A 72089-nucleotide genomic window follows, 5' to 3' on the forward strand; every position below is an offset into this window, starting at 1 on the left:
GAACTCACATTTTTTATAGTAATGTTGAAAATAAAAACAAAAACTTTAATCATTTCAAAATCAGTCTTGAACGTGCTCATATTTTCTTTCCAACGCACCAAAGTACAAAGAAGATTGCTTATATGTCAAATCTTCTACATAATAGTAGGCTCCTGATTTTGAAATGACCATTGGGTTGCTATTTATGTTTCTTGTCTCTTTAATGATCACAATCTTCTTCACTCTCATAGTCAATTGTTATTGTTTTGTGTTGTGCAGTTTTCAGATATAAGTTCAAAAGCATCAGAACTGGGAATTTGTCCATTCACAGGGCAATGGTTGGAAATCGAATGCAATATGAGATGGTTGCCAAAAACATATGCAATATTTGTAATCTCTCTTTGCTCTCTTTATGTCATAACATGCTTGCCATATGCACAAGATAGTATTTCTTTTGCCTCTTCTCTGATATTGTGATTGTGGGCGGGTGTCGGGATGGTTGGATGTGGACAGGTTGAAGATCCATTTGAGCAACCAGAAAACACAGCCAGGGCTATCAACGCAAGGCAGTTGACGAGGATTTCTGAAGCATTTCGGATGACTCATTTACGGCTCACCTCAGTTTATCAGAATCAAAGTTCTATTCTAAATGATTTAGCCCGACCTCAGATATTGCAATTAATCATGAACTCATCTGGATCTGCTAGTGCTCCAGCATTCAATGTAGGAAACTACCCCCCAATTCGTCCACAGGTTCACCAAGCCAGAGTCATGCAACCCCGTCCATGGATTCAACATCAGTTCCAGAACGATATTCCCAGGTTCAATATGGGAAACTTCCCCCCTATCAATTCACAGGCCCCTCACGCTGGAACTCTGCAGTCTCAGCCACCGGTTCAACACAAAATGCCGAAAACAAAACATATAGTAAGCAGTCCTAATGTTTTGAATGTGGGGGAGCCCTCAAACCCCTCAAAGATTTATAGTGGTCAAGGCCAGCAAAAGTGGAGACCAAGATCTCAGAGACAGGTATTGTGAAAACACTGAACTTCACTGTTTTGACATTTGCTTTTGTGCACATAATTTGGATAAGAAAGCTGAAATGTCCCCCCACTTGACCATTGGCTGTTACAATATCCTCTTCACTGCTTTTTTTGGTGCTCACACCATTGGATATAGAAGAGGAGATCCCTGAAGCCATTATTTTGGGTCAGCAGATTATGTTTTTCTGCTGCTACTGTAATTCTTACATGAGAGACCATTGTTTGTGCTAGTCTATACCATTTTTCTGTTAAGCTCTATCTTCTTCTTCCTCTTCAATGACGCTAAAAACCAAGTTTGAGTGAAAGGGATATTGAACTAATGAATTTATAGCAGTGGCATTTAAACTCGTGAGAGTTAAACGACCACAGTGAACGGTCTATCTTTGGTACAATCCTATTACTCATTTTTCTTTCACTGCCCTTTATATAATGAAAGGGACCTTTTCTCAAAAAAATTTAAAGATGCTTTTAAGTGGTCTACCTTGCAAAGGTCAGCAATGTAAATTGGCCTACAAATTGACATTAATTTCGGCAAGTACATAATTAAACCAGGGTTAAAATAGGTTAAAATATCGCTTTGGTGATTATAATTCAGGTATGATTTCATTTTAATTTTTGTCTGATTAAGTCCATGTTAGTATACCTCAAATTCAATAATTATTGTTGGTTTGAACTTGCAGTCTTTTTATGAACTTTGTCAGACACCATGCAAATATATTTTCAAAATTTATAGGTATTTTAAACTAAAACAATAATAGATAGGAAAACATAGAAAAGTACAACAAAACAAAAAAGAGAACACAAACATTTGAAAATGGATTGAACATGTCTGACGATTGATGAATATGATCAATTTCAATTGTTTACAATATCTAGTTCTCCAATTCAGTCAAGTTGCTGTAATGCTATGCCTCTTCTTTTTAACTACAAAAACAACCCACCAACGCACCAAACTTACCAATAAACATTGGGCAACTGAAGGCCAATGGTTATGTAGCCTAAGCATACATTAATTTGATGTTTTCATGGCCTCTGGAGGTAGGACATTAGCCTGTGTTTACTTCACCTGTACTCATTTTCAAGGATCACCTAAAGGAAACTGTACTCAAATCACCACTTCCTCCAATCTTCATGTGCGCAAGAGGCGTTTTTCGCCGATCAGTATCCTGTAGCTTGCATGGGGTCCTTCGGAGGTATCACGCAGGCTAACACGCCAACCCATCGCCTTTCCAATGGCTTGAAGCTCATCCATGACAGCAACAGTATCACGGATGTATACTCGGCCCCCAGGCCTTAAGATCCGATCCATTTCGAGCATGATTGTTGACATACTGCATCTGATACCAGTTATCAAAGAGAGAATGAAGTAAGCAACAGCATTCCCAATGATGAAATGTAACAAAATTCTTGAGTGTCATATTAAAGTGATAACGGATAGGAACGTCAACCATAGGATCCATATATGCCCATAAAGTGTACCTTCTCATCTCGACTGAAAAAAGACCAGCTGCATGCAATAGATCATATGTTCTTGGGTATGTATCGAAAGGTTCACACCTGATAGATACATCACAAATAACCTGTCATATAGCTTGAATTTATTTTCCTATCTGAATTTTGGAACAACAAACAGGAAGATTTATGTGATTCACATTCACTCATCTAAATTGACTTAGCCATCAAAATATAACGTTATCAATGTAATTTGAGAGCATCCTATACTAAATATAAAGATAAATTGTTTGAGGATCAAATAGTTAAGCAGTTTTACCAATCATGAAGAACTCCAAGAAGTCCACGGTCGTATATGACGGGTAAGGTGTTTGGTCCACTCATGGGGACGACGTTCATCACCCACGAATCCAATTTTTGGTCGATTAATGCTGCAGCAAACCTGCCAAATGACAAAAAATGAAGAGTCAATAATGGGAAGATGAAAGGACCCTGCTAAATGTGATATAGGATAAACTAACCCTCCAAATCCAGCTCTCATATCCATTACATTCCTTAGTCTTATCTTCTTCCAATGTAATGCACGCACATAGCTTCCTATAATTTCATTCCAATATTTAGATTCTGCCGTGAAGAGCTCATTTCTAGAAATATAGGCATCATATTGAATGCTCTGAAGCCTATCTGGAGGAGTATGCAAACGTGCAGGCCATTTTGCCACGTTTCTGCCAAAACCATTTTCTGGCAGCCGAGTAATGCAAGGCTTCAGCTCGACATACCTTAACATGACAAAATGTGGAAAATCCAACAATCAGAACTATGATTGTAAGAAAAAGGTCAAGATCAATAGATGTGACGAAAAGCCGTCATTGAGCTGTTCCTTTACCCACTAGTTCAGAACTAACTTCACATAAATATTAATCAAGCCAATATGTTCACTGAGAACAGATCATTTGAGACTTTTTTCATATGTTTATTTTAAACAAAACGCCACATTAATCCAGATGCAAGAGTGTTCGAATGGAAAAAAGCTAAATGGATAACGTCTTCCCTTCAGACAAATTAGCTCTAGTGTATGAACACAGTTCAATACGATTTCAAGGAAACTGGGTAGCACTTTCTATTTATTGCAAGTGAAATTATATTCTGTCAATAAAAAAAACTTTTGGATCTGAAACATAACTGACTAATCAAAATCTAGTGGGGATAAAAATATATTCATTCATTCAACTACCATTTCTTTAAAGGATTGATATATGCATACCAAACTTTATCTGGATCATCGTCTACATCACAAAGTGGAGGCTTAACTTCCGAATCACGGCTAAGATAGCAGCTATTATTCATTGGCTTTTGCCATATTGCTATATATCCATCCTTTTTCACAAACTTCCAGCAGAGTCGAGTGGTAAGGTTAATCATCTCTGGTAAGAGAAAAACGAGGGCTGTATTTAATATTGAAAGTTTGGAAGAAAATTATATGAGCTATAGTATTTATAGACCAAACTAACGCAGACATTTAGTTGATAATGGCAACAGAGATCAAATCACTTTACAGCCTTTCTATATTTCTTATTGTCATGCTGATTTTCTTGAGTTTAATAGCAACACGAAGCAAACTAGCCAATTACTAGGATAAAGATCAACAGAAAGAGAGGAATTGGCTGAAATCGTGGATATAGAAAAGACTTCACAAAGTTGTTGCGGAACTTAACGTCTCTGACTGACCATAGGCATGAAGCAAGAAACAACCAATAGATATAATAGTCATGACAGACCTTCCCACTGCTGTTCCAAGGCTTCTTCATGCTTGTAAACAGGTTGTGCTGCCCAAGCAAAGTATCCTCCAGCCCTTAGCATTCTGTCAACCTCCAGCAATAGAACTCCATCTTAAAGTCAGAAGGTTTAAAGAAAATTCGACAATCAGAGACATTACAAATAAGAAATCTTAACTTGACATTGAATACAATTTAGTACATTGGATCAATAAATCTTCAATGGAAAAACTAATGCGAGTATACAGATATGAATAAGAAAGAGAGAGTAATGAGACGATCATACCATCACGAGTCCAATTAATTCTACATCTTGAACAATGTATCAAGTCAAAGGCTTGACTTGGATACAGTAAACGACGAGTAGAAAATGCTGCAACCATTGCAGGAACACCACGTTCAAGAGCAAATTGAATCTGATTCTCATGAACATCTTTAGGAGCAATGGACATTGTTACCACATTCCGTGACAGCAGGTAGGCACCAAAACTTGCAACACCGCACCCAATATCCAAAACTACTCGTGTATGACTACCAAAAGCAACATCAGGAACAATCTACACAACAAACAAAAAGTTCATCATTACAAAAGAAAACTAATCCAAAAGCTGCATTCATCTTAAATGTGCAGTAATTGTTTATTGATTTACCTTAGAGATATGATCCAAGTATTCATTTGCACCATGAATGAATTGTGTACCACCACCAGGAAATTTAAATTTATCTTTGTCCCGGGAAATCCAGTTTTGACCCCCTTTGTCATCAACCAAACGGGTATGAGGAACATTGTTGAACCATACCTACAACATAATATGCTCCAACTATTAATTCTGATGAGTTGTTTAGTTGTGAAAGCCACAGTGTAAGGAGTTAATAAGCCATGAAATTGATGTTTTTTAGTCATGAGACACATATTAAATTTAAGAACTCTTTGGACCAAACAAGTAGTGAAAACAATTCCACTCCTCCCGATCCCTACTCCTTGGACCAAATATGTCCTGAAACTTTTGTGGGACATATGCTATAAAAGAAAATTAGCTTGTAAAAGCTTTCTATCCTACTAGAAAAATACAAAAGTGCCAATCAGTCAACCTTTTTGAGCATATCAGCTAAAATAATATAGCAATTAATATGAAACAAATAATGTAATACTAATACAGCCTGCAGAAATATTAGAATATCCTTTTTAATAAAATAACAGCAGATCAACTGACCAAATCAACAAGACCAGTAGCAATCAATGACACAAAACATTTTAAAATGAGAAAATAACTTCAAGTTATAATAACAAATTAGATGAAATCTATGTACTGCACAAAAGAATACCTCATCACGGCTCCTTGGCCAGGGAATTGGCATTTTATATCCTTTCGGTGCCGGAACTAAGCAGTTCAATCCCCTACCAGAATCAGGGCAATGCCGCTCGAACTTCTCCCCTTTTTCCGTTGACTTCAGCTGCTTAATGGCATCCGCATTATCCAAGCAAGGTATGTACTCCCTCATGCTCTGTGAGCAAAGAGCAAACTTCTTGATCCTAATCTTGGCAGAGCCACTCTCATCCGTCCCACTCTCAATCTCATTCCCCCAATTCTCCGTTAACTCAGGATCCAAATCCCCCACCTCAAACTCGTCGACCATCGTTCCATTCTCGTTCACGATCCCGAATCTCTGCACTGAATCAGAAGGAGGAGGAGGCGGTGGAGGAGGAAATGAAGGAAGAATTGGAGAAGGGGGCGGGGCAGAGGCGGAAGAAAGGGGCTTTTCCGGAGCTTCACGGGTTAGATTCTGTTCGATCAGAGAAGGAACATCAAAGAGGTTGTCGTGATTAGGCGAGATTGACACTGAAGGAGGAGCATATCGAGTTTCAGTGAAGAAGATGAGCCGTGGGTACCCATCAGACCAATGCTTACCCAGGTAAAAGAAGGTGAGGGAGATTAGAACGAAGGCAGAGATCTTGAAGATCGATGGGATCTTCAGTGAATCGCAAATGGAGAAAGGTTTCATCCTTGTTTACGAACCCAAACGGGGGAATGAAAAAGGGAATAGAAAAGCGAAAAGTGAAGGGGGGGGGGGGGGGGGGTTCTTCTTTTTCACCGAAACAATCGAACTTGCTAACAGAGTCTCGTTCCTCCGGCGAACAGTTGTAAATTTCCGACCGGGGAGATTTGAAAGAAAGAAAGGGTTTTGAGAATTACCCGCCAGAATGGTGGAGGTTGCGAAGAAATTGAAAATGATAAGAAGGAAAGAGGTCCAGGGAAGAGAGGGTGAGGTCACCACTGAAACGGCAGCTTTGTCCGATATCAAATCACTTGGATGCCAACCGTGTTCAGTGCCAACTTCAACGTCCGCTTTCTTTTTCTTTTTTTTCTTTTTTTTTTCCCTTTCTTCTCTCTCTTTTTTCATAGTTATTATGAATATATGGAGCTAATTTTCTTTTAATTAAAGACATTAAATCATTTGTAGTGACCTTTTTTCTTTTTTATTTTAAACCCTCCATTTTTACAAAAATAAAATCAAATTAATGTTTGGGATAATCTAAAATTTATGAATTAAACTCTCTCCTATTATTTTTCTTTTTCTTTACTTTTCAGTTCTTTTTACTTTTTAATTTTTTTTCATAGTTTCATACTCATATTTCAGTTTTCTTTTTTAAAAAAAAAAATCGTTTTTATCTCAAAATTTCATAATTTTGGACTTTTATAGTTAGAAAGTTTGTATGATATGGAAAATGAGGGAAAGTTAGGGGAAAAAAATACAAATTCGTCAAACCTGTTTTTTATTTCTCTTGAACTTCATCTTTTCCCTTTTTCCTTTTGGTTTTCTTTTTCTTTTTCTATTTACAATAAAAATTCTTAATGGATTATTTGGTGCAAGTGAGAGTTAGATTTTGTTGTTTAATATCTACGATCAATTCTCTACTTTGACGATGACAAAAATCTCTAATGACATAACAACATTCTTAATTATATTTATATTAACTTATCCGAAATAGTAAATTGTTCATTATAGTAACATAAACTCAGCTCAACCGATATCAATGTGAACAGAATATCATGGTCTCCATTTATAAAAATTGATGAAAATTGTTGTAAATAGTTATTGAAACTTTGCATGTAGTTCAATTAGACTATAATTAAAAATTGATGAAAATTGTTATAATATATGGTAGAATAGTTGCGTAAACGTTGATGCGAGAGTAGAAATTTAAAAGAATGAAAACTAACTACAAAATATAAAATATTGGAAAGTAATTACAAAATGGAAAGAAATACCGATAATTGTAAATTGTTAATTACAAAAAAGGAGTGGATACAAAAATAAATTTGAAGTAGTGAAAAAGCAGAGCATTAAAGCAACAAAACATATATAAATGATGACAGAAAACATAAGACAACATAATGGAAAAGAAATTAAAGGAAGAAAAATAAAACTCTACAAGTAAAAGCTTTAGAGAAAAGGAGAGAACAAGAGGGAATGAAGGTTGAGGAGAAATGATGTGAAAATTTAATGAAAAATATTTGAATGAAAACTGGTGATTTCTTAAGAAGGTAGATTTTATAGGGTAAAAAAGAAAAGAAAAAACTTCACTTGAATTCCCTTTGAGCCAACGCTGCTCCTTGTAGAAATATATTTCTAACATATCCCTGAAATTGGAAGTCTCAAAATTTGAAGAAATTGAGAAAAAAAAAATCCAAACTCCCACCCTACCAATTTTTTTGATTCCGTTGAAATCTTGGAATTGTACCACCATTATCTATCATGCTAAATTTCTGTAGGAAGTATGTTTTAAGAAAACTGTCAAGCGTTAAAGTTTACCGCTAATCTAGCACCCCGATAGTAAGTAATGTATGGTTCAAGGCTTCATCATGTATGTTAATCAAGATCGATAATTTATTTTTTATGTGTTTGCATTTCCATTTTTAACAGTGATTTGAACCTAAATATCCTTATGTTACCTCCAAGACCAAGCACATATTCAAGAGCCAAAAACTACAATTAGCATCGAGTTCTCACGTATAAGAGGAAGTGAACTCAATTAAAGAGATTCCACCAACAACACTCGATCGTAAAGATTTATAGTTGAAGTCAATAAATACTATAAGTTGGAGCCAATAGAGTTTTGTAATTTATTTTATTTTGCAAAGACGTACTTTTTGAAACCCTATCTCTTCTTACGGCGGAAGAAAAAGAAACTAAAAAGAGGAAAGGAAGAAAGAGAAGATGAAAGCAAAACGAGGAGACCATAGAGAGTATTTTTATTATTTTCTTTCAAACTTCGTGAAGAAGCCCATTCGAGATCTCCCTCGATATTAGACCTATATATGTTTGTTTGAATTTTAGTTAGCAGTATAATAGGTGTTTTTTTAGTGCGTCCACATATATTTGTTTTAGATTTAGTTAGCAGTATAATAGATCTTTTTACATGTCTTTTAGTGCAGTAGGATGTGTTCAAAATAGAAAAACAAAATACATGTGTTTTAAACCTTTGAAGTTTTAGAGTTTTTTTATCAGTAAAAATTCTCAGTAAAGTCATGATCTTTTAGCAATTCTTGACTTAGAGTTCCATGCCATGAACATTCAGGTAAGTTCGATTACAAGCATTGATCTAGGATTGCAACCAATAACATTTAGATAAGTTCGATTACCTTGTAGAGTATTCGAACCTAAAATGAAGAGTTAGTTCTTCTTATCTCTTGGTCTTCTATCATAGGGTAATCTAAATCTAACTCATTTCTTCACGTCGTCAAACCCCAAAATTTTTATATCAAATATTTAGTGAAAACTTTTTATTGATAGTGATAAAATAAAAATGATTTGATAGTGGTCTTCTACCATCATCTACATAGAATGGTCCGAGTCCAAAACTAAATCCCTTGTGTGTGGAGACTGAGATTAGAGCTAAGACCTGCATTTCTAAAATATGAATATCGAGCCAAGTTACACCAGCCAATTAGTCTGGCACATCGTCGAGGCTAAAAGTTTTCACTTCAAAGTAAAATGCCAAATGGTCATATTATATGGCAACGCATGAATCAAGATAAACTATTCCAAATATTAAACAGGAGAAAGAAAAAGGAAGGGCACTGCAATGGTTATAGTAAGAATTATTATATGATATAACATCAAAATTCTTCAAATCATCTGTCGAAGTTATCATCACTTTTGAACTGAAGTACACAATTTATAAGAGCCTAAAACAGTTTGAAGTCTAGAAGAAAGTGAACATCTGATAATGATGGTCTTCCTTATGGTTCTAACTTTATAATGTATGGTATACAAATAATCTACCTCAATCAGGAACTGGTATCTCCTGTCCCCATCAGCATTTATATATGTAAAATTTCTTCCTAATATGATAGCCTCTAACCATTAAAGAATGAGTACATACATGAATGATGAATGTACATGCATATGGATGAAAAGCTATTGTCTATGCATTTACAAAATGAATCTACCATTATCAAAGAAGGGGCAGCTAAACTAACAAAACTTTGTTGAAGCTAGGACAGAGGATAGGAATTTAGGTGGGCGATTCAGCCAAAAGAAGGGTGTGCCACCATCCGCATGCAACATTTTTAGGAGTGCAATTCTCCATTGGGACTTCGACTGGAATATTGCGGTCGATTACATCGCCCAAACCTAGCTGCAGTGTTTAAATGGAAGCTTCTGAGATCTTCAAGATCGGAAGGCAATGATAAACTACAGAATTGTTGTAGCAATATGTAACAAGCACCAAACTAAAAACATACCTGGCCGTACTTGTTCCATCCCCAGCAAAACACTTTTCCATCCTCTAGAAATTGGAGAAACAACAAAGTCAGAATGAATATTGCACAAAAATGTGTAATCAACCAACCAAAGTTCATCATATACAGTGCATAAAGTTTAGAAAAGTCCAATTATAACGTATTTCTTTAGAAGTCGTTCTTGCCAACCATGCAAGGACAAAAGGTTTATATTAGTCATTTTTTTTTTATCTTCTAATAGATATCTTCTATGCAGACACTATTTCTTCTAAAACTCAGAAGTTTAGAAGAAGAAACTAACACAAATCGACTAGATCTGGACAACCCATATAAAAATTCCATTTCTCTCCAACAAACAATTTTTTAGAGTTCAGACACTCGAACATTTTCATCTCAGTGAATTGATGGCAGGATCTCACGAATCAGAAAAATAGACTCCGTGTGCAAGAAGATGATGAAGTACCTGATACTATAGCACTATGACGAGCCCCACATGATACAACCTTTGCATTTACATTTTCCACACTCGGTGCGTCTAGAAGTCTTGGAAGTGTCTGGATTTGTGAAAGGAAAATAATGCATAATATCAATTAAATTTTCCAACTTCAGATCTGGTACGATCATAATAATATAACCAATAAAGATCTGACATGCTAAAGTAAGCATCAATATAGTGAAGCATATACCTCGGCTTGATCAGCACCCGTTCCTAACTGCCCAAATTGATTTCCACCAAATGAATATATATCTCCATCGGAGGATATACAGACTGTGTGCCACAGTCCAGCAGCAACACTCTCGATCCGAATGCCGAGTAATGAGGACACACATGTTGGACTTAACTCATCATCTGTACACCCTCGCCCACACTGTAAGACATAAATTAAACCAAGAATATAGCAGCAGCACAAGCAAAAGAGAGAGTATGGGAAAAGGAACAGAAAGAATTATCTCTTTTTGATTGAACTTGATCTTGACGATCTACATCTACATATCTTTTTCTCCACCATATCTACTTTACCTACAGATTGATTCTGAAGATTGGTCAATTGTCAATATAGTGAACTGCTGATGTTGGGTTGTACACAGGATTAAACTAGTTAACTTGCTAATGAAGTAGGGGCATGGCTATTGATTACAAGGTAAAAAAGAAAAGGATCACAAGTAAATAAGGAAAAAAGGTAAATGTGCACTCTTGAATGATAATGGAGAGAAAATCCACCAAAATTTGTTGGTCTAACATTATATCTACAATGGTGAAATATAGGAGTCATATGTATTGATAACTGATGGTTGATTCAACAAACATAGGACCTATTTGGATGTACTGAACGAAAAAAAGTTTTTTTGAAAAGCCATTTTCTAAAACTCTATTGCTAAAAACTATTTAAAATACTCATCAAAATTGTTTCAAAAGCTATTATGGTTGGTTGATAGACAATTCAATTCTTTTTCTAAGATGACTTATTTACTAAATTGAACACTTGAAAAGTTAATTCAAACAGAATTGACTTTCTAAGTATTTAAATAAGTGTGTATAAATGTAAAAAAAATGTTGATAAACACTAAGAAAGTCGATCCATATGGGCCCTTAATTTATAAGGAAGGGTTTTTTAACTTGTAGCATTGAGTTAAATGGATTATCTTCCAACCCATTTGTGCAAAATCAAGAGTCCCAGAGTCATAGGAACAAAAAAGCATCTCGAATAAAAACTGAAGATCCTGCAATATAGATTCGGCTTTACACAACCATATTGAATGAACTAGAACTCCTTAACAAGCTTCCTATAAAGATTTTAGCAGCCAACAGATTTTAGTGGTCCAGAATACAAGAAAGTTGATCGTTTGTTGAAAGGAAAAGCTATCATGTTAATAAGATATTTGATAGGAGATACCTAAGTAGAAACAGATAGCATGTTTGTCATTCAACAGGATTAATCAGAAGAGGGGAAAGAAGTTGGCATAAAGAAACATTGGATGGAAGAAGATATATTCCAAGAATATATTCAGTGAGGTCCACCATCACTTGAAAAAAATTGGGTGGTGAACAACAAGCACAAGAAAGATGCCCAGGTGTTGTCTAATTGCTGATTTTTGGTGGGAGAAAATTTTTGGGACTCCTAAACATGCCATGAGTCATGGGACCAAACCAAGGAAAGCAACTTAACAGATACAAATGATGAGTCATAACCACTTAGATATGTACAGAATTAGTTCAAAGAATTAAATGATCTAGCATTAGAATGATTAATTGTGTCCTACGAATTACACTATGCATTAACCGATAAATGAAATAAAAGGTACGCCAAAAAGGATGCCAAGGAAGAAATGGAATGTGATGAGAATGTGTTGGAAGAGCATACAGAGAATGAACATAAATCATGAAACAAAAGAAAAAGAAATTCCCACAATGGAAAGTGTTAGAATGAATGCAAATGGTGAGAGAAAAATGTTATAGCGAAATAAAACATGTGTTAAGAAAATGACATGATAAATTCACCTGTCCGTATAGCCCCCAACCAAAAGTCAGCAGTGCCCCCGCATCTGTGGCATACAAGACAAGAAATATCAAATATCCGTAGATTAACACTTCAACCGGACAGTATGAAAAAACACAGAGGTCTAGACTAATCAAGCACCAATGTTTCATATGAATACAGAAATTAATGCATAAAACATAACCTCTAAGGACACTTAGTAACAAAGAAAAAACATAAGTTCAATGTTCTGAAGGCGAAATTTAATTTTCATTAATCTACCTATTAAAAACTATACCATCTGAGATTGCTGCACGTATGAATATATAATGCACAAGTACTGATCAAAGTATTTAAGTTTTGCCACCAGTCTTCACCTTATAAATATTATCATTATTTTCCAAAAATTTTATTGTGATCTACAGAAATCAACAGAAAACAAACATCACAAACCTGTCACTACTGCACTATGACGCCCTCCACAAGCAATTCCCTTCACATAGCTTCCAGGAATTCTACTACCTTGACCCTCAAAGCTTGCACTTCCTCGAGCAAGAGCTGCAGATCTATCTTTGCCAAAAGAAGAGGACTCGATGCAAGGTATAGGATGTGGAGAGGAAACCATACGAATGCGGGAGCCCAAACCTAGCTGTCCTTCTCCACCATAGCCCCAACCCCAGACCTGTCCCATATCTGAAACTTTTAAGACATTAGGGTGCATTATATGTTGTGTATTTAATGTTATTCTAGCAAATTCCAAATTTCTTCCAGAAGTAATTTTGATTTTTGAATGGGTCCAAAAGAAAAAGAAGAAGGGCTTTTAGATTAATATTTCATGGGGTTGAATAGAATCAACTAGGACAAGCTTGGCACTATTGGTTACAAAATTTACTTGAGATATTTTTGATAAACCAGTTCGAATGATTCAATCTAAAAGTATATACAAATATAGATTGACTAATTATACCAACTGACATGCTATAAATCTCAAAATTTATTACAGAAACAAGTGGACAACATTAATATATAAAATATTAGAATTACCTGACAAAGCCAATGTATGACGCCCTCCTGCAGAAACCGAGGTGATTCTAACGCCAGGATTAAGAGTAACAAGACAGGGAACTGCAGAGAGAGTCTCATCACTTGATGATGAACTCTCAGCTGCAAGCTTTGCTGATGAAACCCTTCTCCTCTTAGTACTTTCTGCTCCACCAGCTCTAGCTTCAATACTGGAGACGACACCAGTAGATCGTGAAGCTTGTAAACGAGGGCTGACTGCCACAAAAACATGAAAGGCCAGTGAGAAAAACCTTGAAAAATCTCTTATCATAAGTAAGTTTGAACAGTACCTTGATCTATCACGGAAGAAGACTGCCTCTCTAATACATCCCTTTCATAGGCAGCCCCAGCAGACAGATCACCAAAGATCTTTCCAGAAGGAACACATTCTTTCCATCCCCATGTGTAGACTTCTCCACTGTCTGGAACATATAGAGTAGAAACGTCAACAGACCAGTTCAATTGCCAATACAATAGGCATAAAAAGGATGTAATGTAAACAAACTTTGAACCGCGACTTGGAGTACAAAGAAACATATTTCTCTATTTCCCTTCATCTGGTGAGGTGATTGACTAAAGAACTTAACGACAAAAAGAGAAGTTAATGTGTAGGAGCCCTGGAGCTAATCATTAATTTTTCAAGAAAACCCATCAAAGTGATTAAAAAAATCAATAACATCCATAAAAGTCCTCTTTTCTCCAAAAAAAATCTCTTATATAACCTATAATTCCTACATATGTACAAAACTGCTTAAATTTTCTATAAAGTGAATTTATTCTCAGATTTTACGTTTAAGCTCCCAGTCCATCTTGTGCTTCAAAAAACAAACAAAAAGACTTCACCATTCTCTTGTTCGTGCACCATCCATAAATAACTTAACAGGATTTCAATCTTCTTGCTCTTTTCAAAGAGAAGAAATGGTTTACCTGTAATAGCAACAGTGTGGGCCCAACCTGCAGCTGCTTTTACTATAGAAGCTTCTGTTGGAAGAGGAAAGGGCTCTGGAGTTTCCTTGAGAAGAAAATTGAAATATACTAACAGGTCAGTTCATTAACAACCAACAGTAAAAACAATTTAATTCAACGAACATAGAGTTATGGCTCATACCCCATGCTTCCCAGAGGTGACATAGCTTTGACCAAGATCATCCGTTGCGCCCCATGTAATGAGTTTTCCAGTTGCTGGTTAAATGAGGATACAGAACACTAAATATCAAATAAAAGAAAGAACTACATTGTGAAGAAAACAGATAAAAAAAAACTATATAATCCAATATCAGCAGTCATAAGCAATCAATGAAGACAGTTAACATGAGAACTGGCAGTTAAATGAATTGTTCGAGTGTACAGTAAATCCCCAAAATATAACCAATTAAACAGATAAAACACTGAAAAGACATTCAGAAGTAAAGTTTTCAAACAATTTTGTTTTAAAAAGCAATGCATAAGAAACGATAATCCTTCGTCAAACAAAAAGAAGAATGTAGCCCTCTTCAATCTGGAGGGGAGGGAAAGAATAAAACATGTAGTAAAGAACAAAATCTTAAGCCAGACGGATAAGAAAGAGTCCTGAATGAACTCAATTCACCCATTGCAGAAACAACTCCAAATCTGAACAAACCAAAAACTAAAGAGCAAAACAAAGAAAAATCTGAAGTGAAGTGAGTTAAATATCAACATTTCAGCAAAAGCAATTTCAAATTTCCACAACCCAGAAACCAAAAAAAAACCACCTAGAACTCAAACTCCAATTCCTCACTCCATTGAACAAACTCAGTCAGCAAAAAATAAAAATAAAAAATAATAATAGAGAGAGAGAGAGAGAGAGAGAAACACACCCCGTAAAATATAAAGACTTACATTCACCAAATCAACAAAATCCAGTAATGCAAGAAAAATTGACAAACCCCAAAACTTCCAACAGAAAACATAAAAACCCATAAAAAGAATCACAAAGCAAATTTCAAAGAAAAACAAATCACCAGAAATGGCTACAGCGAACCCGCAGCCACCACCACAAACATCCCTCCAACCATGACCGTCAGTAGCATCTTTTCCCGGAAGTCGAACGACCACCGGCGACAGCAAGGGCGACCTCTGAGGTAAAGCTCCGGGAAGATACCCCCACATAAAAACAATCTTCTTGTCCTTAACATCCTCTTCCATCCCCACGATCTCATCTTCTCCTCGGCTCCCCTCGCCATTCATATCGATTTAACTGGCCCTACAAGAAAAAGACCCAGCAAAGAACAGACGCTAATTGCTTAGAGCTTCGTGCGGTTTCAATGGAAACAGAGAACTGATTTGAACTGTGGTGGACTTAGGGAAGTGATACAGAAAGAAGAAGAAGAAGAAGAAGAAGAAGAAGAAGAAGAAGAAGAAGAAGAAGAAGAAGTGCCCTAAGGTTGAAGACATTTCAAAAGAAGGAAAAAAGAAAGAAAAGGGAACGTATCATTTTCAGGGGAATGGGGAGGGCCACGTCGGATGCTTACGTGGTATTCTTGACAAGTGGCAAGATTGGAGCCATCAGATCCGTTGGCGAATTGTAGCCAGGAGTTAGCGGGAAGTTTCTGGAAGGTCGAGTGTTTTGAAGGTCGTTTCTTCTCTTATTCGACAATGTTTGGGGTGTATCGTGGCAGGTTAATAACCTTCCACGTGTCGAAGTATTGTTCGAAGCTCCAATGATTATAATTTTGGCATGCTTTCCTTTCATCTCAGCTAACCAACCCCTTTTGAGTACCTGTACATGTCATCGTGGTCCCTTGTCTCGCATCACCCTCCTGAGACCGCCACCTGGGTCCCATCTATTTCTAACCTTTTTTTTCTTTTTCTTTTTCTTTTTAAAGAATTTTCCAATTGCTTTCCGGTTTTTTCCTTTTTATAAATAATAATAACATTTTCAATTTATTTAATTCTACATCAAATTATTATTATTATTATTATTATTATTATTATTATTATTATTGTTTGTCAAATTTAACTTATTGACCACATTTAATACTTAAACTAAAGCTGGATAATTGAAATTATAGTGAAGTATAAAATTGATAAGTTTTCAAAGAAAAATGATATTATGGAATTTTTTAAAAATTATTTTGCATTTTAATAAAGTTATTTGAACCAACCCAACTTAAACTCATAGTAAATATTGGTATGAGTATTTTTTTAGCAAGCGAAATTCAATTTTTTTAGACAATGACACGATATATAATTAGACAATATTTGTTGTAGTAAAATTTGATAAAAAAAAAAACACCCTGACTTATTTTAGAGGTAAAAGACTTAGTTTTTTTTTTTTCTTTTTAATAAAAATGTCTTTTTCTAATTATTATGTTGTTTTTTGTTTACTTTTTGCATTTTATTCCCTTAAAAATTATGGGTGGTTTGACAACAAGAAATGGATGTGTCTGGATTTTGTAATTCACCTCAAAAGGAGTCAATGGTCATCAATTATGTTTTGGTTTTTCTCTTGTAAACTGTCCCTCTCTCCTTATTATGTTTTAAAGTTAATTCCTAAACTTAGCTTAATGAATAAGCATCAATACTAAAACCTTTCGATCATGTCTCTGGTTATGATTATTTCAAATAAACCACTATAATTAACGTGCAGTGTTTTAAAATATATTGATATAAGAGAATCGTTCATTAGATTACTAATCATTATAAAGTCAACATAGATTCACACTCATCGACATATATTTCTTTTAAATTGAAGGTTCAAGTTTTTATATATCTAAATTGTTGTAATTAATAATAAAAATAATAATCATTTACCATTAATTATTTGACTGTGGTCTAAATTATGTGATACAATAAAGTAGGTTAATGGAAAGGAAATAAAGTTTGATCGATAACCACAAAACTTATAGAGTGAGTGGTTAAAAATTCATTTGAAATTAATACTTTCGATATTATTTTGTCTGTATGGTATTTTGTTGGCAAGCATTTGAAAGTCATGCCTCATTAGTCCATACATTTATCCTACTTTTTAGAAAGTTTTAGAGTACTATTGATAAAAAGAAAATTAGTATACCTAGTAGGTGTGAGAAATTTAAACCCCTAACATCAAGAAATACATCGAACTTGATTGAGTATAAAATATTAAATGATGAAAAAAATTAATATATATAAAATATTAAGTGATAATTAGTCAAATAATTTAATTAAATAACGAGTGTTTAACTTTAAAAGAGGAAAATTTTATAATAACTTTGACATTTCAATTTGGTTGGTGATTAGCTCACCGGTCATTTTATCTTATTTTTCTCTACGAAAATTAAGTGCATAAAAATGTCTTTTCTTTCGATGGATGTTATTTCTCTAATACAATGTAACTATTAAAAGAAGAAATTAGTGTAATTATAGTTTTAAGTTTGACTTTAATTAAATCGAGGAAACATAAGTTCGTAGATGATAATTAAGATTAGTTTGAGAAATAACTATTTTAATTTTATAAAATCTAAATTTAAAAGATATGTTTGAATGGATATTATTATCTCAATTGTTACATTATGTCGTTTAGTTTTTACTTTCTTCTTCTAGCTCACCGACCATCTTACTTCTTTTTTTCCTTTTATTTGTTAAATCTCTTATGGAGATTTGGTAATGACTTGGTAAGTATGGTTTAGGATCTTGTGGATGAATCATCTACTTAACACGATAAATGCTATTTTGAGTCTCCAATGTATTTCTTTATTCATCGTCATTTATAGCTTTTTATTTTGAAAACTTTTATGATTGATCGATGACGTATTTTAATAATACATATTATTGACATTCTTACGTTTATTTTGGTCGACATCATTTTTATAGTACTAAGAAAGGAAGTTCGGTTGCTCATTTTGTAAGCTTTTCTTCTAAACTCTTTTACGTAGTGCAATATTCATTTTTTCTAGATTCCAGATCAGTTGATTAAGAGTAATGCATTGTGTGGATCTACCCATATATTAATAAATTAACTCTTTTTTAAAATTGAGCCTTAAATTTTCAATTTGATAACTAATGGATAATATACTAGCTTAATTAATAAAAGTACAATATATTAGACACCAAGTTAAATTTATTTATGAAAGAATATATATATATAAAGAGAGACATATTATTAGAATCTATTTACGGTTATATTATCTAGTATAGGTTTCTCAAAGATTTAAAAATGGACAAACTAATAGCATTTTTTCCTTTAATTTTATTTTATTATTTAGAACCATAAGTGGTGTTAATAAATATACATTTCAATCTTTCTAAACGTATTTTCTATTCTTTACGTGATTTAATTTCATTTAAATCTCTTAATTAAATTTCACACTAGTACAAAAAGGGCCTACAATGACAGTTAAATTGGTTTTCGTGACAGATTATAAGTGGTTTTCGTGACAGTTAATAACTATCACAGTTTACATTTTATGATAGAGTATAACTGTCATTATTTATTTTCGATGACAGTTAATAACTATCATTGTTTATACTTTATGACAACTTATAACTGTCATAGTTTACATCTTATGACGGAGGATAACTATCATTGTTAATATTCTATGACTGATATTAAATGTCATTATTTATCATTTATGACACTTTTTAACGGTCATTATTTTACTTACCATGACTTTAGTTAACTGTCAATAAAACTTTTTCGATGACAGTTTTGTTTTTCAATTTAAATGTCATAGTTGTGTTTTTAGTCACTGTTCTCAATAGCCCTCTTTCTTGTTGAATCATGTATTTCATGTCGCCCTGTCATTACACATACCATTACAGACGGCCAATACAATCACATATGGAAAAACGGTGAACACTTTAATAGAAAGAAACACACTTTGTAATATTGCTTTAATTGTTGGTACAAATGTGTTTTGGTATGAACAAACTATTTAAATAACTACATTTAAACAAAAAAAATTCCTACCAAACCTACAAAAAAAGCCTATACATGAATAAATTGGCGTAAATATGTCTTCATTGCTCCAATGGATTGTGACAAAACCTAATAAGAAAAGAAAAGGAAAAAAAATGATTCAACAAGACAACGCATTCACCCACATAAGCACATCACATTCACTTCATGATTAACAACACACTTCAACAACACTTCATTATCAACAACACACTTCAACAACATAGAGCACATACACACTTCAAGAATAATAACTTCTAAGCTTAGCTAAATTCAGCCCACAAACTTAGGTAAATTACATACACACTTGAACAACACTTCATGATCAACAACACACTTCAACAACACTTCATGATCAACAACACTTTATGATCAGCAACACACTTGAACAACACTTTTTTATCAACAACACACTTCAACAACATAGAGCACATACTTAACCAAATTACATACACACTTCAACAACACATAAGCGCAAACACCAAATTCAGCCCACAAACTTACCTAAATTACATACACACTTCAAGAACACATAATCGCAAACACCAAATTCAGCCCATATACTTAACAAAACTCAAAGCTAAAAAACCTACAAGCATATCAATAGCTAAAAGTAAAAAAATTGATCGAACGATGCACTAGCACAAAGTACAAAAGGAGAGAAAACCAACCTTTTGAATGAAAATGGATTATGAAGTGCTGGGATTTGAAGTAGAAGGCTGAGAACAACTTTTAGCGCATGGCAAGTAAAACAGAGTGTCTCATCTTAGCAAAAAGTGTATTCAAGTTACAGATACTAAATCAATGGAGATAATTCGATGAACTTCAAAAACTGCATTTTAGTAATTTTTAAGATAACCTTACCTCATTGATATTGAACATGGCACCTGTATTTTCCTCCAGCACTGTATTTTCCATTGTAGCTCGAACACAAAAATATGTGACAAAGTATATGACAAAATATGTGACAAAATACAAAGTATATGACAAAATATGTGACAAAATACAAAGTATATGACAAAATATGTGACAAAGTGTGTGACAAAATATCTTATCCTAAGCACAATGTACGTGCTTCCCTACAAACTCAGCTCACTCAGACCTTATACACAATCAATGTCATCCTGTGTATAAGCACGGGGTGAATCTTTCATCTGTAGACAATAAAGTGGTTCTAAATGAGTTTCATTCACAAAAAAGTATATATACACGCTAGTTTTATAACTGTTATGCTTACTATCTGTATGATAGAAGTACTCCTTGACAATATGATGTCACGCATGAACCGCATCACGGAATAACCACATTCTACTACTCCTAATTGCTTAGGATACTGGAGATACACATACAAATGACTTGACCTATGTTAGAAATATGAATTAATTTACAACCCATAGTAACATAGATATTTACATACCTTTACGACCCTCCAATTTGGTTTTTTTCTTGTTCATTATGTTGAACGATCTACAAAACAATATCAGAGTTTGAACTAACTTAAGAAAAAAGGAAGTAAAGGTAAAAGTAAGTATGACATACCTTTCAACTACTTCGGTTACATCTGGGTCAATACGGTTTTTCAAAGGGTCTATCCAAAAGGCAGCACCCTTCGTAAGGTTTATTACAACCAATGTCCAATGATTCCTAAATATATGTGTGAAACAATAATACTACATCTTAAACTATAGTAAGCACAAATCGTATCAATAACTTTAGGTTATGGACATACTCGGAATTGTAAGGAATCAGTAAGAGTTGATCGTAATCTGTTCCAAGTAATCTTGCAGTCAACAATTGGGCTCGTTCTTCTTTAGAATTCCCACAACTAATCGACCCAGAATCAACGACCTTGTATAGATTCAAAGTTCTTGATGATTCCATACTTGTTTATAGATACCTACGAGTGCATTATGGTAACGGCGTCAATACTGAATTTCTTAGGGCAAAACTAACAATTTAATTGAAATGAAAACGGCTGTATACAAGGTAAACGAAGAAGCTCAATGATTACGATATGTATTATCTAGAAATGCAAGCGAAGGAGCTCAACGATTACAACATGAAATATCCAAAAAGGTAAACGAAGGAACTCAACGATCGTAAGTGTAAATGAAGGAGCTCAACGATTACAATATGAAATAGCCAAAAAGGTAAACGAAGTAACTCAACGATCAGCAATGTAAATGAAGGAGCTGGAAGATTGTATATTAATAACTGGCCAACAACTATAGTTCGACGATAAATCTCCAAATGGGTTAATTTCATCAGTCGACAAACCTAAACGAAGATTTCTTGGTTCTGACCTAAATGTTGGCTATATGTGATCTATCAACCTCCATGATGGAGTGTCAGTTGGATGTCTCATAATACCATCGACTTTTCTATCCATCGCATGCCAACGCAAGTTCTTAGCATTCTCTAAGTTCTTAAACATTCTTATAAATCTTGGAACTATTGTAAAATATCACAGCTGCTTGGCAGCCACTCTACTGTTTTCCCTTGTTGAGTTTTTATTGATCTTCCACCTTGACAAACCACACTTAGGATACTTTGTTGAGTTTGCATACTCTTTTCTATACAAACAACAATCATTAGAACATGCATCAATTTTTTGGTAACTCAGTCCTAAGGCACCTAGTGTTTTCTTTGCTTCGTATAAAGAAGTTGGTAATTCGTTGTTGTCAGGTAGGAGATCACTTATTATGAACAACAATTCAGAGAAGCTAGTGTTACTCCAACCATATCTAACCTTTAAGTTGTACAGTCTCACAAGGGTTGACAACTTCGTGAATTTCTTACATCCTGGATATAAGGGTTTCTTTGCATCATCAAACATAGTATCAAATGTATTGGATCTATTACAAGATTCATCGTAAGCGGATTGAAACATGTTTACTATATTAAACTAATCGTCGTGTTCATATTTTTCATCGACTGTATTTTCCATTTTACTGCTAACGGTCTATGAGTTCAAATCTTCACCATGCCAGAACCATATCTTTCAACTTTTATCAATTCCATTGGCATACAAATGATACTGAACTATTGAGACATCTTTAAGTAAACGATTCCCACATTTCAGACATGGACATCTTATCGAATTAGAACCTTTGGCATGAGACAAACCAAATTGAATAAAATTTTCAACTCCTACATCATATTCTCTAGACATCCTATTTTTCATCATCCATGATTTGTCCATTCTGTAGATGTTACAAACACCAAATCTTCTATAATTGCCTTCTAAACAAACCTGGGTTACAAAAGAGATGGATGACAACTCAAGGAAGAGTATTAGTAACTACATCCTATTATACACATATTTCCTATAGAACCCACTACAAGATAGAAGAGCACGTAGAATAATGATTGCATTAATAATGAGGTTGGATTATAAGGAATTTAGTGACTTTAAACAAGCTAAATTTAATAGGCAACATATCAAATTAATGTAAATTCTATATATTCTAAACTAAATTTAATTTCAATAAGGACACAATGATTGTACTTAGAATTATTTTCATTTAAGCCAATTGATAAAATGATAATCCTATTCTTAACCAAAACACCCCATATATGAACTATTCTCACTAGTAGAAAAAGAGTCTACAACTTACATAAAAAAGATATAATAAGTGATAGTGATAATGAGACCCGTGCTTGGTTGTTTAGAGCAAGGTAAGTTAGTAAAGTCATTCGAACAAAAGATGTGAAATCATATGGATGGTTATCCCAACGTAAGCAATCCTATTGTCTTTTTGCATCTCAATGGTCAAATATTACATACAAACTACACACTTTGAAGGACATTGACAATTTGCATCTCAATGGTCAAATATGGTCAAATTTTCAGCCCAAACAACAATTAAACAGACATTGACAATTTACAATTTGAAGCAAATATACCTAAATATGCTAATGTAAAATGACTTCATTAGTGAGATAGAGTGGGAGGGGTTGAGAACTCACCGGTTGTTGACAGAAGATTGGGCGGACGTTGAAGCGTAGGCAGAGGCGGAACAGTTGGCCGACGTTGAACCGTCGGCGGAAGACACACGGTCAACGGAAGTTCGTCCGACCATGGGCAGAAGACAAATCGAATATGGGCGACGACAAATCGGGGCAGAAGAATATAGGGCCAAAGGATAAACTAGGAGCAAGAAAATCGGACGGGGAGGAATAAATTGAACTGAGGAAAGCCGGACGTCGAAGAAGGCGATTAATTTGGGAAGGAGATGATATGCTGAGGAAGACGCGGCAGCAAATGGAAGGAATTGAAAAATTAGGGATTTTTAATTTTTAATCAATTAATTTAATAGATTTGGGGATTTTTATTTTAATAAATTATTTTAATAAAACCTAGAACCTTTTATGACAGTAAATAACTGTCATGGAAAATAATTTCCGAAAACGTCTTTTCCCACAAAAAACGCGCATTTTGACATATTATGACAGTTGTTTCTTATCTCCTCTCCATTTTTCTTGTAATGAAATGTCATAGAAGGTAACTTTTCTTGTAGTGTCATAACAAACTTTATTTTAGTACATAACAATCTATAATCTTTCGTTTCAAATATAATGTGAGCTTGCGTTGCTATATAAGATGTTCGTTAAATTTAATAAACAAACTAAAGTAGAGTATGGAGTGAATTGTTTCTTTAATATCCCATATAAATAGGATTAGAAAGGTAAAACTATACTTGAGTTTGATCTTTTTCTTTTTTTCTTTTTCTTTTATCTTCTTCTTCTTCTTTGACGCGAGGAAAACAAGTCATAGCAACCTGACATTCCCTTAGGATAAAATTTATGATACGTGAAGAACAAAAAGAAACCTACCACCTAAGAAAATGACAAAAGATCCACGAGAAGTCAAGATATTGATCACACTATTCCTATTCTTATAGATAAAACGTAAAGAAATATTGGTAAAAACGTTTATTCGATTCTCAATTATTCAAAAGCATTTCATATGAATCATAATCTATCATTTTCCCAGATTGGATTTTAAACATCTTAAGCACATTGATATCACATCTACTAGTCCAATTCAACATGAATTATTCCATATCAATATCATGCGTCAGTTTTAATTGATATGGAATTGCATTTCACATCATAAATATTAGAAGCCATGGAAATTAATAATTTAAATAGTGACAATGAAAGTACACAATCTATAATATATTAACATAACATAACAATGTCTACGTGGGAGTTTTTCTAAAAAATAGAAAAAAATTAACAAATTATTTAAACTTTATAAAACAAAGCTACTAAAAGATAAATTTATTATACTTAATTTTTGTATGAAGTGTAAATGTTTTATCAAATATTCTATTTTTCTTAACAGTTTTTCTTTATTTATTATTAAAAAGTAATTATATTATAAACTTTTAACATTTTTTTAACAATAAATACTTCACCTTCTTCTTAAAATTAAATATAGTGTCTAAAAAGAAGATGTGATGCCTAAAAAAGAAAAATACAAGACTACAAATAAAGAAATTTAAATATAGTATATATTTAATTTAAAGAAAGGAAGTTATGTTGATTCTCGAATATTTAGCTACTTTATATATAGCTCAAGATTGGAGTTTTCAAACGAGATTAATGTGAAGAGCTAAAACTCGTATTGATAATCAAATAAATTACTTGAGATTTTATCGCAAAATCTATAAATTATTCTCCAAATGGAAAGATAATATAAATGGTGCACATAAATAGTTCAATTTTAAAACTTAGGGACCAGTAAAAATTTCAAATCATATGAACTAAACAATAAAATTTCCTTTTATTTCAGGAGAAGAATTGAAGTTATTAAAAAAAACAACGTGGTAGAAAACCAATAGAAAAGAATTTCAACAAACAAGGTAGGTTGAAATGTGAGCCTCTAAAAAATTAGTTGGTCTTTTTTTTTAAAAAAAAAACCCAAAAATAAAAGAAAACAAAGAAATAAAGTTAGTGGTGAATTACTTGATAGGGCTTGTAAAGCCACGAGTTTCGGGCCATAAACCCTCCTCAATTTTGGGCCTCAAATTATGGGCCAGCCCGGCCCTATTTTAAATGACGTGGCACTCCGACGTTTATTGCAATATATCAATCAAATGATTAGACGCCGCGTGTCCTACGCCGAAGATCCGATAATACGGAGAGTAATCAAAGGCTTTGTTGTTTGAGCGGTTGAGATTGGGGGGCACGTCAAACATAAGGTGTTCCGTATGTACAGGATCTAAAGTTTAAGTAACGGTCCAAAGTTATAAGATGTAATCATATGGTGGGGACTTTTCAGTTTTTTTTTTTTTTTTTGATTTAAAATGAATGATATTGTGGTTAAGAAGGGAAGGTTTAGTAAATGATTGAATGGGTCAAAGTGAACGACATGTGGTCGGAGGTTTAAATTTCACTTTCGACATGTCGGCCTACCACACCTCCTAAACGCAAAGCTAAGCCACCGCTTCTACCCCAATTTGGCAATTAGGATCCTCCGTGCATTCCGTACATTTTGGAGGAGGTTGAATTATTGAAGAGTTTGCACACAAAGGCATTAATTGGTTTTGCAATTATACAATTTGTGTGGTGAAAATTATATTGATGGCCCCAAAACTTTCAACTGTCTCAAGTTGGTTGAAGTTTGAATAAAAAAATTTCAAATAAGGTATATTGACATGTATGACGAAGAGATAAAATCTCATAATGTAGTAATTCTTAATGTTATACTATTTCATGGTGAGACGAGTTATAATTCTCTTTAAGTTGGGAATCATGATAGTTATTGAAGATTTATGGATTCTTCGTAAATATTTTGCAAAGCTCAAATTTATTGAGTTTTCTTTTGTAAAATGTTAAGTGCAATTGTCTCACATTTAAAAAGTTCAAGGAAGTCATGAGCTCCAAACACTATAAAAGAAACCTACGCCTTTGGTTCCAAGTTGTTTCATCTAGAAACACTTTAAACTTAATCATTCACCAACTCGTACTTAAATTATCTTTTAAGTTCTTTATTTGGAGAGAGTGGAAAAAAGGTGATTGAGTAGTCAAAAGTTGTAAAAGAAATGTGCATTTATTTTTATACCATGAAAAGTTTTGCCTTGGCAACAACTAAGTACGTTGTTATCGTCCCTGGGCAAAAGAAAAAATGTATTGCTCGGTTATACCCTTTAATTCTAAAATCTTTGTACCTTTGATGCCTCAGAGGTCGAACTTGAAAACTAATTTACTATTGAAAGAGAAAAACTCTTACATGAAAGGGAAAGGAAATGATGTTGTAAAAGTTATTTTTATTTTGATTACTTGTAACTAGCACAAACAGACTTCCGTAGCAAGGAAAATTAAAGTTAATTATCTTTTTAGTTCTTAACTCTTAGATTTAATTTTTATCTGGTTTTTAGAGTTTAAAATATTATACGTATACTCCTAAAACTAATACTAATGTGTTTGAGTTTTGTTTCAATTTAGTTCTTATGTATTAAGATTTATACTACCTTTAATCTCAACTTTTTTACTAAACAAGTTTTCATCTTTAATGTGAATGATGTAAAAGAATTATAATTGTTCAAGTTTTACAACTTTTTATTTAAAATCAAATTTGAAACTTTAACTCCATAGTTGTATAATTATCCATCAACCGAAAGCGAATATTTACTAAAAAAAATAAAGGTTTGAATGTGTAAATTTGAAAAAGAAAATCCAAACTAAAACAAGAATTAAATCTTAACGGTTTAAATTGTAACATTTTAAAGTTTAGAGACTAAATTAAAACCAAACTAATAATATAAGGACTAAACTAAACGAGTAACAATTTTACGATCAAAATATAGAAACTAAACGTAAAATTTAAAAAACAAACCAGCATTTTCCCTTATATTTTTCAACCTTTAAATCAAAAAGTAACCTAAATTTGATAAAAATGTATTGATTTTTATCTAAAACTTTCAACTAACATAAAAATTGTAGGTTAAATTTTGTTATATGTATGACAAAATTTTTATAACAAAATTTATGTTTTGATAGACTTTCGTATGAAAAAATTCCAATGAAAAAATTTTCACCAAGACTTTTTTTTAAGAGACCTATATTTAATTGATATCATATGTCTTGTAATAAAGTTAGCAAAGCTTTAAGGACAAAACGTTATTTTAATGAAAATATAATTATGTTAAAAAGGTGAAATCGAAGAAACTATGTCCTCAACAAAAATAAATAAATAAATAAATAAATAAATAAAACTTTGGGAAACTTATATAAACGTAACAAAACCGTAAACTATTTACACGTCGTGTAACAAAGCCCATAAGGTTAGCCATTTTTTAAATATTTCAGGTTTGTCCTTTCATCTTTCTTTTCTGTCTCGCGATTCGTCTTTTTCCTGTTATTTCGTCTTCCCCATCCTCCCCGCGATTTCGTCTTTCTTCTTTTCTCTTTTTCTTTTCTGTGATTTCTTTTCATCTTTCTTATCTTTCAATTTTTTATTTATGCCGTTTAGGGCCCGTTTGGTAACATTTCTGTTTCCTGTTTCCTGTTTCTTGTTCCCTGTTTCTTCTTTCTTTAAAAAAAGAAACAGAAACAGAAAATGTGTTTGGTAACTGTTTCTTGTTTCCTATTTTTATTATTTCTTGTTTAATAGTTTGTTTGATTGCTCATCTTCAAGATTTATTTTTATTTTATTCACATATAATTCAATTAAACATTAAATTTAAATTTATGTCCTGCACTAAACATAAAAATAAAAATTATCAAAGGTACTTTATATCATTTAATACAAAGAAGTCCCAGTGCACAAATAAAAGAAATAACATAAACATAAAATTGTATCTATCCTTCAAATGTTGCCCAAATTTGATTCGCAATATCATCTCTCACTCGGGCCATTTCTCGTAGATGCTGTCGACTCACATCTAATTCAATTATATCACCCTGCAAATTGGCCGACAAATTATGTGTATCTTCAACGATCATTAATTCATTGCTAAGTCATTGAAAAGATCATCTTGACGATCATTCAATCTAATATAATTGTGAACTGTGCAACATGCTATCGGTATATATTTTTGTGTCTTGATCGGGTAAGGAGGCATTTGCTTAAGAATAGGAAATCGAGCCTTCAGCACACCAAAACAACGTTCGATGACATTTTGCAGTGAAGAATGTCGATAATTAAACACTTCTTCTCTACCTTGAGGGCGATGTCTCATTTCTCTAAAATCTCATAAAGATATCTTTGACCTCGAAATGGTGCTAAAAATCCTGGCATATTTGAATATCCTGAGTCGACAAAATAGTATTGATCTGCATATAATAAAGCAAATAAAAAAGTATCATAAAGTCAAAGATGGAATTAAAGTTCTGAAAACGCATAATTATTTACCTCTCTTAGGCATAGGAAATTTATTCTTGGGATTCTTGATACATTCTTGAAGTATACGAGAATCATTGGCTGATCCTTCCCAACCAGACATGACATACGTGAATAACATATCAAATGAACAAACACACATTGTATTCCATGTTGTGTTAGTTTTTCTTCCACGAAACGGTATTTCTTCATTTTGGGGAATGCTTGCAGCAACATAAGTGCCATCAATAGCACCAATACAATCCTAAAGGATAATAAAAAACATAAATATATTTCAAAACATTATATTTTTTAAAATAAATCAAAACATTAAGGCATTACTTTAAAGAAAGGGTAATATTTTGAATTTGATACGATCTCCGTTGGTACAGTGTCCATATTGGGTGGGCGAATAATTTCTCCACCAAGCTTGCAAACTTTCCTCAAAACAAGGTTAAAAGCTAGAGAAATAGTATGACCCGAATGTTGAAATCTTTCTGTTGCTATACGATTGCTTTCATTATGTGATATGATTAATAAGAATATAACAACTTTTTCTTGAACGGTAAGATACCTAGATGATTTCAGATTTGTCTTTGATTTTAAATCTTCACAAAACCTTATAAATGTAATTCTTTTCATTCTAAAAAAATCAAAACATCTACTATCGTTTCCATTTAACAACTCAATCACATAATCATGTCCTCTCAGTGCAGAGGTTCTACATGGTTGTTTTGAATATTGTATCATGTGCAAGCTCATGTAGAATAAAGTAAAAAGGATGCAAATACCATCATCATTGTCGTCAGAATTAAAACCGTCATCAGAATGATTATCTTGAATGAAGTCCATATCAATTCACTAGTATATCCTTAAATCAAACACAAAAAACGTACAAATCCATCTCAATACATAAAATGTAGTCATGTTAAAAAATAACACAAACCATAAAGTCAATTGAAGTCTATAACAATTCAAAGTCAAACATACAAAATCCATGTTCAAGTTTAATATTAAAAAGTAAATGACATAATCCTTAAAACATCCTTAAGTGACATCTAAAGACTATTTATGAAATCTCTCTTCCTTGAATCGGGCATGCGCAAAAATAGCTTTCTCCAAGCAAGATCTCCGTGCATGAGTTTCAGTATTTTGGAATAAGCCTCTCCATCAACATCCTCCATTGTATTTAAAATGTCTAAGCATTCCATCAACTCTTCATGGAGATCATCTTTTTTGCTTGATGTTTGACTCTTATCAACTTGACTAGATGTACAACCAAAAGATCTTTTCTCAAGGATGTCATTCTTTCTCTTTGCATTCTCCGCATATACATCTAAGAATGATGAGAAGAAACTGCCAAATTCGTCTTTCTTTCTTCGAACTCGTTTTTTGCTTTTTCCTTTATCATTCTCTTCAACACCAACATTTTTGTTGCTTGCAACATCATTTCCATTTTCATCTTCAGAATCTGAAATAAGTCTTGTTGATGGGCAAGCATTTACACCTGTTGTAGTAGTATCTTCAAAAATCTTTACGAGCTTTTCATAATGTGGACAACCACTTTGTCTAAACTTTTTAGCTCTCTTATTCACCTATAGAAAATGAAAACTTTTTAGCTCTCTTATTCGCCTAAAGATGATTAGAAATTGAAAAAAATATGCAACTATTATACCTTAAAAAGCTCATTCCATTACTCCTCTTCAAGATTGATGGTACCTAATAATGGATCCCAACCATTTTCTGTCATATCACTCAATATCTTTTTGAAGTCTTTGTAAATTTGTCTTAATTTGTTAAACTTATTTTTCAATTGATCATGAGAATAATTATATCCTGTACTAGCATTTAGTTGGCTTCTCATATAATTCCAACTAGTCTTTGTAAATGTTGTAGTTGGTCGATTGTCTTTTGCAAGCTCTTCATCCATTAAGTCTACAAACAAAGTTTCACTCTTATTTGACCATGGTCCCTCACTTTTTAATTCATCAATCTCAACAACGTCATCGACACAAAGTTGTTCAGTTGATTTTTGTGACATCCTTTCTAATGACAAATCCAAAAATTAGTGGCAAAATTAAAATAAAGAAACAGAATGTTCATAGTTTACACATCCTTTCTACATAATGAAAAATCTAGTATTAGCCTTTGTGGCTATGGATTATAATAGAGAGTTGAGTTTGGCAAAAGTACATCTTCATTAAGGCCAATTTCTTCTTCTTAACCTCCATTGAACTTTCTATTTTCAATCTTCTTCTACTTTCTTTTACCACTTGTCTCTTGTTTTTAGGTTTTCTGCTTTCTTTTACCACATAAATATTGTTTTTAGATTTTCTGATGCGAAGAATATTGCAACAAGAATAAGGTTTAAAATCATTTTAACTATAGAAAGGAGATATACTTACCTCACTAAACTTTAACCATTGAATCATCTAAGTAACAATTCAATGAAGGAAAAGACCACGAAGGCATACTTTAATCACATCATAAATTTTAAATTAAACTTTCATCACTCCAAGTTATACTTTAAACAGTTACATCTCTGAACTTAGCCATTATCTACTATGAAAGGGGAAGATTTGAATAATTCAAATCCTTTAATAATATAAATTAAAACGCCTCCGTTCACTAAACCCAAAGAAACTAAATTAAACTCCTTTAATTACATTAATCAAACAACTTAATCACATTTAATTAGCAAATTCAAAATTTTACCTTTCCAGTAAGAATAATGAACAAATTTACATAAACAAACTAAGCTTAACAAATAATGAACAAAGCCATTGGATTGACGATAACAATTCAGCACCACACTATAGAAAGAAATGGTAGGTAAAAGAAAATGCTTCCCAACACCAAACACAGTACAAATTAATGAAGTTTTAGCAGACAATTCACTAGGAAAAACAATACACTATAGACAAATTTCATCTGTTCAAGCTAAATTTGCATCTGTAATGTTTGAATGAAAAACTCCAAATCAATATACATTCAATTTTCAATAGAAAAAGAGAAATAACAAATAAGCATAAATTTTTTCACCTACGCTCACCTGATTAAATTATACCTCAAATTCAAGGGGTGAGTAACCTCTAGATTTTCTTTAAATCAATCCATCAGCAACAAAAAGAAAAGAAAAAAAAGAAAAGAAAAAAACACATCAACAAAAACAATACGCAGGTGATGAAAGCCCTAATTTTAAGGGAGATGGAGATCGATAGGAGACAGAGCCATATTTTGACTTGTTGGAGAATCAATAAATAGAGAAAAAAATACATACCTTTAGTCAGAAAATCGGAGAAGGGTGAAGGAGAACAGAGAGTCCAAAAGAAACGCCTAGTCAGAGAACGAAGATGTAGTCGGAGAAGAGAAAAGGAACTGAGAGCTAGCTGGAGAGAACACCTAAACGGAGAAGAGAACGGAGTAAAAAAGAACACCTAGCCGAGAAGGGAGAACGCCTAGCTGGAGAGAAGGACGAAACTGAGAATGGAGAAGACGAGTGGAAGAGGAAAAGAGAAACAAAGAGAAATAAAGTTGGGAAGGAAACAAAAGAAACTTGTTTTTTTTTTGTTCCCACGAATTCTCAGATATAGAGACGTTCCTGATTATTTTGAGAACAAGAAACAGGAAACTTTATTAAACAAATTTGTTTCTTAAAAATTAGAAACAGAAACGGAAAACGAGAAACAGGAACATTACCAAACGGGCGCTATTTCCATCATTTTTCTTCTTTTCCTCTTCCTTTTTTTTTCGCTTCGATTTCTTTCCATCGTCTTTTTTTTTTTACGCGTTTACATTTGGGTAACCAAATCGAAGCAACTGTGTATAAGACTGTGTACAACAAAATAGCAAAATTTAAAAGATTGTGTATAAAGAATCTTGAAAAAAATCATTTAGATTGGAGTAGCCACATGTAAACGATCGTTTAAAAAAGTAAACGTTCCTGTAAAAAAAATAAAAGATCGTGTATAAAAAAATAAAAGAAAAAATCTTGAAAAAAAATCATTTAGATTGGAGTAGCCAAATGTAAACAATTGTTTAAAAAAGTAAATGATCCTGTAAAAAAAATAAAAGATCGTGTATAAAAAATCTTGAAAAAATCTTTAAAAAAATCATTTGGATTATTGGAATAGTCAAATGTAAACGATCGTCTAAAAAAAGTAAATGATCGTGTAAATAAATCTAAACGATCGTGTAAAGAAATTTAAACGATCGTGTACCAAAAGAATTAAAAAAATCGTGTACCAAATTTAAAAAAAAAAATCATTTAGATTTGGGTCCCCAAATCTAAACGATCGTGTAATAAAATTAAAAAATGAAATTGAAAAGATAAATTAAACAATGAAATTGAAAAGATAAATTGTAGTCATATCTAAACGATCGTGTATAAATTGCAACCATATTTAAACGACCGAGTATAAATTATAGCCTTATCTAAACGATCGCGTATATATTGAACTATATCTAAACGATCGCGTATATATTGAACCATATTTAAACGATCGCGTATAAATTGTAGCCATATTTAAACGGTCGCGTATAAATTGTAGCCATATCTAACGATCGCAAATATATTACGTGCGCGTTATTGACGGCGTGGTTGACAGAGCATTTTTGGTATTTTACACGGTGGGCCTCTGAGCTTTTTTCGTTTTTGGAATTGTTTTATAGAGTGTAAATATTTTGCAGCTTTTTTATATTTTTGAGAAGATCCCTAAAACTTTATTAATATTTGGACAAAATTTAAACAAAAAATTATAAATTTCCTAAAATTTTTATGCCAAAATAAAATGAAATATGAAAAGAACTTTCTTAATACAAAATTATTAGCATGTTTAAAAAGGAATTAACTCACAGTTACTTAACAAAAATTACTTAGAAAATTATATGTTTAATATTTCTAAATTTATTTATTTATATTTATTTTTATTAAGCTTTCATGCATGTTTAATATATTTTTAATTTGTGTTTATTTTGTTCTTCTTAATTTTTTCAATAGTTAATTAAATTTTGAATTTTGAATTGTAAATTTTATTAATGTACTATTTGATTTTCAAATGTTAGGTCTAATTTTAAATTTTATTTTCTATCTAGCTATATTTATTTTATATTTTATATTTAATTTAATTTTATTATTTTTAGTATCATTGGAATTATTTATATGTATGTTTATATGTTATTTTAAATTTAATTTTATTATTTTTAGTATGATCGAAATTATTTTAAATTTTATATTATATAATTTTTTTACTAAGATAATCATTTAGGTCATTGTTTATACAAATATAATTCATGGAATTGAACTTTGTATATTGATTTATAGTGTTGTGGATACAATTTCTAATATTTGCTCATTTGGTTCTTTCTCTCACAAACTAAGACTTAGAACTTTTTTTATCTTTGGAAAGTTGTGGTTGCAAGTTTATTTGAACTTCAGTCTTCTGGAATTCAAGGAAAGTTTGATCTTCCAAGTCTTCAATCTTTCAGACGATCTTCAATATTTATAGAGAGTTTCCATGGGCTCTAGGTGAGTTTGGGCTTGGGCCCATTTGACTGTTAGGCTTGGGTTTAGGTCTATTTGACTGCTGAGCTTGGGCTTGGACCCGTTTGCTTGTTGGCCTTGGACTTGGATTCATGCGCCTGATGGGCTCGGGCTCGGGTCCACTTGTTGGCGAGTTTGGACCTATTATTTCTTTGGCTCAATTTTTCATCAAGGGCTTGAACTGGGTTGTATATGAGAAAATTTGACTACCCAAATCCAATCAAATTATAATTATCACAATTTTGCTGTGATGATACGATGACCAAAATTTCTTGTTCAACAAATGCCCCTTTTTGAGATTCATGCACGTGTATGACAGGGTGAATCTCGAAAACGATGAGCTGAAACCAAAAATACAAGTGACCTTGTTCTTGACTTTGGCTCTAGTTAATATTTCAAATTAATCATACTATGCATTTAACATAAGTTTGATTAAAACGTTATATGAAGAAGTTTGAAATATAAACCAATGTCAATTTTGCAGAGAATTTTGAACTTAATTCAATTTAATTTAAATCATTTGGAATATTGTTTCAAGAAATAAATTTGAATGAAATTGATTTTTTTAAATTTACTTTGAGAATTGAGACTTAAAATTGATAAAATTGGAGTATTGTTAACTTATCAAAATATGAATTTAAGTTATATTTTTTTGTATAATCTCCTAATTTAAATTTTTAGCAAAACTTGCTATTCAAATTGTACCAAACTTAAAATTTGAAAAGTTTGCCATTTTTTTACAAAGAAATAAAAAGTGTTGGAGAAATTTTAGACACCTTATGGATACATAAGCAAAAATTCACCAGGCCAGACCAGAAAACTACTTTCTTTTTTAATATATAAATAATCAATTAAAATACCTTATTAAAGGCTTACAAAAAAACTGACACTTATTGAAAATAAAAAAACACATTGTTACACCACTTACCCACAAACTTAACATGTTAACAAAACATTAATTTAAATAATCACGTAATTTGAATCAGTCTTCAATACTCCCTCTTGATTCAAATTTGCTAATACCCATCATAGCTAAGTAACAGAACTTCTCCTTTGATAAAGCTTCTGTGAGAATATCAGCCACTGCTCATGTGTGCTGCAATATGACAGAGAAATTTCTTCCTTTGCAACCAAGTCACGAATAAAATGAAAGCGAATATCAATGTGCTTTGTCCGGCTATGAAATGTCGGATTTTTCGTCATTAAGATCGTTGCTTTGTTGTCGCAAAATATCACAGTTGCTCCTCTTGCTCATGTTGGAGTTTTGTTAGCATTCTTCGCAACCAAATTAACTGACATGCTGTTGAAGTTGCTGCAGCATATTCTGCTTACGAAGATGATAAAGAGTTGCTTGTTTCTTCGAGCTCCAAGTAATAACTCCTGACCTTAAAGTGAAAACATTCGCTGAAACACTTCGCCTATCATCCAAGGAGCTCGCCAAATCACTGTCTGTGAACCTGCATAATTTGAAATCAGAAACTTTAGAGTACCAAATGCCATATTTTATAGTTCCAGCAATGTATCGCATAACTGGCTTTGCTGCTCCAAAATGATCCCTTGAAGGACATTGCATAAACCTGGAAATCACACCAATAGAATACGAAATATTGGGACGGGTATGACTTAGATAAATCAAGCCTCCAACAAGGCTTCTAAACCGTTGCGCATCGGCCATCTCTGCACCATCATTTTGTTGCAGCTTCTCATTCACATTCATTTGTGTAGTTGTTGGCTTGCAATTGATCATACCAAATTTTTTGAGAAGATCCTTGGCATACTTCTTTTGTGAGATAAATATCCCACCATCAGTTTACCAAACTTCTAAACCAAGAAAGAAATGTAGCAAACCTAAATCTGTCATCTCAAATTTATTCTTCATATATGATTTGAACTCAGCAACAAGAGATTTAAATGAACTAGTGTAAATGATATCATCAACATAAAGAGAAACAATGATGAAATCATTTTTACCTCCCTTTTTCACATACAAGGTAGGCTCATTTCCACTCCTTTTGGATCCATTTTGCTGAAAATATCCATCGATTTTGCTATACCACGTTCGAGAAGCTTGTTTCAACCCATACAATGCCTTTGTTAACTTATACACCTTTTCTTCGCTGTCCTTTTTAACAAAACCTTCCGGTCGTTCAACATAGACTTCTTCTTGCAGTTCTCCATTAAGAAAGGCTGACTTGACATCAAATTGATAGATCGACCATTGTTGTTGTGCTGCCAATGCTAGAACAATCTTCACGGTTTCGAAACGAGCTACAGGAGAGAAAATTTCCTTGAAATCAATACCATGTTGCTGTGCATATCCTTTTGCCACAAGACGAGCTTTGTGCTTCTCTAAACTCCCATATGTAGCAAATTTCGTCTTATACACCCACTTCAAGCCAATTGCATTTTTTTCTTCCGATAAGTCAACCATTTTCCATGTTCCATTCTTCTCAATAATGTCATTTTTCCTTTATTGCTTGCTGTCATTCTTCTTTGCTTACTACTTCATCATAACACTAGATTAGAAACCATAAGAGCAAATTGAGAAGAATTATAGATATCTTTCATGGACCGAAACCTCTGAAATGGTAGTTCATCCGATTCATTACTTGATGGAGAGTGGTAACTTTGTGGTGTTGATGGAGCAGTCGACGGAGGTGTTGAGGTAGGTGTTTCCATTGAGGATTCAACCACAGTTTGTTCTCCATCATTGTCAATTCACCATACACCAGGGAAACATAATCTTCATTATTTTGCCAATCCCAACTAGCACTCTCATCAAACACTACATCTCTTCTTGTGAGAATTTTGTCATTAAGAGGGTTATATAATCTATATGCTTTGGATTGAGTACAATAACCAATAAAAATGCATTTTTCAGATTTTTTATCAAGTTTTTGACGAACTTGAGAGGGTACCAAAGCATAAGAAATACAACAAAAAAACTCTTAAATGACTTGCATTGAGTTTTTTGTCATACCAAGCTTCAAATGGAGTTTTATTCATGACAGCCTTTGTTGGTGAGATGTTCAGTAGGTAGATGGAAGTTGAGACTGCTTCAGCCTAAAAATCATTCGAAAGGCCTTTCATTTGCAACATGCTTCTTGCCATCTCCACCACAATTTGATTCTTCCTTTCGGCTACCCCATTTTGCTCCGGAGTGTAAGGTGTTGTCAACTCCCTATGGATGCCATGTTCCTCGCAAAAATGGTTGAAGTTGTTGGACAAACATTCTCCACCTCTATCATTGCGGAGAGATTTGATGAACATGCCACCTTGCTTTTCTACCTTTGCCTTGAAATGCTTGAACTTCTCAAATGTTTATGATTTGCTTTCTAGAAAATATATTCAACTAATACGGCTATAATCATCTATAAAAATCAAGAAATAAAAGCTCACACCAAGAGACTTTGTTTGCATTGGCCGCACAGATCAACATGAATTAGCTCGAGACACTTCGAGGCTCTCCAAGCTTTCCCAATAGAAAAAGATTTTCGAGTTTGTTTTCCATACACACATCCTTCACAGATATTAATAGCACTAATTTTCGATAACCCAATAACCATATCTCTTTGATTTAGTAAAGAAAGTCCTTTAATATTAAGATGTCCATACCTTAAATGCCATAACTCCGAGTTGTTTTTTGTTGTATTAGTTACAGTAGCAATAAGAGCAAAATTTTCCACATTTGAAACTTCCAACGGAAACATTTTGCTTCGGGTCATCTTTACTTTTGCCAAAACGTTCTGTTTGCTTATTTTTTATCAAGCACACACCATCATCAAACAAGATAGAATGCCAACAAATTATATCCAATATCGGGCACATACTAAACATTTGTGAGAATTCTATTTCCATGATGAGTTTCAATTCCCACCATTCCTTTGCCTTCTACTTGTAGCTCCTTGCCGTTTTCGAGCTCCACCTTCAACTTTTCTCCTTCGTTAAGCTCCTTGAATACAGACTTCAAACCTGTCATGTGATTCGAACAACCGCTATCAATGAACCACACCTCCGCTGTCTTTAATCATGGGTATGTTTGTCATAAAAAACTTATTTTCACCCTTTCCATTATTCTCCGATGCTTCATTCTCTGCTGCGAGATTGGCTCTTTGATTTTTGTACCAACAGTTTGCCTTTACTTGACCAAACTTCTTGCAATGGTAGTGAATATTAGCTTTGTTGCTTGATTGCACTTCGAACTGCCTTTGTTCTTCATTTTGGTTACATACTTTTTTGGTACCACGACCTCGACCACGATATACTCCTCTTCTTCGGCCACAATCACTGTCATTATACTTTGGAACTACATCCTTTACCTGAAACGCTTTTTCTTCGTTTCTTTCCATCGATCTATTGATTCTCGACTCATGTGCTTGAAGAGATCCCATTATTTCAATAAATGTGAAAGTGGACAGATCCTTTGATTCTTCTATTGCAGCCACAACATGATCAAACTTTAGAGTCAAACTTCTCAATACTTTCTCCACTATAGTCTGATCCATAATCATCTCGGCGTATGTTCGCATCTGACTAATTATTGTCGTTACCCATGACAAAAAAAAATCAACAATTGATTCTCCATTTTTCTTCATCAAGGTCTCAAAGTCTCGTCTATTGCAATTTAACCACAAGTACTCTTGAATCTCCTTGAAATGCCTTTTGCAAAATCAGCCACGCTTGTTTTGACGTTGTTGTTGCATCAATCCACGAAAAAACATTATCATGGACTGCTTGTTGAATAATCACTAAAATTCGAGTCTTTCTTCCTGTTTTCCCGCAACTTGTCTTCGTCGTCAGGATCCGCATAGCCTTTTTCTACTAAGTCCCATAAGTCTTGAGATCTGAGAAGAGTCTTCATACGAATAATCCAAAACTCATAGCATTACCATTGCTGCCCATCTTTTCTCACTGTCTTTTACACTCAACTCAATCTCCCGAACTTGGCTCTGATATCAAAATTGTTGGAGAAATTTTAGACATTTTATGGATACAGAAGCAAAAATTGAGCAGGCTAGGCCAGAGAACTACTTTCTTTTTTCATATATGAATAATCAATTAAAATGCCTTATTAAAGGCTTACAAAAAAACTGGACACTTACTAAACATAAAAAACACATTGTCACACCACTTACCCACAAACTTAACAGAAAAATAAATTAAAAAATATTAATTTAAATAATCAAGTAATTTGAATCAGTATTCAATAAAAAGGTAGGCAGGAGATAGTTATTTGTAAGAGGAAGATGTAGAAAAAAAAGTGAGTTAGAGTAGAAATTTTCTAAAAAAAAAAAAACCAAAATGATTTGAGGATTTTTTTTTTCAATTTCTATTGATTCAATCATGGATTTAATTAGAAAAATGGGTTGAGATTTGGCTAATCAAACTCAATCTCAACTCTCAACTCCTGAGAAGTTTGGTTGAGATTTGCCACGTGAAGAATGGGTGAAAACAAAGTCAGAACACTTTCTTTTCTACCATCTTTTATGATTCTTCTCTTCCATTTTTTTTCTTTTTTTTTCTTCATATTTGAGAGAACATGGGTTGTTGGCGAAGCAAAGATGATGAAATTAATTAATTTTCTTTCTTTCGTTTTTTTCATTTACTTTTTCATTTATATTCTAGAAAAAAACTCTTTTATTATTTTATTCTTTTTAGTTTTATTTTTATATATATTTTAAAAATTGTTCTAATGTATATATATTTTTCTTCCTTTCTTTGTTTTGGTTTTTTTAATTCTAAAAGATTTTCTTTTCTTTCCTTTCTTTCCTTTTTTTCCTTTCTTTTTCACATTTTTTTCAATTTGTTTTCCATTTATTTCTTTCTTTCGTTTCTTTTATTTTTTTCCCGTTTCCCATTTTCCATTTTCTTTTCCTTTTATGTACTTTTTTCTCTTTTTTTTTTAGTTACTTTTCTTTTTCTAACTTGTTTTTTTCCTAGTTTTTTTTCACTCATTCTTTTCTACTAACTTATACCATTTTTTTAATAGGAGTGACCCTACCCAGGGTGTTTGAAAACATGAGCAAGCACTTGAACAAACCTGAAAATGGAGCATCGCTTGAAAAAACTTGAAGATGGAGCGCCGCTTGAAAAAACTTGAAGATGGAGCACCGCTTGAACAAACTTGAAGATGGAGCCCGCTTGAACAAACTTGAAGATGGAGCGTCGCTTGAACAAACTTGAAGATGGAGCATCGATTGAACAAACTTGAAGATGGACCACCGCTTGAACAAACTTGAAGATGGAACACCGCTTGAACAAACTTGAAGATGGAGCATCGCTTGAACAAACTTGAAGATGGAGCATCGATTGAACAAACTTGAAGATGGAGGAGGATGATCCTATTGACGAAGATGATGATTCTATCGACTGTGATCGCATTGAAGATGAAGATGATGATTCTATTTGACTGCGACTACATTGAAGATGAAGATGATGAACTTATTGGCTGCGATCGCTTTGAAGATGAAGATCATCCATAAAGATGATGATCGTCTTGGCTGTGCCACCTTGAAGATGGAGATGATGATTGTCTCGGCTGATTGCATTAAAGATGAAGATGATGATTCTATCGATTGTGATCGTAGATGGAGATGATGATAATCTCGGCTATGCCACCTTGAAGATGGAGATGATAATCATCTCGGGCGCGCTACATTGAAGATAGAGATGATGATCATCTCAGCTACATCACATTGAAGATGGAGATGATGATTGTCTCGACTTTGCCGCATTGAAGATGGAGATGATGATCTTCTCGGCTGCGCCGCCTTGAAGATGGAGATGATGATTGTCTCGCCTGTGCTACCTTGAAGATAGATATGATGATCCCCTCGGCTGCGCCACCTTAAAGATGAAGATGATGATCGCCTTGGCTACGTTGCCTTGAAGATGGGGATGATGATCGTCTCGACTGCGCTGCCTTGAAGATGGAGATGATGATTATCTCAGCTGACCGCATTGAAGATGAAGACGATGATTCTATCGACTGCGATAACATTGAAGATGAAGATGGAGATGATGATCATCTTGGCTATGCCGCAGTGAAGATAGAGATGATGATCGTCTCGACTGCGACCGCATGTGAGAAGATAAAGATGAAGATCATCTCTGCTGCAACGCATGTGAGAAGATGAAGATCCTCTCTGCTGCAACACATGTGAGAGGATAAAGAGAAGATGTAGATCCTCTCGACTGCAACACATGTGAGAAGATGAAGATGAATATCCTCTCGGTTGCAACACATGGAAGAAGATGAAGATGAAGATCCTTTCGGCTGCAACATATGGGAGAATATGAAGATAAAGATCCTCTCGACTGCAACACATGGGAGAAGATGAAGATCCTCCAACACATAAGAAGATGAAGATGATGATCCTCTCGACTGTGATTGCGTTAAAGAAGATGAAGATGATGATCCTCTCGACTGTGATTGCGTTAAAGAAGATGAAGATGATCCTTCCGCTACAACACATGGGAGAAGATGAAGATGAAGATCCTTTCGATTGTAACACATGGGAGAAGATGAAGGTGAAGATCCTCTCGATTGCAACACATGGGAGAAGATGAAGATCCTCGCCTGCAACATATCGAAGAAGAGTAGAATTCGTTGGTCAACATTTTGGAGAGGAGGCAAAGCCGCACCTTAAAAGGGTAGACAATTAAACATCCCTGCTATCACCGAAGAAGCCATTAAGGCCATAACTACAATTCATAAGAGTATAGAGGTTACACGAGAATAATTTAAGAACTTCAAGTGGAAGCTTTGACTTTGTCCACTTTGCCCCCCCCCTCCTTTTATTGCAATTCTTGAAAATGTTCTTATTCTGGTGTCTGCTCTTGAATTTTATTTTGTGCTATTTACATATTTTTTACTATGAGGTTACATCATCACAATGAAGCATAATACTTTTTTTTTTTGCATGCGACTGAACTTAAAGTAAATTTTAAGCTGCTTACGTATCTTTTTTTTAACAAAGGGATCAAGTCATAACACAGTTCAACTCTTTTTTTTTCATTCATCTTTTAATCTCTTGTGGGCTAGAAGCACCATGCAGTTTAGGCTCTTGCGATAAGAATTGTTGCATATTTAGTAGCTCTTATTTTTCTCAGGAATTTGTTCATCTCCCTTGTTTGTAAGATTGGTGAATATAATAAGTGTTGGCTTCACGATCAAGGAACCTTCTGTATTTATGTCAACAGACAAATTCCTCTTCATACGTGATGGGACACGACTGTGAATCTTATCGCCATTATTTTCTTCATGAAATGGTTTTGCCTTCAAAGTTTTTATCTCTCTTTGATGTTGATCGTTTGTCATATTTAGAAGATCAAAAGCAGATGTTGAAGGTCGATTTTTCTACGATGTGGAGATACTTAGCCTTTTGAAAGCTGAAGTTTAAGTGGAAGTAGAAGTTGGACATTGATTTTCTTCTTCTTTCGTGGCCATACTCAATCTTTCAACAAGATTGAAGATTGAGTAGTTGAAGGCTTGATACGATCAAAGACTGAAGTCCTTTGCTTAATTTCGTTTGAATTATTGACTTCTTCAGAAGATGCATAATTGTTGTCGACTTCTACTATACTAACCACATGACATGCAGTAACTTCTAATACTTCCTCTGGATGATCATCAAGAATTCTGTCAAAGTTATCGACCGTTGAGGTTAGAGAAATTTCTCGTCTTTTCCTTTGATAGAATTAGGTTTACCATACCTTCTCATTCATTTTTTCCTTCTTTCTATGGGAGATGCTTCCTTTTGCATGCTTTTGATGGAATAACGACTCCTTTTGAATGAAATTTGGTTGTCTCCTTTTTCTATGAGTCACGACTATCTAGCCTTTGCCATCATCCATAACATGCTCTTCTTTGTTTTAGGGGTCTATCGTCACGATCCTTTGTTAGAATTGGACGAATATAGGTTGGAAAGTCCCAAACTGAGTTAAGTTTTTCCTTTGATCATAAAATTGTGTTGATGGTGGAACACTTGAAGTCATCTCGACCGCAACATGATTTGTCTGAGTTACTTCATCAATATCCAGCTCAATCTTCTTTTCACGAGCCAACTTTAGAATCAGTTCTTTCAACACAAAATACTTTTCAACAGGGTGACTACTGACCTGATGATACTTGCAGTAGTTAGGATCATATGTTTTTCCTGGTTGTTCTAGCTGTTTGCATTCTGGTAGCTGAATAAGTTGATTTTCTAGCAGCTGCTCTAACATGTCTGTAACATCAGAGTCATGTAATGGATAAGTTTTTTCCTGCCTATCTTTAAGATTTGGGCGTCGCTTTTCATCGCTATCATGCTTTCTTTCAAATTTTGTTTCTTTTCTTTTGGAGAAAGACTTCAATGGAGTTGCATGAACAACCATAGACTCGTTTATGATACTATTTGTGATCTTTTTAGTGTTGTTGATTTCATTCTTGTCACTTCACATTTTTTTGAACCAAGAAATCTTTTACTCCCCTGTTGGCAATACTCAGTTTCATATCATGGGTACTATAGTCACCTAATTTTGTCCGACCTTATTTAAAAAATCAATTTAATTGCTAGATTAATTTTTGTCTTAATTTGGCTTCTTTTTAATTTTGTGATTAACTACCTTTTTCTTAAAAAAGAGTGTTTTTAAATTACTTTTAAAAATTTCATTAGAGTAACTAAATCAATTCGTTAGTCTAACTAAGGTAGGTGGAGAAATACCAAATATCGTAACTTTTTTAAATTGATTTTGGTTATTAAAGGCTTCATGCCATTTTGATATGAATGCTAAAGTTGATATTATTTTTAAATGCAAAAAAATCCCACCATTTTGAAATTTTAGCCATTTGAAGAAATGATTTTGGATATAAATAATCTCTTCTTCTTCATACACACAACAGAACATAAAGAAAATGCCACACAAAAAACCTAGAGATTTTTACAACCTTCACATCCTCTCTTCTTCATCTAAATCTCTAACTTCCATATCATCTACTTCTTTTAACCTACATATCTTCTGAAAAAAAAAAAAAAAACCAAAAAATCTACAACATCCATTTTATTTTCTTTTCTAGCAACCCCCTAAATTTTCATCTTTCTCCCTACAATGCCAAGAATCCAACACACAAAAAACTCTAACTTAGTTGGAGGTATATGGTAGGGCTTTGATCCCAATGATCCACACCTCAAACAACAAGTGAGTTTAGTGTATTGAGATTTCAATATTTCTCTCTTTTTTTTTTCTTCCTCTTCTTATTATTTTTTTATTTTTTCTTCAAAGTTCTTTATTTTTTTTTCTTATTCTTACCATTCTCATTATTTTATTTATCTTTCTTCAAGCTTCCATTAAAAAATGCAAAAAAAGAAAAAAAGAAAAAAAGAAAGACTAAATGATTAAATATTTGCTTATTATTATTGTTCTTATTTCTCTACTTTTCTTTCTTTTATAATTATTTATTTATTAGTTTGTGAGCTTCTCTTTTATATATTTTTTTATTTATTATATATTTCTTCCTACCTTGTTGTTTATCTCTTTTTAATTATTATAATGTCTTTCCTTTGTTAATTTATTCTTAAGCTTTATTCTCTATATATATTGCATCTTTGTTTTTTTTATATGTAATTAGCATTTTTATTTATTTAATTATTTTTTCTTTTTATAGCATTGATTTTTCTTCTTTAATATTTTCTCATTTTGATTGTTGATACTTTAATATGTTCTCGTCTTTTATATGTTATTTAATATTTTATTTTTACCTCAATTTCATATGTTATTGCTAATAATTATCTAAATTTGTTAACATTTTTAAATTACGTTTTTCTTTAAAAAAAAAACAACTGTAGACGGAATCTAGAAAATTTAGGAGTCCGATTTTCTAGAATTCTTGAGGTGAGGAGTCGATTCTTTGGGAGTCCGAGATCGATCTCCATTATATTTTTATCTCAATATGTTATTTTATTTTTACTTGATTTATTATGATGCTTCTTTACTCTTGTTTCTACTTATCTAATTGTTTTATTAAGCCTAATTTTGTTTCCTATTTAAAATTTTCAAACTCTTTCTAATCAAAATTTTCTATGTTTTAAAATCTTTCACAAAACACTTTTTTTAAATCATTTAGAAAATTTTTCTTTTAAAATTATTAATTTTTATGTTTTTTCAAACATTCAAAATTTAATCTATGATTTCATAAGGTTTCTTAATCAATCTTTTCTAATAACTTATACCGTTTTTCTTAAATAAAATCCTACGACGGAATTTAGGTGTAACGCCCTGAATTTTCGAGGTAAATTTTTTATCATTTTATGTAATCTTTCGGAAATTTAAAATTTTGTAAAATGATAAAATAATAATATAATATTAATTATATTATTATTATTAGTTATTATTATCATTATAATTTAATATTAATACTTCTATTATTATTTAGTATTAATATTAATATTATTATTTAATATTATTATAATTATTTAATATTAATATTTTATTATAAATTATTATTATTTTTATTTAATATATATATATAATAATATTTTTTTAAAAAAAACCTTAAAGGCGCGCGCGACACCCCCTTCATCCCCTTCGTCTTCTTCCTTGCGCCGCCGCAGCCGTTTTTCAGTGCCTTCTCCCTCTCCGTTCTTCACCCGACGAATACCGTCGGCCGCCTTCGTCTCTTCTCCTCCGTCGCGTCTCCGTCTCCATCTCCGTCTCTGTGGTGGTCGTCCGTCTCCGTCTACATCGTCGAAACTTTCCAGCTTCCACGTCCGACCGCCGCGGCCCTGTCCATTTCTGATCTCCTCTCGGGCTCACGACGCTAGCCACCGGCATGCGCCCTCCTTCGGTCGTCCGTCTCGTTGAAGCAAGGCCGGTCGTCGAACGCCTCCAAGCTACGATTCATCACGGTCGTCGAACGTCGGAGATCCGTCGCTCGTGGTTGCCGCGTTTCGCGCTGCAAACCCGACCCGACCCGAGCTAGCCGAGCCACCATCCATACCCGAGCCGAAAACCCAGTCGAGCCGCGAGTCACGAGCTAAGCTGAGCCGAGCCGAGCCACGAGCCGCGAGCCGAGCCGAGCAGCGATCCGAGCCGAGCCGCGAGCCGCGAGCCGAGCCGTGAGCCGCGAGCCGAGCCGAGGACCGAGCCGAGCCGAGCAGCGATCCAAGCCGAGCCGAGCCGCGAGCTGAGCCGAGCCGAGCCGATCACCTCCAAGCCAAACCGAGTTCCCTGTTCACCGAGCCACCTAAGCCTTCCTTCCTCCACTTCGGGTCACGGTGAGTCTTCGGTAAGGATGATTTTATGTAATTTACCCAATGTTGCTATAACCGTTTCGAGTTTGAATATTGGAGTAAGACTTGGTCCTACCTTTCGTTCCTTGAAGGTAATAGAGGTTGACGCTCAAGTTCACGGTCCCACGGCAAGTTAATTTGGAGATAGCTTTCCTTTCCTCGGGTAAGTCAACGGATGTTGCTTAGGACCATTTAAAATGACTTATACTAGTATCCTCGTTTAAAACCCTTGTGTTTTCGTTTAGGTTGATCCATTGAGCGTGGACTCGATCGGGGGGCATAACCAAGTATCAGGTAAGGGTTTTCCTACTACTGGACCTCGAATCAAGGCTGGAAACGTAGTAATCCACAGGGGATTACACGTTAATAACTGTACTGAATAAATGCATGTGTGTTTGACTTTAAGTATCGTTGCTATGTTCTTGTCTGATGTAAAGGTAACGCGACCGTTAGTTGTACATTGTGCGCCATCGGGTGTAAGGAATTGTGTGCGGATAGGCATCGATGCCGGATGTTCGGTATATTGTAGTTATGTCAATGGGCTACGTTGCGGATTGAAACGGTATGTCGATGGGCCTTAAAATTTTACGGTTAGGTACGTGGTAGTATTTTGTCTGGACTTTGGTCATGGAGTCTGGTCATGGAAGGACGGTGAGTCCGGTGTTGATTGGCTAGTTGACTGTATCTAGGGATATCACAACGGTGTGTGAAGCGGAGACGCATATAACTACCGAGGACGTAGTTGTCTAAATCTATATTATCTGACTGGTGAGGCCTATGGCGAGATTGTAATATGAGTGTTGTTGGGGTATGACTGTTGTAGACGGCTTAGTATGGACTGAGGGGTAACGGTTAGCTTTATCTATGGGGTAGTGTACCTTACGGATATGTGCATCCTTCGGGAGCACTAGACTGATATGTGCATCCTTCGGAAGCACTAGACTGATATGTGCATCCCTCGGGATCACTAGACTGATAGGTGTATCCTTCGGGATCACGAGACTGATATGTGCGTTCTACGGAACCACTAGACTGTTATGTAGGGTACCCCTGAATAGGAAGTTAACTGTTGTTCCCTATCGGGCCCAGTAGTGGGTCCCTTACTGGGTATATTTATACTCACCCCTTTTCTTTTCTTTAATTTTTCAGGTAAGGGTACAGCGAGGGGTAGACCAACGAGAGGCAAGAAGGATGCATGAAGGCCATATGGACGCGTCTGGTTTTCTTTATGCTTCCGCTGATGTATTTTGTTAGAATATTTGGTTTTGTGATTTTGAATTGATGACCTGAGTGTTTTATTTGAAACTTTTGTGACTGTGATTTAAAATAGGGCCCGAAACTGTTTTTGTAATATTTCTAACGTTTTAATGAATCGTAACCGGTCCGTTATGATTTTGTGTTTTGTGGTCGAGTCTTAGCACTGAGTAGTAACCTCAGCTTAGTCCGGAAAGTTGGGTCGTTACATTAGGAAATTTGAGAGTCCGATTTTCTAGAATTCTTGAGGTGAGGGATCACGTCTTTGGGACTCCAAAATTTGATCCTAAGAAAAAATGTTTTTAATTAATGGTTTTAAAAAAATCTATTTATTAGAAAACTATTCTTATGACGGATTTTGAGAAATTGTACTTATTTCTCGCTTTCTTGAGGTGAAAAGATTTTCTTCAATATAGTCTAATTGATGGAATACTCTTCATTTATTTTATAAGATCATTGCTTCAAATATTGGAGTAATGAGGGGTAAAATAAGACATTAGTTTTAAAAGAAATCAAAGAATATTTTTAATTCAAGATTTGAAATTTGGCCACTGTTTTTGCGGGTGTTAAAGGGTGATAACATCTTCCTCTTACATATTTAACTCCCAAACTCAATTCTAATTTTCACATACCATTTTTTTTATTTTATTTAAAAATTTGTTTACTCTATTTTAGTGTCCAATCACGTCGTAAAAAGATGATTGGTGGTGACTCCTATTTTATTTTAAAACAAACCATTTTGAGGATGTCGACCGCTCCGCGTCGTCTTGGGCACGTGGCGACAGGCATGATTCGCTAACTCTTCAAACGTGCGGGGTTTTATTTCTTACAGAATATAGAGAAGTTTTTAATGCATGCCTTGGGTGCACATCCCACTGCAGACAGTTCGGTGACTCGATCCTTACAGTCAAGACTCATATCACTCCCATCGATTAATGTAGTTGATGACTGGCTCTCCCTTTCGTTGTCTTATGTTTGTAAGCTCCATCATGCTGATGATACGTTGAGTGCTGTAGAAGCGATTGAGAAAGTTCCTCTCAAGTTGCTCCCAACTACTAATGGATTTAAGCTCCAGGTCGGACGAACTGTTTTACCAAAAAATCCCCTTATGTACTAGCAGTTTCACATGTTTCAATGAAATGAGCAACGTGTTGTTTTTGGTTGCCCTTTCCATCAAACTGTTGAAACTTGGGTGGTTGGTAGCCATTCAACATTCTGAGATTGTGGATCCTCTTCGTATGTGGCTTGGAATACAAAGAGAAAGTTTGAACAGGTCCACCATATTGAGTTTTGATGGAGTTTGCTATCATTTCATGCAACTGCTGAACATACAATGATGCAATTGAGGTTGAATTTCTTGCATAATTGCCTTCCCTTTGTTAGCATTCTTGACAGTATGTTTGTGACTTGATTTAGCAGCATCATGACTCTCGATGTGATTCTTGAGAGATGCAATCTCATAGTCCCTTTCTTCAATGGCCTTTATGAGCATGTTGATCTTCTTTTCAAGCTCTGTCATTCTATCTTCACTTGTATCCATGTTAGACGCCATAACTGACATTATATTTTGGTGAGGCATCTCTTCACTTGAGTGTTCAGAAGACAAATTATGTTCGTCAATCACAAGATTTTCTATGATTACAATTTCGCCTTTTGGTGGCTTTGAAAATTGTTTCCGAATATTCTTTGCGACCCCAAAGGGTGGCATATTCTCATATGACTGAGTCTCCCTTGAGCGGCTGCGAGTATTTGGTTGCTTGCTGATGTCGCTTAGAACTTTGGAAGTGTTGCCTTGAGATGTCATGATTTCTTTAGATGTTCTTCAAAAAGAGAAAGAGATGAAAGGTAGAGACGGTCCCATTGGGCACGTCAAACTGTTCACATGAGATTTTAGGAGAAATATAATTTGTGGAATTGAACTTTGTATATTGATTTATAATGTTGTTGATACAATTTCTAATATTTGCTCTTTTGATTCTTTCTCTCAAATACAAACTAAGATTTAGAACTTTTTGATCTTCAGAAAGTTGTGGTTGCAAGTCTATTTAAGCTTCAATCTTCTGAAATTCAATAAAAGTTTGATCTTCTAAGCCTTCAATTTTTCAGAAGATGATGATTTCGAGGTTGATAAGAACTTGCACGTCTTGAGAGCTTTTAGAAGTTTGAAATTTCAATTTTTCCTTCAACCAAAGTTCTTCAAAATGAATGGGAAGATCTCCATTTATAGAGAATTTCCATGGACTTTAGGTGGGTTTGGGCTTGGGCCCATTTGATTGTTGGGCTTGGGCTTAAGCCCATTTGACTGTTGAGCTTTGGGTTGGACTCATTTGCTTGTTGGGCTTGAGTCCATTATTTCTTTGACCCAATTTTTTATTAACGGCTCGAACTGGGTTGGATATGAGAAAATTTGACTACTAAAATCCAATCAAATTATAATCATCATAATTTTGTTGTAATAACGTGACACGATTTAATTGACCAAAATTTCTTGTTCAACAATCATCTTTAATATTTTGTAACCACAACATTTAAAAAATATAATATAATTGAGCTAAATTTTAATCAACAATGTCATTTAAAAGAAATATCAAATGAGAAATAATATTTTGAAATAAAATTTTAACAGCATATGATTAATAAAACTTATTGTATTATAGTTATTAATTTTGCAACGAGATTTATGTATTATTGATACTGTTAATATTTTATAATATTTTATAAATTTTTTTATATTTTAATGAATTCTATATATTTTCTATTTTTTACACAATTAAATTATATTTAAACTAAAAAATAAGTGAAATTGTTTCTAGAAATACCACAGGAAATGAGAAACAAGCAATAATTATGAAACATAATCCTGTTTCTTATTCTAGAAAAAAAAAGAAACGAGAAACAGAGGACATGGAACAAAAAATATGGAATCGAAAACGTCATTCAAATATTACATGGCCTCTTAGGGCCCGTTTGGTAACGTTCCTATTCTCTGTTTCTTGTTTCTTGTTTCTTGTTCCCTGTTTCCTGTTTCTTCTTTTTTTTTTAGAACAAGAAACAGTAATGCGTTTGATAACTGTTTCTATTTCTTGTTTCTTGAAAAAAAAAAGAAACAGAAACAAAAAATGTGTTTGATAACTGTTTCTTGTTTATTGATTTTCTTCTAGATTTATTTTTTATTTTTCACATCTACTTCAATTAAACATTAAACAAAAATATAGGTCTATCCATCAAACATAACAAATAAAATTATCAAAAGTTTATTCATTTAATACGAAGAAGTATCAATGCACGAATAAAAAATGAAAGGAAAAAATAAAAATAATTGAGAAAAAGGAAAACGAAACAAATAGAAATAAATTGAGAAAAAGGAAACCAATAGAAGAAATTGAGAAACGGAACAGAAGAAACTATTTTTTTTCCCAATAATTTCTTATAAAATGAGAAACGTTTCTATTTTTTTTTTTTTTTTTGAGAACGAGAAACAAGGAACGTTATCAAACACTTCTATTTCTTAAAAAATGGAAACATAAACAAGAAACAGGAACAAGAATGTTACCAAACGGATCCTTAATTTTCTATTGCAGAAGTAAACATAATACAAACTAATTAATACAAGGTTGGAGATTATATTATGTTAATATGTTTGGACTAAAATAGTCCATTATTATAATGACAATTGTACAAAAATGTTGATTAAAAAAGGAGCAACAAGTGATTATTATTATTTTAAAATTTTACATTAAATATTCTTCCTTTGAAAAAAAGTTAAAAGATATTTAATAGGTTAATTTTCATAAATATAAAAAAACATAAAAATATCTACGATCCATTTAACAAAAAGCAAAAGTCTATTAAGTCAGTACAATATTTTCATAATTTATAGATTTGCTCTTGAATATTACAAGACATTTTGTTAATTCTTCTTCGCGATTTATTCAACTTCTCTTCTCATATTTATTCATCTTCTCTTTCGGATTTTATTTCTTCTATTTTTAAATGTTTATTCTTCTGTTTAAATCTCATATTCCATCTTCACCGTTTTTGATAAGAGTCTTTGAAGCCATTTCATTTTTCTCATATTCGAGAATAACGAGATCATTTAAATATCATTTTGACATAGTCTAAACGATCGTTTACCATTGTCAAGACGATCGTTTAGATTTGAAGGCCCTTTTCACATCGTTTAAAAAGAACTATACGATCATGCTGTTATGATCTAAACGATCGCTTACCATAGTCAACACGATCGTTTAGATTTAAAACTTTTCTTCCCATCATTTGAAAAGAACTACACAATATCATGTGAATATTATCTAATTAACAATTACTTACCATAATCAACAAAATCGTTGAGTATGATCAATATGATCGTTTAAAATTGAAGTCATTTTTCCATCATTAAAAAGAACTACATGATTGTGTATCATGATCGTATATCATTCACTTATACTATAGTATACAATCGTTTAGAAGAAGACAATTCACACGTGCTTGTGGTTAAGTAATCGCATATTGATTGAGAATTTTTTTTTGTATTTTTTATTGTGAGCTTGTAGATTTTTTCTATTTTTAGAATTGTTATATAGAATGTAAATATATTAAACAATTTAATATATTTTTGAAAAATTCCTGAATATAGATTATTTTAAACAAATTTCAATAAATATTTTATTATAATAAAAGTCGAGGAGATAATTTTTTTTTTTTTTTGTTGAAAAGAAGACATAAAGTAAAATATTTGAATTACGTGCACTCAATTTTTATTTGGCAAAGATATAATATTTCATGGTTTTACGACACCTATTATAATAATAGAACATCATTGTTCACGATGTTATTGTCGGTGAATAAATTAAGTTTTGTACAAATTAAGCTCAAACATTTGAAATGATGACATAATCATATTATTCTAATCAAAATGTTACTTCTCCCTAAAAAAATCGATGCCTCAAATAAAGTTATAATAATTAATTTTAAAATTTAAAACTTAAATAGTCGTAATGCATGTATTGAATTATATGAAATTCATAAAATTAACTATTTTTTTTCAGAATAAAAACTTTATTTGGTTGAAATTAATAACTTTTGTGATGATTTGTCTATTACTTTTGTAGTTTAAATTAATGGAGCGAAAATGAAAGTGAAAATAAAAAAAAATTGTAAAATAGAAACCAAATTATATAAAGGGGAAAAAAAACAAAAGATAATGTCTGAGCCCGGGTTCGAACCGGGGACCTCTAGTGTGTGAGACTAGCGTGATAACCAACTACACCACCCAGACAATTTGTTCTGAAATATTTTTTCAAGTAATTTAATGGTATATTTCATAATTAAAGTTAAATAATTAAATAATTAAATTCTCCAAATATTGTAAAAAAATAAAAAAAAAAAATTGATAAAATATTTATAATTCATGAAAAAATAAATGAAATTTTGTTTTTAGTAGTTTTAATCTATGAAGACTAAATAGTTTGTTTTATTTTTTTCTAAATTTTGGTATTTAAATTAATAATAAAAAACATTTTAACAATGTTATGGTAAATTAATAAAGTAGTTAATTTAATTATAAATTAATTTGTTTTAAAAATAAATATATTAACAAAGCACTAGCTTAGTGAACTGTAATAAAAAAAATTATTTGGAAAAGGGAAACGAAGACTCATTGTGTCCCTAGTTATTTGACCTCGTCTCTAATCAAACTGAGGATTCTTCGATTGGAGCGTGGTTTCCTATGAAATTTTTTTTCCAATCCTACGTAGAAGTACAAATTTGGTGTTTTAACTTTACTTGTGCAATGGTTTTAGTCAACATACACTTACATCTATAACAATTTAGATCCTATTATATCAAAAGGATTTCCAAAATAAGTGTCAACTTTATTGTGTCATGAAACAATCTTTAAAATTAAGGAAAAAATTTGTTTCATAATCAATTTATCAATCTCATGGCTTATTGAGGCTTAGTTTAATGCAATAGACACTTAATTAGAGACATAATTGTCACTTTTTATTTCATGAAGCTATTGAATCTTTACTCTTCGAATGACTACAATACAATTGTCTGGAGTGATAGTCAATATCTCATTTGCTCAACTTTCCACTAATGTTTTCATGAGATGTTCAACACAAACTTGGACCACTGCCACTTGACTTAGTGTGGAAGTCTAGTGGTATCACTAGATATTACCACATGAATTCTTCGTGGTATTACCAAGCACTATTAAGATTGATCATAGTACTACTATGACTTTTTGTGGTATCGCTAGGCTCTACCAAGAAGTAGTACCACTAATACCTCCTTGATGCAATTATAGATACATACATACGTACACATCTATATACATATATACGTATACATCACACACACACTACTAGAACCTCTGTAGTGTCACTATATGCTACTAAGACCTCCATAGTACCACTAGGCACTACAATAACCTCCACGGTATTGTTAGACACACTATTAGAACATCCATGGTACCATTAGGCACTACTAAGATCTTCATTGTACTACTACATGTGTCTTTCATGATATCGTCCTATGAGCTCCCCGATTGATTCTTTAAGATCTCAATTGGCCATTTGAGCTACTTCTTCTAAACTTTCTCATGAGTCTTATTAACTTTCTCATAAGTCTTGGTCAATCCATACTTAGATTGGTCTCTTAAAGCCATTCATAACGACTATTAGTTAAATGTAGGTCCCACCATCTTTGGTATGTCATCCCAAACTTTGAACCTTCTACGTCTGTCTCTGTAGACTCTTGATGAACCATCTAGATAAATCTACCTACATATATTTATTAAATTCTTTTTAAAAAAATGTTGAATATATCGGTAAACTATATGAAAATTAAAGTTTAAAAATATATTTGACATTTTCAAATTTAGAAATCTATTAGACACAACATTAAAAGTCCAAAGGATCTATTAGACATTTTTTTAAGTTATAGAGTGACCTTATGTTAAACATAAACATAATTTTTTTTTTATCGAACTCCTAATTTAAATTGTATTAATTTATTTCCTACACTTTCATACATTTACTTAACCTTTTCTATGGTTAGTTCTTACATCTATCCCATTTGGGTTCTTAAATTTTTAAATTGAAATTCGCTGATTTTATTTTTGAATACTTTGTTTTAAAATCCAAATCTTACCTACCATTCTCCCTCTTTCTTTTTTTTTTTTTTTTTTCTCTCCTTTAAAAAAATTTATAAAAAGTGAGTTATAGTAACCTTTGCAACACAAAACACTTTACATAACATATATTATATTTCAAAAATATATTCGAATCTTAATAAATAACTGAAAAACGAGCATTTATTGAATGCAAAACTTTAGTATTAAAATAAATAATTTAATAGTTGACTAAAAATAAATAAAAAGAAAAAAGTTGGATAAATAAAAAATAAAGAGCATTAGCCAATCTTTCCTTTGGTTAGTGAATCTTTATCACATGGTATTTATATCCTCTTCTTTCTCTTCATTCTTTTTAAATTTTGTTCATAATAAACGACCCATAGAAAGGTAGTTCAGATGAAAACTCTATTGAGATTAAAATTAGGGAGTGGGAAGAAGAGCACGAGCTTATATTACATATTTGCTTTTTATTCATTTGAATTTCTTCAATGTAGTAAATATATTTGTCATGAGTGCTATTTCTTCCACAAAATAATCTATATTAATTTAAGGTTTCTAAAAAATAAATACTAATTTATATTTGTTTATCTTTCTTAAAAAATAAACAACTATAATATAATTAACCAATATGAGTGATACATGTGGTTAATTTAAATTATTTATTTTGATCTCATATTTCAAAAGAGCATTCAAACCTTTTTTAAATGTCTATGTAAAATTATTGAAAGATATCTGAATATCTTCTATGCTTAAATATTATACATCACTCTAAAATAAAATTTTAAATGATATTCATAGATAAAAGTCTTAAATTTCAAAAAAAGAAAAAAACAAACAAACAAACAAATAGCCTAAAAGACTTTCGTGAAGAAGCAAAGAGGAAGACTTGTTCAAGAAGCTTGAGAAAAATAGGATGGATTAGACTTTTATTTTGACAGAGGGTGGTTTATAATTTTTCACTCCTACTTCTTCTTTTTTTAGAACTTTGACGGGAAAGATAACGAAAAATCTTAAAAATAAAATTAGTACACATATTTAAGTTTAAAGTTTAATGGAATGAAATTAAAGAAATGTTTGAAAGTAAATGTTATCTACATACCATAATAACCATCTCTTGCTATTGTAAATACTTTTTAGATATTTCAAATTAGCTACAATAAACATTATTTTAAAACTTCTAATTTGTTAAGTATTTACCATTTGTTACGGTTTTTATTATTTGTTAAATTATTTACTATTTTTTTATCAAACTAGAATAATCTACGCATCAAACACATATTATTGTAACTTGCACTAAAATAATCATACACTCAAAACACAACTATTATAATCAAATTGTGATAACCTAAGACTATAACAACTTACTCTGTCTCCAAAAACCTCCTAAAAGTTTTATAATGAAAATACAACTTGACAAAGTTATGATAAAAATTAGAATTGTTTTTAAATATAACAAAATATAGTAAAATATTATCGTCTATCTATGATGGATCGCAATAAATCAAGATAAACTACTATTATGTTTAGATGCATTATGATAGATAAAGATAGTAGTTTATCTTAGTATATCACGATCTATCATAAATAAAGTGTGATATTTTACTATATTTATAACTATTTGAAAAAGTTTTATCGTTTAAAATAAATTTTCTAAAAATTAATACATATTTTTTAAAAAATATATTTATTAACTAAATTTATAAATAAATTAATGAGATCTAATAGAAGGTTTGTGAACAAACAAAAGTTTGAATAGTAATGGAGTAAAAAAAAAGTGGCATTTTGTTTTAGGGAAATGGTCAAATTAAACTAAAATATTTATAAAATGGAGTAAAATTTTGAATGTGTAGCTGAAATATGGGATACATCCTTTCTTCCCCATATAAAAATAAAAATAAAAATAAAAATAAAAATAAAAGATAATTTAATTGAAAAGAAGAAATTGGAGAGGAAAACGTAGAGAAGGAAAGAAAAATATTATGCAATTTATTAGTCAAACCTTCTTTTCTTGGGGAGGCTGTTGTAAGGTAACCTCCGCGCCCGGTTTATGCTATGATCCTTCCATATCACTATGATCAATAAATTAATACTTTAATTTAATTTAATCTAATCTAATCTAATCTAATAGTCAGAAATATATATAGAAAAATAAACAACCACATCATTGATGTAAACTTAAAATAAACATTTAATTTATATGTAACTTATATTGACACATTTAAAGAACTCAATTTTTCTTTTTCTTTTTCTTTTTCTTTTTCTTCTTTTTTTCCTATCCCATTCATACAACTAATTTTCTTCCCTTTAAATTATTTATTTCAGCCATATCATAGAATATTATAAGACAAATTATAAATAATATTATATCATGCTTTTTAAAATAATGTGGATCAAATGCCCTAAAAAAATTAATAAATGATATGATTCAATTAGGTACCCAATGATAAAGCATATAATACACATTACAATTTTAACCTTATATATATATGTAATGCAAATCCAATACAAAAACCAGCGGGGAAAATGGAAGAGAAAGGAAGCTGCCGGCAGAGGGTGGCGGCGGCGGCGGACGTTAGCTTTGCCCGTATTTGACAATTTCAAATTCCTTCTGTACTATTTTATTCAATTTCTCGCAATAATCTTCCATCACTTAAGAAAATTCAACTCCCATCAATCATCTTCAACGTCCTCCCCTTCTCAAAACCCATACTCTGCAAAAATCCTTCCACTCTTCAACAATGGGTTCTTCTCTCGTAACTCACGCTCTCCTTCTCTCTTTCTCTCTCCTCTTCACACCCATAACTCCTTCTCCTTCTCCTTATCTCTCTCCCATTTTCCTTAAGAATTACAACTCCATGTCTGCAAATTTAAGAATCTTCACTTACATTCCGTTCAACTCATTTTCGTTTTCTTCCCAAGCCGAATCGCTTTTCTACGAATCGCTTCTTAATAGCCCATACTCTACTCACGATCCTGACCAAGCCCATTTGTTTTTCGTTCCCTTTTCCCCTGATATCTCCGCTCGCTCCCTATCGCGTTTGATTCGCACGCTCCGTACCGACCTTCCGTACTGGAATCGGACTCTCGGCGCCGATCACTTCTTTCTGTCGTCGTCCGGCATCGGTTACATCCCTGACCGGAACGTTGTTGAGTTGAAGAAAAACGCTATTCAGGTCTCTTCATTCCCCGTTCCTCCCGGGAAGTTCATTCCTCATAAGGATATTTCCTTACCGCCGGTTTCCGCTTTGGTTTCGGCGCAGGTGAGTACGTTGACGGTGAGTGAGAGAATGTTGGGTTTTGTTGGGTATGGTTGGGTGAAGGGTTTGTCTTTGGTGAAGGAATTAATTGAAGATCCTGAGTTTTTAATGGAGTCGGAGCCGCCGCCTACGACGTCGTGTTACGGGGATAAAATGGCGAAGAGTGACTTTTGTTTGTTCGAATACGGCAGCGGCGATGTTTCGGGGATCGGGGAGGCTTTAAGATTTGGGTGTGTTCCGGTGGTGATTTCGGACCGTTCGATCCAGGACTTGCCGTTGATGGACGCCGTGCGGTGGCAGGAAATGGCGGTGTTCGTCGGCGGTGGCGGCGGAATTGAAGGTGTGAAGAAGGTATTAAGGTGCGTGGATGGAGAAAGACTAGGCAGGATGAAAAGATTGGGTGCGGCGGCAGCACAGCATTTTGTGTGGAACTCGCCGCCTCAGCCGTTGGATGCTTTCAATACGGTGGCGTACCAGCTTTGGTTGAGAAGGCACGCCGTTAGATATGCCGATAGAAGAGAGTGGGCCCAGAACTAAGAATGGAAACTTCGTGTGTTGATTCTAATTCATCTGACGTGGCTCGGCCTGAACCCCGGCCCCACTTGAGTAAAAATATGCGTGATTAATTATGGACGGTCCAGATTGTAATTTGGGGTTACTACGAAAGATGTGAAAATATTTTAGGGGTCAGATTTGAAGTTAGCATTTTTCTAGGTCTAGGAGAATATTTTTAATGTGAAAATAAATAAATATAACCCTTTTTCTTTCCTTTGAATTGTTCTATTTAAAACATGGAACAAGCAAAATAATTTTCATAATGGGTTCTAAATATGTAATTCCATTGTTTTTTTTTCTCTTTTTCATTTTTTCCTCAAGCTATTCAAATTATAAATTTGTATATAAAACTTCTTTTGAAAGACCTACCATGTATTGGTCTTTTTTAATTATGTTGGTCAAGTTGTAATGACCCAACTTCTTATACTAAGTCGAAACCATTACTAATTTTAAAAGACAAATAAAATTTGTAAAGTTTGGATAAAATGAAACAAAACCTCAAAATTTTTATTTAAAAGCCTAATCAAAAGCAATTTGAGATATGTATAAAAATAAAATCCTAACTCGGGTCCTATCTAATTTTAAAGAAATAAAATAACAAATAAGGAATAAACTAAAATGCAAACATTTAAGGTCTAAACTCGGATATAAAGTGGAAGCAAGAGATCTCTATGGCTCGCCACGGTCACTTCTGATCGCTCGCAGCCCGACACCTATTTAGGACTGCGTAATCCGACGGGACCGCCAGTCTGACATTAATATAGACATGATTCGAGTGATTCGAGTGATTCGACGGGATCGCTCGCAGCCCGATTGTCTTAGTGTTTTCTCCGGGTACGCTACAGACCAGTTTGTCCTAGATGTTCCTTTGGGTTCACCGAAGACCAGATTTTGTTCCTACGGGATCACATGTTGCACGTGTTCGGGAACGTGCTAGTTCTTGGGTACTATTTTCAGGACTCTAATAGAAAGTTAACAGACACCTAGCGGGACTAGTAGTGGGTCCTTTACTGAGTATTTATACTCACTCTTTCCATTTCGTTTTTTCAGGCAGGGGCAGAGGTAAGGGCAAGGGTAAGCTGATGAGCGACCAAAAGTGACCGTGGCGAGCCATAGGGATCTCTTGCTTCCGCTTTATATATGAGTTCAGACCTTAAATGTTTGTATTTTAGTTTATTCCTTAATTGTTATTTTATTTCTTTAAAATTAGATAGGGTCCGAGTTAGGATTTTATTTTTATACATATCTCAAATTACTTTTGATTAGGCTTTTAAATAAAAATTTTGAGGTTTTGTTTCATTTTATCCAAACTTTACAAATTTTATTTGTCTTTTAAAATTAGTAATGACTTCGACTTAGTAAAAGGAGTTGGGTCGTTACAGTTGGTATCAGAGCCTATGTTTTAGGTTCTGTAGACTGACTTACGATGTAAGTCTTTGTTTTGTTTTGTTTTATTTTACCCCTATGGCTATACGGTCCTTCGTCACTCGCCAGGTATGTTTTAACACTTTGCTAAATGTTATGGTTACAATCTTGCCTGAATAAAATGAGTGTAGTTAGTATAAGTGTTGTTTTGTGAAAAGTTTCTTCTAGTGAAACTTCAGGAAAAGATGCCGCCGCGTAGAGGTGCCCGTCGAGGGGGTGGTAGGAGAGGCAGAAGAGCTGAACGTACCCAGCCGGAGGAGCAACCTGCTGTGCAGACAGCCAACCCTAACGCATCTGTCACCCAGGCGGATTTCGCCGCGATGGAGCAGCGATATCAGGACATGCTACAGGCTGCTTTAGCACCTTTTCTCGCTGCCCAACAGACCCAGGCCGCCCCTGTTCTGGCCCATACCATCCCTCTTCCAGCCCCTGTGGGAGCTCAGCCCGCGCCGGTTCAACTGTCGACTAAGGCCAAACACCTGAGAGACTTTAGGAAGTACAATCCTAAAACGTTTGACGGATTCATGGACAACCCCACCAAGGCCCAGATGTGGCTGACCTCTATAGAGAAGATCTTCAGGTACATGAAATGCCCTGAGGACCAAAAGGTTCAGTGCGCAGTTTTCTTCCTGGAAGACAGAGGCACCGCGTGGTGGGAGACTGCTGAGAGGATGCTGGGTGGAGATGTCAGCAAGATAACCTGGGAGCAGTTCAAGGAGAGCTTCTATGCTAAGTTCTTTTCTGCCAACGTAAAGTACGCGAAGCAGCAAAGGTTCATGAACTTGGAACAAGGCGACATGACTGTGGAGCAGTACGACGCTGAGTTTGACATGCTGTCCCATTTTGCCCCTGATGTAGTGAAGGATGAGGAGGCCAGGACCAAGAAGTTTGTCAGAGGTCTCAGACTAGACCTCCAGGGTATTGTTGGAGCCCTCAGACCAACCACTCATGTTGATGCTTTACGCCTGACATTAGATTTGAGCCTGCATGAGAGAGCTGATCCGTCTAAGGCTGCCAGCAGAGGGTCAGCCCTTGGACAGAAAAGGAAGGTGGAGTCGCAGCCTGACTTGACACCGCAGCGGAATCTGAGGTCAGAAGGTGTTTTCCAGTGGCATCGTCGGGAGCTTGCAGCAGCCGGAAGAACCTTGAGAGAGCTACCCGTTTGTCCTAACTATGGGAGAGTTCATGGAGGTCGTTGCTTGGCCGGGAGCGGAGTTTGCTTCAGGTGCAGGCAACCAGGGCATACCGCTGATGCTTGTCCTCGGAAACCCATTAAGACTACCCCGCACCAGCCTCCCACTTTTCAGTAGGGAAGAGTTTTTGCCACTGCCCGTTAGGAGGCTGAGCGAGTTGGTACAGTGGTGACAGGTACACTCCCAATCTTGGGACACTATGATTTTGTGTTGTTTGACTCTGGGTCATCCCATTCGTTTATATCCTCTATGTTCGTTCAACATGTTGGTTTAGAGGTAGAACCGTTGAATGGTATTTTGTCTGTTTCTACTCCATCTGGGTAGGTTTTGTTGTCTAAAGAAAAGATAAAGGCATGTCAAGTAGAGATAGCAAACCAAAGGTTAGATGTGACCTTACTAGTGTTAGACATGCAGGATTTCGATGTAATCCTAGGCATGGATTGGTTGTCTGCTAACCATGCAAGTATAGACTGTTTCCATAAGGAAGTCGTTTTTAACCCTCCCTCTGGGACTAGTTTCAAATTTAAAGGGGCAGGAATCGTATGTGTACCCAAGGTCATCTCAGCTATGAAGGCTAGTAAACAACTCAGCCAGGGTACCTAGAGCATCTTGGCAAGCGTAGTAGATACTAGAGAACCAAAAGTTTCCCTGTCCTCCGAACCAGTGGTAAGGGAGTACCCCAATGTTTTCCCTGACGAGCTTCCAGGACTTTTGCCTCCCAAGAAGATAAACTTCGCCATCGAGTTAGAGCCATACACTGCTCCTATCTCGAGGGCCTCTTACAGAATGGCTCCAGCTGAGCTAAAGGAGCTGAAGGTACAACTGGAGGAGTTGCTGGACAAGGGTTTCATCCGACCCAGTGTGTCACCTTAGGGAGCACCAGTGTTGTTTGTGAAGAAGAAGGATGGGTCGATGCGCCTTTGCATTGACTACAGAGAGCTGAACAAGGTGACAGTCAAGAACCGCTACCCCTTGCCCAGGATTGATGATTTGTTTGATCAGCTGCAAGGAGCCACCGTCTTTTCTAAGATCGATCTGCGATCAGGCTATCACCAGTTGAGGATCAAGGATAGTGATATTCCTAAGACCGCTTTCCGTTCCAGATACGGGCATTACGAGTTCATCGTGATGTCTTTTGGTTTGACTAATGCTCCTGCGGTATTCATGGACTTGATGAATAGGGTGTTTAAGGATTTCTTAGACACGTTTGTCATAGTTTTCATTGACGACATTTTGATTTACTCCAAGACTGAGGCTTAGCATGAGGAGCATTTGTACCAGGTTTTGGAGACTCTTCGAGCCAATAAGTTGTACGCCAAGTTCTCCAAGTGTGAGTTCTGGCTGAAGAAGGTGACTTTTCTCGGCCACGTGGTTTCCAGTGAGAGAGTTTCTGTGGACGCAGCAAAGATTGAAGCGGTTACCAGTTGGCCTCGACCGTCTACAATTAGCGAGATTTATAATTTCCTGGGTTTGACAAGTTACTACGGGAGATTCGTGGAAGACTTCGCTCATATAGCCAGTCCCTTGACTCAGTTGACCAGGAAGGGGACTCCTTTTGTTTGGAGCCCAACTTGTGAGAGTAGCTTCCAGGAACTTAAGCAGAAGCTTGTGTCTGCACCAGTCCTGACAGTACCAGATGGATCTGGAAGTCTCGTGATCTATAGTGATGCCTCAAAGAAAGGACTGGGTTGTGTTCTGATGCAGCAAGGTAAGGTAGTTGCTTATGCCTCCCGCCAGTTGAAGAGTCATGAACAGAACTACCCTACCCATGACCTAGAGTTGGCAGCAGTGGTTTTTGCACTGAAGATATGGAGACATTACCTATACGGCGAGAAGATACAGATTTTCACTGACCATAAGAGCCTAAAGTACTTCTTCACCTAAAAGGAGTTGAACATGAGACAGAGAAGATGACTTGAGTTGGTGAAGGATTATGACTGCGAGATTCTGTATCACCCAGGTAAGGCAAATGTAGTAGCTGATGCGCTGAGTAGGAAGGTTGCACATTTAGCAGCGCTTATCACCAAGCAAGCCCCCTTACTTAGAGATTTTGAGAGAGCCGAGATTGCAGTCTCAGTAGGGGAAGTTATCTCATAGTTGGCTCAGTTGTCAGTGCAGCTGGCCTTGAGACAGAGGATTATTGTTGCTCAGCTAAATGATCCTTATTTGGTCGAGAAACGTTGTTTGGTAGAGACAGGGCAAGGTGAGGATTTCTCCATATCCTCTGACGATGGCCTTACGTTTGAGGGACGTTTGTGCGTGCCAGAAGACAGTGCAGTCAAGACAGAGCTTTTGACTGAGGCTCACAGTTCTCCATTTACTATGCACCATGGAAGTACGAAGATGTACCATGACTTGAGGTGTGTCTATTGGTGGAGGAACATGAAGAGAGAAGTGGCAGACTTTGTCAATAGATGTTTGGTGTGCCAGCAGGTGAAGGCACCTAGACAGAGGCCAGCAGGGTTGTTGCAACCCTTGAGTGTGCCAGGATGGAAATGGGAGAGCGTGTCGATGAATTACATTACAGGACTGCCCAAGACTCTAAAGGGCTATACAGTCATTTGGGTTGTTGTTGATAGACTCACGAAGTCAGCCCACTTTGTTACAGGGAAATCCACTTACACTGCCAGTAAATGGGGACAGTTATATATGATCGAGATAGTGAGACTACATGGAGTACCTGTATCTATCGTTTCTGACAGAGATGCTCGTTTCACATTGAAGTTCTGGAAAGGACTTCAGCTTGCATTGGGCATGAGGTTAGACTTCAGCACAGCTTTTCATCCCCAGATTGATGGTCAAACAGAGGTTGAACCAGATTTTAGAGGACATGCTGCAAGCTTGTGTGCTAGAGTTTTCAGGGAGTTAGGACTCTCATTTACATTTGATGGAGTTCACCTATAATAACAGTTACCAGGCCACCATTGGTATGCCGCCGTTTGAAGCTCTATATGTAGGTATTGTAGATCCCCTGTTTGTTGGGGGGAGATAGGCGAACAGAGACTGCTAGGTCCTGAGTTAGTGCAAACCACCAATGCAGCCATACAAAAGATTAGAGCTCGTATGTTGACAGCACAGAACAGACAGAAGAGTTATGTTGATGTACGACGTAAGGATCTCGAGTTTGATGTGGGAGACATAGTTTTTCTAAAGGTAGCACCGATGAAGGGTATTCTGAGGTTCGAGAAGAAGGGGAAGCTAAGTCCACGTTTTGTAGGGCCATTTGAGATACTGGAGCGGATTGGCCCTGTAGCTTACCGTTTGGCATTACCCCCATCATTTTCTACAGTACATGATGTATTCCATGTCTCCATGCTGAGGAGGTATGTCGCAGACCCGACACATGTAGTTGACTTCGAGCCATTGCGAATTAATGAGAACTTGAGCTACGAGGAGCAACCTGTTGAGATTTTGGCAAGAGAGGTTAAGATGCTCCGTAATCGAGGAATTTCACTGGTCAAAGTTCTTTAGCGAAACCACGGAGTTGAAGAGGCCACATAGGAGAGAGAAGAGGACATGAGAGCCCAGTACCCCGAGCTATTCGAGGATTAGAACTTTCGAGAATGAAATTTTTCAAAGGAGGAAAGATTGTAACGCCCCAAAATTTGGAATTTAATTTATTATCTTAAGTGTAATGATTGGAACCTTGGATGTAATTGAGGAAACTTGATTAATTATATTTTTGGTTGTGTAATTAATTAAGTTTTAAGGATAATATAATTATTTTATTTGGATAATAAAATTGGTAGAGATATTTGTTAAAGATAAAGATAATTGGGTGAGGAGAGAGAAAATTTAATTATTTGGTTAAGGTTAATGGTGATTTTCTTATTTGAAAAAAAAAAGGAGAAAGAAGAGATTGATGATTGGTTGTTTTTGAAATTTAAAAAGGGAGATTTGGTGAGTTTAAATGAAGAGAGAGAAGATTTGGTTGTTTTGGAATTTTTAAAGGAATAGGAAAAGGAGGAAAAAATAATAATAATTGTATTATTATTATTGGTTAAATAGGCTTCTTTGGAAGTGGGTCATCTTCTTCACAAAGAAAAAAAAAAAGGAGGAGGACCAAATCCTAACCCTAGCGCCGCTGTCACCTCCCTTTGTGAACCGTTGCAGCCGTCGCCTCCGTCTTCAGCAGTTCGTGGTGCGCCGAGTCGTCCCGCTGAGGAGTAGCCGGTGACCTGCAGCCATTGTACGCCATCGAGCTTCAGCTGGTTTGTTCTCGCGCCAATCGTCACGTGTGGATCAGAGCCGCTTCTCCAAGCCGTTCACGTGGAGCCCTGCCACATCATCTCGCCGAGGAGTAGCCGTCGATGATCAACTAACTGCTGCCATGGTTGAACGTCAGCCGAAAGCTGCATCTTCGACCCGAACAGCTGAACCCGAGCCGCCCGCGCCTTTGACCCAGAACTCGACTCGCGCGCCCACGTCTTCTTCACCGCGTGAAGTCGGCCCGACCCGCGTCCTTTCTCCACGACCGGAGCCGCGCCCGCACCTGTCTGCGTCGTAGTCGAGTCACCCTGCACGCGCGCGAGCTTCCTATCCACGCCGTAGCCGAGTCGCCTTGCACGCGCGCGAGCCGCCTGTCCGAGCTGCCTTATACTTTCTAGCCGAGCCGCCTAGCCGTTTCGCCTGTCTTTGAGCCGCTAGCCTACTTCGTTCCTTTTCACCTAGTTTAGTAAGTTTTATTGGGTTTTGGAATACCCAACTAAAAATTTAAAATTTGTTGGATCCCAAATAATTTAATTTTGAGGTTAAAATTAAATTATTTCTCTTAAGGAACATCTAGGACCAATTGATTTTGGAGCGTGAGATTTCTCCAGTTAAGGGCTCAAGTGTCACAACCTCGACCTAAGGTAAGTTACTTCAACTGAATGTCTGGAGTCTTTGGTCGATTGGTGATTAAGTTATGAAAATTGGTGTTTCTAACCAGTAGGACTTCGCTGCTGGAAAAGCGTGACTTTGCGATTAGGATTCGTTGAGCAAATCTCCAGGTAAGAGATTCTACTACTAGACCTACAAGTAGAATTAAAAAATCGCATACATTCTTAATTATGCACATTGATGACTAGACTACATAACGACATGACAATTAATGAGGATATGATATGACATGATGATATGATTTGACATGATGATATGATTTGACATGATGATATGATGTGACATGATGACGTGATGATGCTATATTACGTGTATGCTATGGTTAGGGTGCATGTTAGCTTATCCTATTAGAGTCGTACCTGCATGGGTGTCCTTCGGGATCACCACCTATTTAGGACTGCGTAGTCCGACGGGACCGCCAGTCTGACATTGATATAGACATGATTCGAGTGATTCGACAGGATCGCTCGCAGTCCAATTGTCTTAGTATTTCCTTCGGGTACGCTACAGACCAGTTTGTCCTAGGTGTTCCTTTGGGTTCACCAAAGACCAGATTTTGTTTCTACGGGATCACATGTTGCACGTGTTCGGGAACGTGTCAGTTCTTGGGTACCATTTTCAAGACTCTAATAGGAAGTTAACAGGCACCTAGCGGGACTAGTAGTGGGTCCCTTATTGAGTATTTTATACTCACTCTTTCCATTTCATTTTTCAGGTAGGGGCAGAGGTAAGGGCAAGGGCAAGGGCAAGGGCAAGCTGGTGAGCGACCAGAAGTGACCGTGGCGAGCCACAGGGATCTCTTGCTTCCGCTTTATATCCGAGTTCAGACCTTAAATGTTTGCATTTTAGTTTATTCCTTATTTGTTATTTTATTTCTTTAAAATTAGATAGGGCCCGAGTTAAGATTTTATTTTTATACATATCTCAAATTACTTTTGATTAGGCTTTTAAATAAAATTTTTGAAGTTTTGTTTCATTTTATCCAAACTTTACAAATTTTATTTGTCTTTTAAAATTAGTAATGGCTTCGACTTAGTATAAGGAGTTGGGTCGTTACGCAAGTAATCTAAAGTTTATATTTAAACTAATTCAAATTTTCTTTTAATTTAATTTGATTGATCTATTATTTTGAAATTATCGTAATTGACATACAATCACTTCTTTGTAATTACATGTTTGCAATTATCGGTAAGCTTGAAATTGAGCCTACGTCCTCCCATGTTCTTCTTCTATAAAAGAATTATTCATGCATTGGTGGGATATATGGAATCATCCACAAATGAACCTATTGGTAGTTTTGTTATGACTAACATACTCCACACTTTACACTCCACATCCTTTGTACCAAAATATACTTCAAGTCTAAACTTAGCAAGTTATGAGATAAAGGCATATTAGAAAATTTGAATATGAAGATTGAAACCTAGGTAGATCATGTCTAGTAACTAAGGTAGATTCTACTTGAGAGTAGGTAGGTCATACTTGAGACACATAATCAAGTGTGAGATAGCTCATTTTTGGTGTGATAAGTCCATAATCGATAGATCATATTCCCATAAGTGAAAAAAAATTATAGTATTATGATATTAAGAATGGTTTTTTTTTGTTCATATTAACTCTGTTTTTTATTTTCTTTAATGAAATATTTAAGAATATATCAAGTTCATACAAAGAAAGTAATAAACATTATTTACTCAATGTATCAAATATAGTGGAGAAAGATTACTCTCCAAGTTCTATAAAGTTTATGGTTCGATTTTCGTACTTTATAGTATCAAAAAGAAAAATAAAAACTTGTTTTTAAATGATTCATGTCAAACATAGTTTCTAGTACTTTTTAAGGTAAAAATTGCTATATGTATGATATTTTCTCCTTAAATGGTTCAAAGTTAGCTAAAATAATAAAGTTTAGGGTTCTCTAAGGTTCAAAAGTGTGTTTTTAATTACTGGTTTGGGTTGATTTTATGAGCATTTATCATTCATTTTTAACTGTTTTGCCAATTTTAGTTAGATGCAAAATTGTGTCGAGTGCTATTTGAACCCAATTCCTGCAGAAGTGCAATGGATCTTTCTTTTTAACATAAAAAAATGTCCGAATAAACTTTCAAAGCACCACTTTATGTGTTCCTTCAACAAATCCTAGTCTATATGAAGATTGGAAAAACTCTTTATCTTTGAGGATCGAGAATTTCCAACAACCCAAGGGAGAATTCACCGTTCTAACTCATAAATTCTGTGAGAAGTTTCTCTAAAGAATCCTAAATTTAAATCACTCCTAACTACTTTATGAAAACAGTGACATATAAATTAATTTCACAAAGATTCTCTATTAATATTCATATAATATATTTATTTTGATGTATATATATATATAGAGAGAGAGAAAGAAACCCCCAACTATTATCCGCTAAAAATGTGTTAGCTGTAAACCTAAATTTTAATTAGTTTCTATTTATTTAGGCATTAGTCGTAACTCTCTTCTATATATGGCAAAACAAGCTCAATCAAATTCAAGTGTTGAAATTTCATTGTGGATTTCTTAATTGGAAATAAAAGGACAGAAAAGTCCAGCCCAAAGCTATTCATAGAAAATGCCAAAAGAACTATGAAATTAACGTTTGTTTGTTGTTCACAAACTCCAAACAACTATCAATCATTAGTTTATAGCATAGTTATATGCGTCTAATTAAATGAAATTTTATTAGTCTATCCACAATAATAGAGGTATCTCTATACATTAAGGTTATTCAATTTTAATAAATTGAAAAATACAAATTATATGTAAGCTAGAGTAAGAATCAATATTTTTTCAAAATAATGTAGAAATGGCAACTTATTAAAATCTTACTTCCAATTTTTGGGCATAATCTCAAACAAATATTAAACTTTTTAGTTTCAGTGTCCTTTACTCTTTGAAAAGTCAATTTTGTCCTTATTATTTCCAAAGTTTTTTTTTTATCTAGTTTTGTTTAATTCTTGTATGTTAATGTATTATAAGTTGAAAATCATTGAGATTTTTTAAATAAAAAAGTGTAAAATTATTTGCATAAGAACCATATTTATTATTTATCCTTACAATTTATAAAATCATAACAAAAAAATTTCTAAAACCATAATACCAAAATTAATTTGAAAATGTTTCTCAAAAGTAACCCTTATGGCTAAAATTTTAAAATAAAAAATTACAAAAATGAGACAAACTACAAAAGAAAATTAAAAAAAAAAAAATCCATATACACACTCAAACATAATCTTGTACCTTCTAACTTTTCTTAAAATATAAAGGTTTAGATTTCTAAAATTTATAGATTAAATATATAAACATGCATAAACTTCAATTTATCTTTCAAAAACTAAGAAATAGTCTAAAAAAACTTTAATTTATTGTTTGAAAACTAAGAAATAGTTTAAAAAGATTTTAACCTATTGTTCAAAAACTAAGAAATTGTTTAAAAAACTTGCTTTTATTTTTAGAACATGACTAAAAAATCAAGTGCATCTTTTAACACAAGTTCAAACCATAATTAGAAAGAACACATAAATTTAAAGAGGTATCAAACAAAGCCTAAAAACAGTATCACAAAACCCAAATTCCAATCACAAATCCAAGTACATAATTATATCAAACGTTCAAATTAGCGTTATTCAGGATGGTTGCCACAATGTAGTTATACAAGAGAATGCAGTTACAAACTCTTATAATGGTTGGATGCATAGCTAATCCATTGAACTGTTAGGAACCATCATGAAAGTCATAGCCACAAATACCAGCCACATTAAATAATCTCTCAAAGTCAAGAATTCTAGTGAGAAAATCAAAAGTAGGAAAGGATACACTGTCAGTGATCAATAATAAAAACCAAAAGAACTCTAATGTTTCTTAGATAGAAATCTGGCCACAACATGAAAATCTTAGTCAGTGCTATATTCTACAATCATACTCCAGATATAGACATATAAGATGAAGAAGAAAAAAAATGATAAAATGAAACAGAAAAATTCAGGGTTGTTCCAGTGCATTTGGCCTGTCCCCTTCAGTCAAACGTTTTCTCCAATTTCAAGATAGGCACCAACGCTCACACCATACATAATTTCTCTTTCTCTCTCTCTCCTTAAGTTGTAGAAAGTATAGAAGCTGAGCAACTTTATTTGAAGTCAGTTCCCTCAGCTGAACAGGTAAAATGGGCCTGTGTGCAAAATTCAAGCATTATATCTTTCGGGGTTGAAGTACATGTACATCAAGCAGTAAGAAGAGAAACCAGTCAGAGCAAGCATGAGTCCGTGCATAGCAACTATTAGGAAGTAAAGTTTAAGCAATGTTTAATATTTCATACACAAGCAGGCCTGCAGTTTAAAAGATTTCATTGGAAGTGTAGTGGTTTATCCTTCTATGTCCTTGAGTGTGACTCCGTTAGCAAAAATTAATCATTTGTTGATTCAATTCTAAATAGTCTCAATCCCAGAAAACTATGCTATTGGGTTTCGAGTAAACAAGTAAAACACATACATAGTATAATTCTTCTCAGAGTTTGCCATGAGAAGATGCATGGCCTGCAGATAGCATTTCTTTTAACAAAAGATTTGAACTTCTCTATTTTAATCAAGAAACCATGGTTCATTTAGACAATGTCGTGGGGTGGGGGTATTGAACTCCTAGGTTAGAAGTCAATGCCAATTGAGTTGCGATCATTTTGGTGAAACCATGTTTTCATCGTGATAAAGGATTGATACAAAAGGACCAACAAAGTGGACAGATCCTGCGCCATGCAAAACAATAAAGGCATCTCCTCCAGGAAAAAAATAAGGCATAGCAAATATTAACAAAATCTTCAGAGAATCCAAAAAATGAGGCATTAAACCTAATTGGAGACCAAGTCTCCAACTCAAAAGTTTCCTATGGTTTCTCAATCTAGATGCATCATAAAATAACACAAGGGAAAATAAAAAAGGGCAAATGAATGTACTTGGATTACACCTATTGTGTTCTTGAATGGCATATATGCAGATACAAACACGTGCATGCACATATACATGCACAAACCTGTTCGTAAGAATTCAATGATGCTCATAAAGTAGTGTATCAACAATACTAGTATACGGTATCAAGTACCTAAGCAAGTTACCAGAACCAGAAGAAATAAGAAAATAAGTTTACCTTAGAAAAGCCAGTACAAAATCCATTCTGCAATTACGTTCTCGCTGGCACCATGACTTTATTACCCTTTTTGTCAGCTGGTTTAAGAATCTGGAAAGAGCACATCAATTCTTCATCAACACTCATCAGTGCACCGGCATTATCAAATTCACCACAGTAGTTAGGGGCCGAAAATATTGTGACAAGTTGTCTCTCGGCAAAGAATTCATATCCATCTTCCACAACCTAAGCCAACAAGATTTGTATCTCAGAACTTAGAGAAGAGAAATCAATGAGCAAAATGAGGAAGGGGAAAAAGTTTTGCTGATTCTACCTGATGGGCACGACAGACAAGATCCAAATCATGTGTTGTTAAGAACTCTTCCACCTTATCAGGACCAAAGGTGTATGAGACTCCTCTATCATTCATTCCCCAACCTTTAACGTCTTTACTGGGATCTGACCAAAGCAAATCACAAAGCAGGCCAGTGTCGGGAATGACTGTTGGACGAGACAAGTTCCTTATCTGATCCAAGTTCTGCAAATCAGGGGAAAGACCACCATGCATACATAATATTTTGTCGTCAATTAGAGCTGCTACAGGGAGGCAGTTAAAGCAGTCAGTAAATGCCTTCCATAGTCTCACATTAAAGCGCCGTTTACATTCATCATAAAACCC

At 34.2% G+C, this 72089-nt stretch overlaps 6 protein-coding genes and 1 non-coding gene across 13 annotated transcripts in view; 2 read left to right on the forward strand and 5 right to left on the reverse strand.

Moving 5' to 3' along the window:
* Window positions 1-1414, forward strand: part of LOC103500242 (protein HESO1) — a 4716-nt gene extending 3302 nt beyond the window's left edge. For all 4 annotated transcript variants that reach the window (XM_008463482.3, XM_008463481.3, XM_051091366.1 and 1 more), the window contains exons 9-10: window positions 259-369; window positions 493-1414. In XM_008463482.3, coding sequence (XP_008461704.2) covers window positions 259-369; window positions 493-1017 — 636 coding nt within the window. In that variant the 3' untranslated portion in view covers window positions 1018-1414. The remainder of the gene's footprint in view (window positions 1-258; window positions 370-492) is intronic.
* Window positions 1415-1829: 415 nt separating this feature from the next.
* LOC103500243 (probable methyltransferase PMT11) lies at window positions 1830-6622 on the reverse strand. Of its 2 annotated transcripts, none has more exons than XM_008463486.3 (9): window positions 5576-6620; window positions 4900-5049; window positions 4536-4806; window positions 4253-4363; window positions 3739-3898; window positions 2996-3253; window positions 2794-2916; window positions 2502-2579; window positions 1830-2359 (listed from the first exon to the last, which is right to left on the reverse strand). In XM_008463486.3, exons 1-9 carry the CDS (start codon window positions 6251-6253, stop codon window positions 2152-2154), a joined length of 2037 nt encoding a protein of 678 aa, XP_008461708.1. In that variant the 5' UTR covers window positions 6254-6620; the 3' UTR covers window positions 1830-2151. The 2 variants fall into 2 exon arrangements, with proteins under 2 accessions (XP_008461708.1, XP_050947324.1); XM_051091367.1 differs by having other exon boundaries at window positions 2288-2359; window positions 2502-2602; window positions 5576-6622.
* Window positions 6623-9459: 2837 nt separating this feature from the next.
* LOC103500244 (ultraviolet-B receptor UVR8) lies at window positions 9460-15939 on the reverse strand. Of its 3 annotated transcripts, none has more exons than XM_008463487.3 (11): window positions 15518-15939; window positions 14644-14717; window positions 14463-14547; window positions 13826-13957; window positions 13518-13751; window positions 12927-13166; window positions 12497-12540; window positions 10683-10865; window positions 10460-10550; window positions 10000-10043; window positions 9460-9893 (listed from the first exon to the last, which is right to left on the reverse strand). In XM_008463487.3, exons 1-11 carry the CDS (start codon window positions 15741-15743, stop codon window positions 9771-9773), a joined length of 1476 nt encoding a protein of 491 aa, XP_008461709.2. In that variant the 5' UTR covers window positions 15744-15939; the 3' UTR covers window positions 9460-9770. The 3 variants fall into 3 exon arrangements, with proteins under 3 accessions (XP_008461709.2, XP_008461710.2, XP_016902747.2); XM_008463488.3 differs by having other exon boundaries at window positions 12927-13155; window positions 13518-13747; window positions 15518-15917; XM_017047258.2 differs by having other exon boundaries at window positions 12927-13172; window positions 15518-15916.
* A 22194-nt stretch (window positions 15940-38133) lies between these two features.
* Window positions 38134-38815, reverse strand: LOC127151361 (uncharacterized). The gene is made up of 2 exons (XM_051090900.1): window positions 38368-38815; window positions 38134-38276 (listed from the first exon to the last, which is right to left on the reverse strand). The coding sequence occupies exons 1-2, from the start codon at window positions 38813-38815 to the stop codon at window positions 38134-38136; spliced, it is 591 nt and encodes a 196-aa protein (XP_050946857.1).
* Window positions 38816-53031: 14216 nt separating this feature from the next.
* TRNAV-CAC (transfer RNA valine (anticodon CAC)) lies at window positions 53032-53105 on the reverse strand. The gene has a single exon. It is a non-coding gene; the product is annotated as a tRNA-Val (tRNA).
* Window positions 53106-57703: 4598 nt separating this feature from the next.
* Window positions 57704-58759, forward strand: LOC103500270 (probable glycosyltransferase At5g03795). The gene has a single exon (XM_008463516.3). The coding sequence runs from the start codon at window positions 57704-57706 to the stop codon at window positions 58757-58759; it is 1056 nt and encodes a 351-aa protein (XP_008461738.2).
* An 11360-nt stretch (window positions 58760-70119) lies between these two features.
* The window catches only part of LOC103500246 (serine/threonine-protein phosphatase PP1 isozyme 4), a 3330-nt gene continuing 1360 nt past the window's right edge, over window positions 70120-72089 (reverse strand). Inside the window, exons 2-4 of the mRNA XM_008463490.3 lie at window positions 71745-72089; window positions 71432-71656; window positions 70120-70463 (exon numbers count right to left, since the gene is read on the reverse strand). The exon at window positions 71745-72089 is cut by the window's right edge and continues 215 nt beyond it. Of these exons, the coding sequence (XP_008461712.1) occupies window positions 71465-71656; window positions 71745-72089 (537 nt within the window). The 3' untranslated portion in view covers window positions 70120-70463; window positions 71432-71464. The remainder of the gene's footprint in view (window positions 70464-71431; window positions 71657-71744) is intronic.

This window comes from Cucumis melo, chromosome 10 (genome assembly GCF_025177605.1).
Source record: "Cucumis melo cultivar AY chromosome 10, USDA_Cmelo_AY_1.0, whole genome shotgun sequence".
In the NCBI taxonomy this organism is placed as follows: Eukaryota; Viridiplantae; Streptophyta; class Magnoliopsida; order Cucurbitales; family Cucurbitaceae; genus Cucumis; species Cucumis melo.

Bases quoted from the DNA above. Each gene is read 5' to 3' on its own strand.
- LOC103500244 (XM_017047258.2), bottom strand. From the start codon at position 15,743: ATGAATGGCGAGGGGAGCCGAGGAGAAGATGAGATCGTGGGGATGGAA. The intron at 13,173-13,517 runs GTAATTCTAATA...ATGTCTTAAAAG, and splicing joins TCATACATTGGCTTTGTCAG to TTTCAGATATGGGACAGGTC. The intron at 10,866-12,496 runs GTGAATTTATCA...TATGTCTTACAG, and splicing joins GTTGGGGGCTATACGGACAG to TGTGGGCGAGGGTGTACAGA.
- LOC127151361 (XM_051090900.1), bottom strand. From the start codon at position 38,815: ATGATTATGGATCAGACTATAGTGGAGAAAGTATTGAGAAGTTTGACT. The intron at 38,277-38,367 runs GTGAAAATAAGT...ATCACATGACAG, and splicing joins ATCGGAGAATAATGGAAAGG to GTTTGAAGTCTGTATTCAAG.
- LOC103500243 (XM_008463486.3), bottom strand. From the start codon at position 6,253: ATGAAACCTTTCTCCATTTGCGATTCACTGAAGATCCCATCGATCTTC. The intron at 4,807-4,899 runs GTAAATCAATAA...TTTGTTGTGTAG, and splicing joins ACTTGGATCATATCTCTAAG to ATTGTTCCTGATGTTGCTTT. The intron at 3,899-4,252 runs GTCTGTCATGAC...TTCTCTTACCAG, and splicing joins CTTGGAACAGCAGTGGGAAG to AGATGATTAACCTTACCACT.
- LOC103500270 (XM_008463516.3), top strand. From the start codon at position 57,704: ATGGGTTCTTCTCTCGTAACTCACGCTCTCCTTCTCTCTTTCTCTCTC.